At 39.8% G+C, this 72,089-nt stretch overlaps 1 protein-coding gene and 2 non-coding genes across 3 annotated transcripts; 1 reads left to right on the forward strand and 2 right to left on the reverse strand.

The window, feature by feature from the left end:
- Positions 1–20,359: 20,359 nt before the first annotated feature.
- Positions 20,360–26,163, reverse strand: LOC131217330 (jasmonoyl--L-amino acid synthetase JAR4-like). The gene is made up of 4 exons (XM_058212241.1): positions 25,883–26,163; positions 25,706–25,807; positions 21,281–22,104; positions 20,360–20,901 (listed from the first exon to the last, which is right to left on the reverse strand). The coding sequence occupies exons 1-4, from the start codon at positions 26,161–26,163 to the stop codon at positions 20,360–20,362; spliced, it is 1,749 nt and encodes a 582-aa protein (XP_058068224.1).
- Positions 26,164–51,774: 25,611 nt separating this feature from the next.
- Positions 51,775–51,881, reverse strand: LOC131217705 (small nucleolar RNA R71). The gene has a single exon (XR_009157297.1). It is a non-coding gene; the product is annotated as a small nucleolar RNA R71 (small nucleolar RNA).
- Positions 51,882–63,053: 11,172 nt separating this feature from the next.
- Positions 63,054–63,160, forward strand: LOC131217706 (small nucleolar RNA R71). The gene has a single exon (XR_009157298.1). It is a non-coding gene; the product is annotated as a small nucleolar RNA R71 (small nucleolar RNA).
- Positions 63,161–72,089: the final 8,929 nt, after the last annotated feature.

Raw genomic sequence — 72,089 nt, forward strand, 5'->3', positions numbered from 1 at the left:
AAACAAGTAGTGGCCCCACCTAGGTTCCACGCCCTTGAACTACCTACTAAAGGGTTCCTGTGAACCTATGTGTGGTCCACCGTGATTTTTATTGGAAATCCACCCTGTCCATCAATTTTGGGAGCTCATTTTAGGACTTGAGATCAAAAGTGAGTAGGATCCAAGACTCAAGTGGGCCACACCAAAGGAAAAGGTGGGTAGGAAAATCCCTACCATTGAAATCTCCATGAGTCTACAGTGATGTTTACATGCCATTCGTACTGTTCATGATGTCATTCCTACTGGGATGAACTGAAAACACAAATATTAGACTGATTCAAAACTTGTGTCCCGATGAATATTTCAATGGTGTACGTTCAATCCTCATGTTTTTGGCCCACTTGAGTATTAAATCCGGCTCATTTTTCTCCTTTTGTTCTAAAACAGTCTCACAAAACGAATAGATGGGGTGGATTTCTCACAAACACCTTAGTAGACCCCACTTATGTTCCAAGCTCAGGAACTTCCTCTCAAAGGGTTCTGCGCTGGGAACATAGGTGGGCCACAGTGATGTTTATTAGAAATCTACCTGTCCATCCATTTTGGGAGCTCATTTTAGGACTTGATGCTAAAGTGAGTGGGATCCAAGACTCAAGTGGACCACACCAAAGGAAAAGGTGAGTAGGGAAATTCCTATCGTTTAAACCTCACTGAGTCTACGGTGATGTTAATTTACATTCCATCCATACCGTTCATAAGTCATTCCTATTGGGATGAACTGACAATACAATATTAGCCTGATACAAAACTTCCCTGGCCACACGTATACTTCAAATTTGAAAGGAAAGAGCACAGATTTGTTTTTTTATCACTTAACTGTGCCGTTCCATTGCACTAAAGCCGCACAGGCGGTTCCAGGTTATGTACGGATACAATAGGCGGTTTTGGAGAAATGGTTTGATAGTAATAGCTTTTGGGTCTATAGACTAAAGTAGAGGCGGTTTGTGGTTAAAATATTGTCTATAAAGGTCCACCGCTCCCACGGTAGCTCGCGCACACACAAACACTCTCTCGAGGGAAAAAAAATGGCTAAAGCGTTTTGTTTTTTTTCTTTTTTTTCTTTTTTAACACACACGGCCGCACACTCACGCCATAGTGGGATTTCACCACCTATGGATACTCGAACCCATGACAGGGTGTTGAAACCCCTAAAGCTACTCTTGCTTTTTTGTTCAAAATTTTTATCCTAGTGGTCCTCCTGCTTGGGCCCGCGGCCCATGCAGAACCCCATGCTGCCGCAAGTGTTGCCCTAGAGGTGGCTAGAGTCCAGAGATGGAGAGAGACGAGAGGAGGAAGGGAAAAATAATGCTCTTGATTGTTTTTTTTTTTTTTTTTTTTAATTTATTATTATTATTTTTTACACACACCCGCACACATGCCATAGTGGGATTTCACCACCTAGGGATACTCAAACCCATGACCGGTTTTTATTTATTATTTTTTTATTTATAGATATATACACACACGTACACACACCCCCACACACTCACGCTAGTGGAATTTCACCACTCATGGGTACTCGAACGACCCTTGACCGGGTGTTGAAACTCCTGAAGCTACTCTTGCTACTTTGCTCAAATTTCTGATCCTAGTAGTCCTGCTTGGGCGCGTGGCCAATGCAGAACAGGGGACTAATCCCCCATCGCCGCCATGCTGCCGCAAGTGTTGCCCTAAAGGTGGCCAGAGTCCAGAGATGGAGGGAGAGAGGAGAGGAGAGGAGGAAGGGAAAAATAATGCTCTAGATTATGTCTTTCTTTTTTCTTTTAGTTTAGTTATGTTTAAGGTTCAAAAAAGGGCCCGGTTCCATGGTTCCGTTGTAGACAGCCACCAAGGATCCGAGTGCCCATGTGGTGTGGGTTGGTACAGATATATGTATGTAGATGAATGCAATGAAATGCCCCCTTTCCTCTCTGTCTTTCTTCTTTATCAGCTTTGTTACAGGCTGTACTTTTCTTTTAAGACAGGTTTTTTTTTTTTTTAATCGTACTGTAGCCATTCGTTAGGTTCGAACAATTCTATTAAAAATTAAAAAATAATAAATAAATAAATAAATAAATAAAAAGGAAGAAGAAGAAGAAGGAAGAGCTCAGTTTACTTAAAATCTCTTGCATCAGCGTATGGAAGAGAATCGTGAACGTTAAGATAAAGGCCCACTAATTTTCTCCTTTTCCTTAAAAATTAAAATAAAAATGCACCGTTAAGATTTATCTATTCCTTTCACGGTTTAAAGGCAAAATCATCATTTTTAATGCTATTTCTATTTAATGAGAAAGGGTGGCCCCACCAGATGGCTCACAATTATGCTTCAAACCATTTGGTCATTCGCTTTCTCTTGTACTAGTAAGCTAAGGTAACACAAACCATTAATGGCATAAGCGTCAATGTAGCATATGAGTGCGAGATAAGAGCCTTTCGTGTGGTGGGACCCACATCGAAATTCCCTGTCTGAAAATTAAGGGAGGTCCATTAATCATGCGGTCCAAAATTTTAGAGAAAAGATGTGGATAAGAAAAGATAACAAATGGCCTAGAACAAAATACTTGTGTGGCCCACTTGATGACCGAATCTTATTGGGTTTTTTCTTACACGCATAAACCGGAACTTGAGTTTTTACACGTGTCAGATGAGTTTCTTAAATAAACTGTCTAGGTCCTGAGACCCACGTTAGATGGATTTTAAACCTAAGTTCTGAGATGAGGCATATGGACAGTAGGGATAGTCTGACTGTTCTCATGGTTGAAAATTCAAATGATGCATCTTCGCTGCAGACAAGATTCACACGTACAGAAATCAAATGTTGGCCCACCATGGATAGGCCCATAGTGATAAGTTGATCTTGACCATCTAACCAACACAAAAAACTGATGACCACAAATTCGGGGTGTCAATGGGCTAGGCTCGGGCCCGAAACGGTTAAAAATCGAGGCTAAGACCCAACTCCAGGCCCAGCCCATTGACAGTAGTAAAAATAAAGATTCATGCTCAAATGTTCTCATGGCACTATAAGTAATGGTGCTCCTAGCTGGATTGGGACACTTTGTCCAATCCATTGATCTAGACTTTAATCGGTCCAACTCACATTTGATGGGCTCGTGCCAAAATGTCACTGATCTGACAAATATTAACCATTTGATCAAAGGCTATAAATATAGACAGTCAAGATCATTTGCACAAAAACATCCAATAAAAAATCTCATCCATCTATTTGTTATGGACCGTCATGGATTGCTTATGATTTTAAAGCACTTTTGTTAGGAGGAAATCATAAGTGTCCCATCCATGGATTGAAAATAATGGCTATAGAAATTAAGGCTAAATTAACGACGGATGAACTCAGTGGGCTTTCTGGACGGTAGCCCATTATATATCTTATTAACTTAATACATAGTTAATATCAATTAAACGGACTGTCCAAGTGAACCCATGAAATCAGGAGGTTGGCACTAATGTCAAAATATATCTGTTATGGGAGAATCCGAGCCGACCTCAATCGGAGTCAGCTCGGCTCAGCCGCATCTTGGGATGGATCAATCGAGCCTCGTTCAAGGTTTGCTCGGCCAAACAACTAGTCACATCAGACACTTCATCAGGCAAGACTATGAAATCACAAGGGTTCGACCCATGTCGAAGTATGGGTTCGGGCTATTCAGACCATCGATTGCCTGTGGTCGAAATATATCTGCAAGCAGCTGACGACCCAAGCTCGATCAAGGTTAGTCATGCTCGGTTCATCTCCTCAGCCTGAGTCTAATTGGTTAAGTCGAGATAAAACAATTGAGCCGAGCCTTATCCAGTAATGCACGATAGCATGCCACGATCATAGAATAACCGACAACATCAGCGCACGCGTAGCTCTCGTCTAATGGCAGATATCGTGCTGAAATTAACGGGCACATTCACTCCAATCAAATGGCATAAATAGAAGACTCATTTACAATAATAGGTAGGCAAAATCTCTCACCTGAACTCATCTACACTACTTAGACCTAGATTCCTAGCCTAACTTTGGCATCGAAGGGTCCCTTACTCTAGCCAGGGTCTCCTTTACTTACCTTCTATGCAAGCATATAGGGCTTGGTGCGAGTGCTCAGAGCTCGAAGCTTAGTGAGGGTGAGCCAACTCTTTATGTATAGCAGCAGGTTGGCACATCTCAGTGGCCCAATAAATTATTATGAATGTTTTAATGGGAGGGTAGCCCCTCTCAAGTATTGTATGTGGTGTGGCCCACCCAAGTCATGGATTGACTTGATTTTTAAGCCTATGGTCCACCATGGAATGGGTGTGGCCGAGGGCACGGGCGAGGGTGTGGGTGTGGGTGAGTGTGAGGGCATGGGTATGAGCACACACTCACGACCTTACGCGAACTGTCATGAGATGGTGCAATCACGGTACGAGTGGTCTAGTATGAGCCTATGTGCAATGGGTTTGAAATGAGCTAGGGCTTTATAGGCGACTGAGAACAATCAGATTATTAATCTGAAACGGTCATCTGTTTCTAAAAATGGTGCCTTGAAAGCCATAACGGTCCAAAAATGAACGAGCCATAATGATCCAACAATCAGATCTTCTGATCCGACGACCAGAAATGACTGAAATTAATGATTAACGGTCACAAACATTTTTCAAACGTTCTGAATCATTAATGGCCACCTAGCAACGGTCCACTCCCTAGTGTCTATATAAACTGGTCCATTCTAGTCCAAATTTTATCATCTTGAACTCCTATCTCTCCTCATTCATTAGATCCTTAAGATTGCATCTCCATTTTAGAATGTTGTTAACACATTCTCATTTTCATTATACCAAAAGATCTACTGCGTGGAAATTGTTCTTATGTGGACCATTCGTGATTGTTGAACGCAGAATCCAAATAGGCTTGTCTTATCATAGAAGCAATTTACATATAATCTATCAACAATTTGATAAGGGGACAAATTACGCTTTGTGGATAACATATATTTTACGTGATTCCATCTAGTGAAAGAAAATAATTTATTTTATTTTATTTTATTTTTAAGTATTTCCAACACATTTTCCCCGAATCATCTTCTTGGTACTCCAACAAGTGGTAGGGCAGGGGAAAGATGCTAAGGTACCACGGTTGTGGTACAGTTGCCTGTAGGTCATCCGTTCCGTGGTCCCACCACTAACACAATGAGACACTGTCGTCGACAGTTTTTCTTTTTTCATTAATCAGGTGGGATCGGATATTGAATAGGCCGCGGATGCACATTCCATAAGCAAATAGACCATTTTAAGAAAATCGGCCATTTTGAGATAACCTACAGCTGGTAGCACGTGAACCATTTTAGCTGAAAATATGTAACCGCTCATGAGACTTTGAATAGTACTGTCACTGTGCCAAGGGGTGCACATGCAGTGGGACCCATGGGGCCATGTTTCATAAATATAAAAACATGTTCTGATTCTTTCCCAGGCTTTTAAGTGTTTTGAATCTTATACCATTTACGTAAAGAACAGTCAATGGATTTTATGCAGCTAGAGCAATGGTGATTAAGGTCATCCAAACCATGGTCCATGTTTTAACTCATTCCCTTGATGAGGCCCACCAGATGGCTGGGTGAAGATCATCAGAAACACCAGCCACGTGTCTGCCTGCAAGGGAACTGGCAAAAGTTCGTAAATCAGATGGTTAGGATCATCCAACGGATGCTATGTCATGATACATTCTCACGTTGAAGCCCCTAGATGGATGACATGGACAATGAGCTGCTTGAGCCGCTGGAACGCAAACTAGACTTTCCAAAAGTTCATTGATCAGACGGTTAGGATCCTCCAGGCGATGAATTTCTCAACAAACTAATGGATATAAGGATTTGTTAAGCACATGCCAATTGCAATCTGCACCCATCTTGTATCTTCAAAAACGACGAACCGTCGTTTTCTATATTCAAGTGGGATAGGTTAGGACTCAGGCATACACGCCCCAAGGAAATGGCCTCTCCCTCCTAGAATCTTTAATAAATGCTACCAGGCTTTTAACTGTGCACGTGTACACATGTGCCAACCTGACCTGTATGTGGACATACAAGCCATATATGTGTAGCAGCAGGTTCGAGTTCGAGTTACTTGGACACATGGCGTGGATGATCTTAGGCAAAATGTCAGGCCACATGTTCAGAAAAATATATAAAAATTGGAAAATTTTAAACCGTCCATTATTTTCACACAAATGCGGCTTACTCAATTTCTGAACGGCCTAAAATTTTATAAAACTGATCTACATGGTAGGGTTTCGCATGATAGACGGTTCTGATGTTCATCACACTTTTCTATTACATTTATGTATCCCTCGTATGTGTGGTTAAAACAAGGATCCCCATATGATTCACCATGTGGATTTGCATATGCAATATGATGGACCACACATATCTCGTGTTAAAGAAGATTCGTTTCAATGTATTTTTATGATAGGTGGGACAGGGGCCTCGCCCCTGTTTCTCGCCCGAAAAACCCTGAATTGTATATTTTAAGTTTTAATGAAATGCTTATTTTTTTTTTATTATTTTTTTTAAAAAAAAAGATTCGTGTCAATGAAAAAGAAAAGAAAAAAAATTAAAATTAAAAAACCATTTTTATCTTTCTTTTATTTGTTTAATTTTTTTGCTAAATACCATTTTGTATCCTAAGGAAATGCAATAAGTATTCATATTTTCAGGCAATAAATTTATAAATTGATGTGAAATAAATATCGATATTTTCAGGCAATAAATTTATGAATTGATGCAATCTGCCATGGAATTCCTTCTTCTCTTTTCGATTTTCTGCAAATATTCAAAGCATGCCTGCCGGTCTTTCACATGCATCAAAACCAACATGGGATGTTAGGCCAGCTAGCTAATCCTAGACAACTACTTTTTTAGGGGATGAGGTGGAGTCAGGGACATCTGACGAGTCATCTTGACTGTCCATCAGCGTCAAGATGGAAAGTAAATCCTATAGTTCATTTTCAAGATAATCCAGCAGATGGATGGTTCCCATCGCCACATGGCGGGCAAAAAATAATAAAAAAAAGCATCAGTGGTACTTCGGTAATTTCATGAAAAGCCAAGGGCAATGGTCAACCCCCTAAACCACTCCAGCGAACAGATTTCTCAACGGCTGGTTTTATTTATTTCAGTGCCTGCGGTATATCGGCCATTTAACATTTGCCTCCATTTTGAGTAGCATGAGAACGACATGCAACGTCGTGGTGGGAAACGACAAAGGGTCGAAAACTCTCTGGCAGTATTTCTGAATTATTCCTGAGGGGAAAAGGACTAGCGAAGGAAGTAGGCCTCAACTCCTTTAAGATTGGTAATCTCTAACTGATGAGCGAGATTAGGGATGCACTTTTACAGCTTTTCACCCAAAATTCATGCCTTATTGCCATGTGTGGTACCACATCTTAATGCTTAGTAATGTGGGCTTCACCTCCACGTGGGACACTGGTCCACCTTGTTTTGGATGTCCTTTTCTTGGTCAGCAAGGAGAATCTGAAGGCCATGATGGACGTATTGGATGTCTTGTACCCGTTATGGTGGGCCCCTCGGATTCCCTTATATTCATCTTAGCTTGCTTTGCAGTGGATCCCAACAGGCTTATGTTTCTTATTATTATTATTATTATTATTATTATTTATTATTATTATTATTATTATTATGTCTTCTAACTTCACGACGCAGGGAAGGACGTGAGGTTGAGTACCGTCTTTCTTAAGGGGATAACTATTACAAATTCATGAGAAAAAGATAAAGAAGATATAAAATAAATTTTAAAATTCAAAATTGATTGATGAATGATTTGAATGAGTTCACAACCCTTAACATAGGGATACCAAGCAATGAAAGAACTTTTAGAATCAAACTACAACTAAAGCTCTTATAATTTGCAACTTACTATAAATAGTAAACTTACTATTTATAGGTGATCGTGATGTCAACTAGTGCGCAAGGTTTTCGGCCTAACATTGTAAGTGTCCTATTTGGCCGAACCACGACATACTTTCATGTTGGAAGCAACTCCTAAAGCCCAATGGATGAAGAGTTATAATAAAATTAAAACTTACTATAATTAGTAAAAACAAAATTAAAGAAGGAATTCGACCGTCAATCTAGCGGTATTTTACAAATTCGGCATGCACAACTCAGCATAGTGGTGTTGAGTGGCTAAAGTAGCTCATTCTACACCAAAATCATATACGGTATGTCAAATAACTCATTATGGATTGTGAGATATGCCCGATTTAAGGTCTGACATCCGGATCACTTATGTCGTCGACCGGGCCTTTTCTAATCTATCTTGGCCATGAAATTGTCCGCAACCCGCTCTACATCACTTCAGCCATTGAGTAACGTAGTATGCATGTATTGCTTGCAGGTGACTCCACCCTTTAATGAGTGGGGCCAAAATCACACATTTATGCCATCTAAGATGTTCATTAGATGGGTCATATCCTGAAATCAACCTAGAGCGCATGACAGCTTGGTTATTAGCCCACCAATTTATATATATGAGGTGCCCTTGCATGGCATGGGGACTAGGCTACTATGGGCCGACTTGATGTGTGCATTGGATTCACCTACAGCCATCTTGTATCATTGAGTTACATTTTTTTTTTTTTCTAAGCATTGATTTTTCCGGATAATTGTGATCCACCACATGAGAGCAATACACGGACAAAATCTTGCATCACAATCTTTCTAACTGTCATGACCCACCTGATTGTGGGATGGGCCCTGTTTTGAGGCCAGAAAATGCTGACAGTGACCCAAGTCCAAATATTGTTGACCTAAGTAGTCCAGGTGTGTGCCACAAGTCAATAGCGTGCCAAAATCTCCTTCAATAATAATAATAATAATCTTTGATCCATGGTCAGATGGTTGTCGTCGAATACTCTGTCAACCATATGAAGTGGGCCCATGGTTATTCAGTTCTCTCTCTCTCTCTCTATCTTTACCATTGGTTCTCTGGGAGTAAGGCTGGATGGTCTATTACCTGTAAATCTCTGAAAATGATAATGCTAACATTTCCAATGGTCCCTTTTCATTAAACGGTCGAATTGAGAAATAGTCCAACGGTCCACATTATGCAGAGAAAAGTACCGATATTATTGTCCAGGAATACTTAATATGGGCGATGACAGTTTTATTACACGTACGTTCGTGCTCATTTGGCCAATGCTCTCAAACATGTTCCCACTTGGGAACATGAGTGTAGCATGCAAAATGCGTGGTGTCTCTTGCCACACTTGTTATTGGTAAAATCAAGTCGACCTAACCTACGATGGATGCACGTGGTAGAAAGATTGTCAGAACAGACTATCTGGACTACCAAAGGAGATGAGCTCATCAAGGAGATTCAATGACCGAGCTGAAACATTTAAACCGGTTTTGAAATAGACTTGTCATTAAACCTACATATCTTGACTAAAAGCATTGATCCCAACCCTAGATGATGACCTTGACCTGAACTTCGGATGACGACCTCGACTATCGACCTCGGCATCCGATACGACCTCAAGGTCAGATGCTGACCTCGACTTTAAATGTCAACCTCGGGCTCGAAACAGAAACATCTTGAGAGAATCCTGCACTATATATGAACGAGAATCCCTAGCAAAGTCTAGTCGAAGATCACTTCGATCAAGGCATAATCGAAGAAATATTTGAGAACAGATTTCAATTTCAATACGGGCTTCTCCAACGTATCTTACACATCAACTCAAATATGGGAATTGTCTAAGAGCACTTATAAATACATCATCTTCTTCAAAGAAAATCTACACAAAACTATCATAATTCTACTATGCCTACTGTGAGTTCATACACCTTACTTAGGCATCGAAAGATTCAACATATCTAATGGTTTTCTTTAATAATTGAATTTGAAGAAACTAAAGGATTGCTTTGATCCGAAGATGGAGTATTTATAATTGATAGTTGAAAATTGTTTTTGACAAAAGCTATTATAAATTATAAACTTCGCAATTCGCTGTGAAATTCCTCAGTAGGATCACTCTAGGATTCGAGGTCCTAACATGGTTCCGCTTTAGGATTATTAGATTCGAATCTCCTAGATTGACAGATCGGATTTTATAAACACGATCTTCCCAATACATAGAAATAACGTGGAAACTATTTCCTTTATTGAAAAGCATCACCATAGCGGACCCCACGCATAGGATATATATGGGTCACAACTTGGAACCTTTAATATATACCAATGAATAGAGAAATAATATTTTACTTAGGCTAAATCAAATCCTACATAAATAGGGAATGGGTCCCAAAATGGAGTTAAACACTTGTGCAGAAAATTAAAATACATATGTTTGGCCCTACACTAAATATTATATGTGCATAACTAATTGGTTTCATCTTATGAAGTCCATATATAGGAACACTAAGGGCACCTGACTTCACGCTGAAAGGTGGTCCCTCGTGATCACGGGACGTAATCAAATTCGGGCCAAAACTAATTATGCACCGTTTTTTTTTGCAATTTTTTTCCAAGTACCCATGTTTGAGAGCCATACTCAACCAATGAGGTGTCGAGAATGATTCTACAAGGTCCCATTAGGGTTTTGGTGAATTTCGGATAAAAGATATAATTCCTATTATGGTGTGGGGAATTGATTTACTGACTTAACCCTCCACTAAAAGTGACTTTACTTACTGGGGTAGGTTCTTAGTTTTATTAATAAAGAAAATTTTAAAGTATTAATTTGTTTTAGTCAAGGTTTCAAGTGCATCAGGAAAATCAGGGTCGTTGCATGAGAAGAGGTGCCCACCGTTGATTTTCCGTGGTGTATCGAATCTAGTGATCATATCCTTCATCGGATCTGTAATAAAGGTTAATTAGGGAAAAAAAAAAGAAAAAGTGGTTTCACATCTCAGGTGGACCCCTACGAAAATCAAGTAAGTGTCCTGAATCAAAATTTTCCATAGATTGGGCGGACTCCGAAGCCTTGTCCTTGGCCTTGTTAGCCTTTTCCTTCATCGTCTCCATCGCTTCTCTTCCTTTCTCCATCATTTGATTCGTTGTCTCCCACGCTTTGCCTTTGGTTTCACCGGCCTTGTAGCTTTGATCATGGGACGCTGTTTTTCTCCTCTTCTTCAAACAACCGACTGCACCAGAAAATGCGTAGATAGATCCCTTGCGTTTCATATTTCACTAAATCACTCGGTGCAGCAAGTTTAAACCATCAAAAAGATGCTAGAGGACAAGAAATGCAGGTCCATGTAGGTTGTCCAAGTTAGGGTTGGATTGGTGGAGCTGTAATACTTTAAGATGCGTAAGAGATTTTGAAAGATGCTTGAAAATAATGACTTTTACGTCCAAAATCTTTAATACATAATTACTGCTATGAAAACGTATAATTTTTACACGTCTACTGCACACGGCCATAGATTGTTGTAAAGATTGATTACAAGAGATCTGATGATGACCATCCTGTATTCTAGATTTTAGTTTAGGGCGCTTATGGTTAGCAAAAAATACAATGAAATATTCCTTCAACGATCAAATCGTATATTTCAGAATACAAACAATCAAACTCCAGCGGTGCCAGTACCACCGTAGAAACAGTGACTATGTGAGGTGTACATGCAATCCAACCAGACCATCAGATCCATCACCTGGTAAAACGTACGCCTCATGAGGGCTAAGAAACAGCTCCATCCAAAACTCATGTGGACGACCAATAACAGAACAAGTTGAGAGGAGGTTCCCGCCGTCTGGGGCCATCTCTTAGTGACTGGTATGTTCATCTTTGCCATCCGTTCTGTAGGCCAATTGCTAGGAAATTTGTTTGGCATCAGACCATCCATGGAGGGACCTACAAAAGGAGCCAAATAAATATAGATCACTGACAAGCGAGCCTATCCTTTGTGGACTGCTGGCCCAAATGAAAGAAGTGCAGTAAATCAAAGGACGTGGCTCATCTTTCTTGCTTTGGTGGGTCAGTGAAATCATTTGTACCTTCTTTGCCTTTATAGACCATGGATTGAAGACCTGGCCAATTGCAACCACTTGTTCACTCTTCAGTCGAGCCAGGGCTCATCTGAGACAGGAGCTGACTCGTCCGAGTTGGGCCTGGTCAGGCATATTTTTGCCCATTCAATGTGCAAAACCAGAGCGAACTCGACCGACTCGAAGTCAACTCAGTCGAATTGCATCTATGCTGTCCTTGAAGACCATCACCTATCCAAAATCCACCATAGTACATGTATATCATACACGGACGGGATCTAGAACACGAAGTGGGCCCTACTGTAGACGTCCATGGCTAAACATGGCTCTAATTGGATGATCCTAACTGTCCAGTTAGAGTGGCCCAATGGATACGAGAAGATGACATTGTTGTGTTTGGTGCCCCTCTATACACCATCGATAAGACAGCCATGATTGCATCTTTTTAAGATATGGAACTCTATTATAAAGCCCACTTATCGAATAGCTGAGATTGAATCTAGTCCAGAGAATTGGGCCAGTTTTTTTTTTTTTTAATAAAAAAGGAATTTCATTGATATGTGGAGATAAATACAAATTTCGGGCTTCTCCAGGAGAAAAAGGACCAGGGGAAGCCTATCATTTTCCTAAACAAGAAGGAAACGACAGCCCAGACAAAAACCGCCACACGCACAAGCGTCATTAGCGCTCTCTAATCGGCCCCCAGCCCTACCTTATCTAGAAAAGTTAGACCACAGATCCGGGGCAGGAGATCAGTTATCATTTTTATTATAAATAAATTTAACATTTTTTTTTTACAAAATTTAGTTTTCTTTTTTAAAAAATATATTTTTTTACAATTTGTCAATTTTTTTCACAATTTTGTTTAATTTTTTAAATTTTCTTTTTCAAAATATCATTTTTTTTATCGAATTTTTTTTTTTTACAAAATTATCAACATTATTCAAAGTTCTTAATTTTGTTTTTTTTTCAAAATCTAGATTTTTATTAAATTACAGTTTTTTTTTCAAAATTTAAAATTTTCTTAAACATTGTTAATTATTTTTGTAAGCTTCTCAACTATTTATTTTTTTCGAAATTCATAATTTTTTTAAGCTTCTTAATTTTTGACCTCAGCATTAAAGACGATCTTTGACAGGGCTATAAGACGGTTTAGGACCGTCTCCAATAGAGACGGTCTTTGACAGTCTCCAATAGAGACTGTCCTAAACCGTCTCTAATAGAGACGGTCTCTGACAAGGCTATAAGACGGCTAGTCTTTGACAGTCTCAGATTACAAGTAAAAGACGGCCAATGACCGTCTCAGATGACCGCATATAAGACGGTCAAGGACCGTCTTTAATGCGGACGGCCAATGACCGTCTCAGATGACCCATATAAGACGGTCAACAACTGTCTTAAATGATTTGTAGATGTTCAAATTTTTAAGACAATATTAAGGACGGTCAGGGACTGTCTAAAATTTTAGAGACGGTTTACAGCATATCTAAAGCATCTTTAAACCAAGCAATTTTAGAAACGGTCTAGAACCGTCTCTAAATGCGTCCTTTTTTTTCCATTTTTCACGTAGTGCGTCAGTGGTATCAGAACGAGGACTCCTCTCGGCTAATGGCAAGTAATGACAGAATGGACCAAAATCATATAGACAGTGATTTAGAAATTCGTTATCCATTAAAAAACAATGGAAGCTTTCCACTATGAGACTTAGTTGACATGCAAGGTCTGTATACAATCCTCGACCATATCAAAGATGCGCTAATTCTTTTTTGAGCCTAAAGCGATACTTAGTCGCTCGTGATCACTATACGACACAACCCTGATTTCTGTATAACATTTATAGAGAAATCGTAGGGCTACCTCAGATGAGTCGAGCTCCAATGACGAGGACTGGTGGCGTCGGTGCTCGACGATCGGTCCATAGAGATGATCGACTAGATCGTGTCGAAAGAGACTATCGAGGTAAGGTTAAACTTCGCAGTTTTAATGGCTTATTGCGTATAGAAGACTTCCTCGATTGGTTAGCCAAAGTAGAGCAGTGTGTTGATTACATGAACGTGTCGGGACATAAGAAAGTGAAATTGGTTGTATTCAAATTGAAATCTGGTGCAAATACATGGTGGGAGCAATTACAACTCTCATGTGCCAGACAAAATAAGACGCATATTCGATTATGTCCGCAAATGAGATGTCTTCTTTGATCATGATTCCTCCCCAATAATTGCAAGAAGTTATCATTCTAGCAAATACCAAAATTTTTGGTAGGGGCATTGGGCCGTTATAGATTACACCGAAGAATTTAGGTGGTTAACAATGTAAAATGATTTGTTGAAAGCCGAATCACAGAAGGTAGAATGGTTTACAACTGACAATTCAAGATTGAGTTCAAATACACCCGGTCGGGACCGTGGATGAAGTAGTTCATTTGGCAATTAAGGCAGAAACGTACATTGCAAGAGTCTCTTGAGCCTTATCCTTCGACTCGGCTCCCCATGACGGGTCCTACATAGAATTCTAGCCAAAGGAAAAGAACCAGTAAGAGCGTGTCATAAACCTCTTACAATTGTAAACTATGACATGGGGAGCAGTCCATTTATGCCTCAATGTGCAGCGCCCACAACAGCAGGTTCAAGTGAGATTTCAAATCCTTATGGTCGACTAAGGTCGAACAATTGTTACCACCGTGGCCAATCGAGCCACTTATCAAATACCTGCCATCAACGCCCTGTAACCCACTTGGCCATTAATGAATAGAGCACTGAAAGTGAGGCAATGGAAGAAAGTCCTAGATTTGATGAAGATGAACAAGCCACTAAAGAAAAAGTCAGGGACGAAGAATGATCAGCCAATGATCATGGTGAATCATTAGTCATAAGGCAATTATCGCACACTCCAAGGAATGAAGTGCACCGACAGTGGCACAATATATTTCATACGTGGTATACCATCAATTGTAAGGTTTGTGATGTAATCATAAATAGTGGTAATAGCGAGAACATCGTATTGAAGATGATGGTGGAAAAGTTGTGGCTACCTACGACAAATCATCATTTCCCTTACTTAATTTGCTAGATAAAAAAGGTGAACGAGATATCAAGCTACACTTAAACTTTTTCGCCTTTTTTATCGTGGTCCTAGAGTGGTTGGATCAACCATTGAGCTCTCCCATTCTCTTAACTCTGATTAATGTACAAACACAGGTGCGCTCATTTAGTATTCATCATATCCTGATTTAGGTCCAATTCGCAACTGAATTTACTCAATATCGATCTGATCTTCAGATATTTGCGATCTTTGTTATCTTCACAAACTCTCCAACGTCTCTGGGAAGATTCCTATTTTGGAAGGACTATAAAAGACTGCATAATCAAGTGTATCATAATTAGATTCATGATAAGATTATTTCTCTCAATGGGTCTTTATAGACATATCGAGCACACTGCCTTATTAATTGCCTCACTAATCGTGAGCACATGGCATGTGCGATTTGCTCCTCTACATGCATGCATAAGGATGTATGCCACCATATTAATAGCAAAATGCGTATTACCGAAATAAGATTAACTGAATATATCTTCGGCTGTGAGTATAATTTTCGTGAGTACTAAATCCATAGTTTCGACACATGGAAGCTTTTCATTCCACCCATCCGATTTAGGGGATACTCTCCGATTTTGGCATGCAAGGAATCCTGTATAAATGCCTCCAAACTTTGTTTTTAGGCATGACTAAATTTAACTCTACTAATGTTTTAGGTGCTAGCATTCTAGTTCATAATTGTCAGAGCCTTGCAGCCATCATGGACCCCCACTCCCCCTCTTGGCAAATGTATCTTTTTGCATGTGGAGTGCACTCCATTGTTGCCTCTAGTAGCCCACTAGTATTACTTGAGCCACATTCATAGGCCCTCTATAAGTTAATCGGTGTCTCTTTCCAAGCCCTCCCTCTCTTCTTTTTTTTTCCTTTTTTTTTTTCACCTTAAAAAAAAATAAATTATGCGCTTTTTCTTCTGTTCTGTGTGCCCAGGGTGTGGGTTGCTTCTTCTTCTTCTTCTTCTTCTTTTTTCTAAGGGTTCACCCCACTTGTTGTATCTTTTCAGGCTTTATCCTAAGTAATTAATAAGACAGTATTCCTCACTCGTTTTTCTATAAAAAAAGAAATCCGTCAGCCACATCAGCCCAATCTCAAAGTAAGGAAGACAGACCATATGGATCCCATGTGACACCTACGATTTTTTAACTACATTCAAACCATCTAAGAGAAAATCCAATTGTTATAGATAGTTTTTCGTTTTAAATTATTTTGTTTTCAATGGTTATTTTTTTATTAATAGAATATTTAGTTTTCTTTTGACATTTGTAACTCTTTTCCACTTATATATATATATATATATATATATGGGAAAAGGTACTATACGGTTGACCGTATTATACCTTCCGTAAGGTCGAGTGCTGGCGGCACATAATTGGTCAGATGGTAAAAGTTTTAAACAATGTGGAGATTTTATAGGAAACTGAAGAAACACGGCGTGGATTGGATAGTAAAATAGCTAGAAACGTTATTGAAGTGACGTCACCAAGTTCCGTGGGCCCCACCATGATGTATGTTTTATATCCACACCTTCCATCCACCTGACGAGATTATTTTAGGGCAATATGCAAAGAATGAATTAAATCCACAGCTCCAGTGGACCCAACATAGAAAACAGTGGGGAAAGTGAGGCCTACCATTGAAAACTTCTAAAGGCCACGAAAGTTTTAGATCAAGCTAATATTTGTGTTTTCTCTTATTTCATGTCTTTTTTAACTTTTGAACAGGTTGGATTTCAGATAAACATTATGGTGGGCCTTGGGATAGTTTCAATGGTAGGAATCACTCTCCCCACTGTTTTCTGTGGTGGGTCCACTAATGCCCTAAAATGATATTTCAAAATAGATGGACGGTGTGGATACAACACATATATCATAGTGGGGCTCACAGAACTTGGTGACGTAGCTTGAGTAGCCGACTCGCTACTCGACTGTGCGTACATCTACTTCCAGATTAAAAGGGGAAGCGGATTGGCTGGTGTACCTCACCCAGTATTAACGTTAGTAAGGTTTTTTTGGTCTAATCATGAGGTATGTGTTATATATATCCAAACCGTCCATCCATTTGGTGAGCTCCTCCTAAGGCTTTGGACGAAAAATAAGACAGATCTAACTATCAATTGGACCACACTGCAAAAAGCAGTGTGAGATTGAACGTCTACCATTGAAACCCTTTTTGGGTCACAGAAGTTTTGGATCAGTACGATTATTTTTTTTCCCTCTTCATTCAGGTCCTTTTAACCTTATGAATAGATTGGATGGAAAATAAACGTTATGGTAGGCCCTACAAAATTTTCAACGGTGAAACTCATTATCTCTGCTGCTATTTGTGGTGTGGTCTAGATGATCTGTGGATATGATTCATTTTTTAAATAATGCTCTAAAATGATCTCTAAAAATAGATGAACCGTATAAATATAATAAATACATCAGTGAGGGCCATGTAACTTTGATCTCCTTTAAACCGTTCGTACAACTCGGAGCTGGAGGAGCGTAACGTGGATTGCGACCTACCACCTCCCGGACGATAATCCGTTCGGGCAGGGCTCCGTGGGGCCCAACGTGATGTAAGTGTTTTATATCCATGCCGTTCAACAATTTTCTCAGATCATTTTAATATATGAACCAAAAAATTAGGCAGGTCCAAGGCTTAAGTGGACCACAAGGTGGGGATTGAACTTCCACCATTAAAAACTTCTTACAAGCTAGAGAAGTTTGGGATCAAGCTCATATTTGTGTTTTCACTTCATCCACGTATACATGACCTTATGAATAGGTTGGATGGTAAAAATTCAATAACAACTTATTTTTCCCTACACTTCCGTTACAGTGCCCCCTAGGAGTTTGTAACGATAGAAATGCAATAACAACTGTTTTCCTATGGTGTGGTCCATTTGAGATTCAGATATAACTTTATTTTTTTTTTTGTAAATCCCTTAAATTATATTTCAAAATGGATGGATGGCATGGATAGAAAATATACATCATGGTAGGGTCCACATAGTACCAGTTTTGTTTCTCCAGATTTCCTATAAAATATACGCCGTGTTTCTTTGGTTTCCTATAAAATCTCCACGTTGTTTAAAACTTTTACCATCTTACCAATAATGTGCTGCCAGCACTCGACCTTATGGAAGGTATAATACATTCAACCGTATAGTACCTTTTCCCTATATATATATATAATACACGGATTCCATTCTCCTCATTTTTTTGGTGGATAATTTTCAAGCATAAAGGTGTTTTCAAGGATTTTATACATGAATACATGCACCCCCACCCACTCCAAGCCATGCGTAGCCATGCAATGGCACGGGAGGGGCATGCGATGAAATGCCAAGTACGACCATCCAAGGCTCGTTGAAGGGGCATGTGAGGCTCATTCGCACACACTGGGCCGTGTAGCATGGGTGTCCCCGTGTGGCAGCAGAGCTTCTACCAACTCAGAAAGTTTTGAAATCTCCAATCAGCTATACCATATGAGGGCATGCCATGCCAGGCCAGGCCAAGTGGGGGCCACACGCGCCTCATCCATGCACACGGGGCATATGCAGGGTGTGGTAGCAGTGCTGCGCTCCTTAAGGCAGATGGTGCCACCCAAACCTATCTTACGCTCCACTATGAGTAATGATGCATAGTCATGTTCAAAGATCATTGGTTGGGGTGAAGTAAGTAGTAGTACTTCTCGAATCCACAAGGAAAAAAAAGAAGTAAGGAGTAGTATTAGAGTGGCTGGGTTGGTCATCGATAAGCCTCTCCTTATTCATTATATAGGGCAGGGCTGCGAACCAACAATCCATAGATGTCCAACTCGTCTAATGGGTTAGCCCCATCATGAGCACCGTCTTTCAGAACATATATACACACGAATAAGAAGAAATCATGTAAGGAACATAATTCTAATTTGTTAAAAGATGGTACTTGGAATTTTGAACAAGCATTAGAAATTACCAATACTTGTCATGGATCGTGAGTAGCCTGGAGTTTGGTCATTAACCAAATCTGTTATTCTAATGACATTAATAGGATGAATTCACTAAACACTTGCAATTTGAAATAGGCTTCATCTGAAAAAGATTTGAGTATTTCAAATTGTTGGTAGACGGACAGTACGCCGGCTCTTAAAACCATGATTCAAATCAAGACTAACTCGGCCTCAGCCCTTATGTCAATCAATCAATCAAAAAAAAAAAAAAAAACCCATAGGTCAATCAGGCTTGAGTTCAACCCAAAAGCACGGTGAATTTAAGTGGGCTATGATGTTGGGCTTGTATGCATATCAAAACTCACGCCTGAGCCGAGTACTGCTGGCTTTCAATAGTCATGCTCCACCCAGCCTGCAGCCTCAACGTAAGCTGAGCCCAAGGTGGACTGGACAGTATGGATTCAAGCCTATCCATCATCTTTCTTTCTCTTCAAATGGACCGAAAACCTTCCCAATTGAATTGGGCCTTGTTCTGGCTTTGGAAATTGGAACTTCGATTGGGTTTCATCAGGGCTTAGTGACGCAGGGATGAACATGATGAGGTCGATCACCGCCTTCCTCAAGGATAACTACTCTGAATCCATGAGCTTCTTTGGACTCTTCACAGATATATCTCGAATCCACGAAGGAAAATAAGAAAATAGAAATAAATTCTAAAAATTTGAAAATTAATTGAATGATGAATAAAAACGAGTTTACAACCCTTTAAATATAAATACTAAACCTTGGAAGAAGTTTCTGAATCAAACTACAACTAAAATTCCTGCAATTTGTGACTAACTATAAATGGTAAACTTACTATTTATAAATGGTCATGATTCCTACTAGACATCATAGAATTTTGGCAAAATTAGTAAATGTCCTATTTGGCTTAATTATGCTATTCTCCTAATTTTTCTAAGCACTTTTCATGTTAGACAACTCATAAAGGTCAATGGATGAAGAGTTACAATCAAACTAAAACTTACTACAAATAGTAAAAATGAAAATAAAACGGTTTTTTGACTGTCAATCTGATGGAATCTTGCAAATTTGGCGTGGGACACCTGACGTAGTGGATTGGGTGGCTAAAGTAGCTTATTCTACCCAAAATCATATATGGTACACCCGATAACTCATTCAGGTTCGCAAAATATGCCTCTGACAGTCCAGATCACTTCCGCCTCCTATGGGGCGTTTTCAGGTCCATCTTGGCCATGAAATTATCTGCAACCACTTAGGTGGGGCACTTAGGTATACCATTGATTCAAAAGAAACCAAATATAAAAGTCTTTATTCAATCAAATGCAGTGCTGAAATAGCTCTCAACAACGTTATCACACAATATCTGTAACACAGCACTATTCAAAGCGCCTATACAGCGGGGCGTCTTGAACTGGCTTGCTGCAGCCCCAAGTTTAAGGTAATGATCTAGAATCTTGTGGAAGGTTCCTTTCTGGACCACACGAAGCTCAAGGGCCCCGATTCCACAAACCTTTCGAGAAAGAATGTAACCCGCATCGACAAAAGATTGGTCCAAGCAACAGCAGCATTCATTCAGAACCCCTTCACTCACATTACCACTCAGCTCCCAGAAAATTACATAGTGACTAGGGTCTGTCGATGAGTCTACGTTGCTCGTGTAGTCGATCACTTCAACCTTCTCTTCTGCCAAAAGCTTGGTTGCTGCTTCTACTGCTAACTGCAGGTCGTTTTCTGTGGTCTTGTCTATGTTAATGGTGAGGAGCACACTCCTACGGCATGTGAAATGAAGCTCCGGCGCCGAGTTGTGAAATCCTGTCACTTTCACCACATCTCCTAGTCTGTACCTGTAAAGTCCTTCATTGAACGGTGGAGATTTATCAGAAATTCGTTATGGGCTGGGCAGTAAATGGAGGGCCGGCTTATCACGTCAGGTGTTCGGAAGTATAACGTTGGAAAACTTAAGCGGTGTGCTTTAAATATTTAGAAGGCGGGCGTTTTTCAGATAAATAATGTAAAAGATAGGTATTATGTGGAAAAAAATAAAACCCTAATTTTATTTTTTATTTTTTCCTTTCCTTTCCATTTTCAATGGGCATCCAAACATGTCCTAAACATACGAAAGAAATAGAGAAAAGAAAAGAAAAGAAAAAAAGAAAAAACAGCAAATTCAAATAAGAAAGGCATATGAAAAAAAAAAACAACAACAGATTTAAATAAGAAAGGCTTTTCATACCTGAAAAATTGGTGAGTACAATTTCATACTCTTCCCCAACCTTTACTTCTGTTAGACCAATAGGCTCCGATTCGATATAGTTGAGAATAGATGCAGTCTTTTCGAGTTCATGATCCTCAACTTTCTCTCTAATTGGGATGAATTCAAAGTATCCAATATCCGGAACTACCGTAAATGTCACTAGCTCTGGAGGCAACCATGGTTTGATATTCGCACCAATCCATCCTTCTGAAGACCCGTAACCCGCACTCACAAGTGGCAATCTCCCAGCGTAATGCCTCAATTTCATTAGATATGGCTCCATCGATCCGGTCATAATCCCATAGACGTACTTGGCGTTTGGCCAAAGCTCCGGAATCACTCCATACCAGTTACTCAATCCTGAGCATTTCTTGTAAATAGAATCCGCCAGTTCTGGATTGGGTTTAAGGATTTTAGACAGAGCTGTCCGAATCGAGGGAACGGTAATTCTGTTGCTGAGAATTCCATCTCTGATATCACAACAGAGTTCTTCCCAGACTTGCTCGAACGTTCGGAATGCATGAATGAGGCTGAATGCGAAAGCAGACGATACGATCTGAACTTCCTGACTGTAGATGAGTCCACACAAGAGGTGGCAATATAAGGACTGGTGAAAGTCAGGACTGAATATGACTTCATCAGGGCTACAAGATTGGGAGTGGATGTCTTTCATAGTGATCTTGTACTGAGAGGTGAGGTATAGATTTGTGGAGGCTGAAGCAGCTGTGAGACCCCCTTTTGTTTTGAACTGTTTACTTCCATAGATAAATTGTAGGGCTTTTCCAACTCTGATAGGGAATTCTCTGTAGAAAAAATTGACATTTCCATGATACTGAAAAGGCTGTGTTTTACAACAAACCCGAATAGAAATTACACAAAATACTAACTTCTATAGTAGAAATTAATCTTAATTTAAATAACATGTCTTCAATTGGGATAGTTGTGAAGATTTTAATATTAGAACACATCATAAATATTTGATTTCAACACACAAGATTCCTAAGAATGAAACACTCAGAGAAAACAATGAAAAAGAAACAACTATGAGATCCAAGTTGATTGGAAGCACATCATGCAAGAAATTTCCTAAAATTCAAACAAGTGTCATGTCTGATTTACTGAAATTACATGTAAATTAAGGAGCTGTTTGATTTTCATTTTTCACCTTAAATGGTGGTAAATAAATAATTATGACATTTCACAAAATTTGTTCGTGCTAAACTGGCCGGTTAATCATGCGTCGGAACCATACATGCGCGCGTGTTGGGCTAGATGTGGCACGGTGCGGTGTGGTGTGGTGTACGTGCACGCGAGTATATTGGTCATGGCGCAATGCGATACGGTATTAATCTGATTTAGCCTTCAAGTTAGACAAGTAATGACGGTTCAGATCTTTGTATATCGAGGGCGTCTGTGTGACAAGACAACATTTGAGTGTACCCTGGAAATTGATTGTCTAGTATTCTTATTAAACTACGGACATCATTCAATGGAGGACAAATCAATTTTAAGGCGAGTGACTTTCATCTTGCCTCAAGTCAAATGAGTTTTTTTTTTACATTCCTCATTATTCAAATTTCTAATTTTGTTTTAATTTCTTTCTTACAATTTATTTTAATTCCAAATTTTCATAATTATGGATTTATAAATCTAAAAATTCCACAATCTTGAAATTGATTTATTGATCTGTACATCTGTAATAATATAAAATAAGTAATGCATGCAGATACATATATAGTAAATTCATAAGTAATGAATGAGTTATTATTTATTTGTATGTATATGACATGCTCATTTTTGGAACTAGTCTTAAGTTGATCAATTCTACTAAGAAATTCTTGTCATCATAATTTGATATGAAAGATCTAGGCGAGCTTAATGTGATTCTTGGAATAAAAATAATTAGAAAAGATTATGGTGTTATTTTATCTCAATCTTGTAACATTAAGAAAGTGTTAAAAGGTTTTAATCACTTCTATAATGTACTAGTTAGCACTCCTTATGATTATTCTATACATCTAAAGAAAAACACAAGTGAAAGTGTATTACAACTTGAATATTATAGAATAATTAGTAGCCTCATGTACCTAATGAATTACACAATAACTGATATAGTTTATGTAATAAATAAATTGAGTAGATATACTCATAACCATAATCATGATCATTAGAATGTTTTATCTAAAATACTAAAGTATCTGAAAGGTACAATCACATATGGTATACATTACATTGGCTTTCTAGCTATATTGGAAGGATATAACAATGCTAACTAGATTACATATTCATATGAAGCAAAATCCATAAGTGGATATATTTTCATTTTAGGTGGAGTTGTCTCTTGAAAATCCACCAAATAAACTTATATTGCTTAGTCTACTATGGAATCTAAGTTCATTACTTTGAAAAAAGTTGGAACAGAAGAAGAATATATTAAAAATCTATTGGTTGATGTACCTTTGTAGTCAAAACTTGTTTTGGACATATCTTTACATTGTGATTGTCAAGTTACTATAACAATGACAAATAATATGATATATAATGAAAAAGGTAGGCATATTTGACTCTGACATAATATAGTAAAACATTTAATATAGTATAGAGTAACATCCATTGATTTTGTGAGATTAGAGAAAAACTTGGTAAATTCTCTAACTAAAAGACTTAGTAAACAACTAGTCTTAAATATATTGAAGAGAATGAGATTGAGTCCAATATCATGAGCTACTAGTGTTGGTAATCCAAACTATATAAATCGAGATCTCATGTGATAGGTTTCAAATTGGTAAACAACAAAATACTGGGAGATGTATGACACTGCAACAAGAAAGACCTTTCTATGTTGTAAACAGTGCAAGCAGTAATTAGTAAGGTTGAGTCTCGAACTTTTAATGAATCCCTATAACACATACTTGTTAGTGGTATATTCATTTGCTGCGTACATTGATAAAATTCACCTATACTTATGTAAAGGTGAGGCCGCTTCCTATGAGAACTTGTACAAATTATCTAAAGCATTAGTGAAATTCAAATAAAGGTGCATGATAAAAAAGCATCAAATAATAGAACCATCTATATTAGAATAATTGTGTGAGTGACATGTACATGTAGCCGTTTTCCATTAATAGGAATCTACTTCAAGACTATTTGTCACCTGACTCCTGTGAACCTATCTTGTCTATTCTAAGTATCAATTCAAGTCTACTAGACATCGACATAACACATAATTATTTTTGTCTAACCCGAAAGTTGTTATTTTGAAATATGTGGGGAATTGTTATATTTTTTAGTATTTCGAAATAAATAAAAATAATTGTTAATGTTTTAAAAAAATTTCTCCAAATTTTCAAAAAGCAACAAAGGTAATTTATCCTATAGTGGTGTGGGTTTAGTCCCACATCAAATTGGCAAGAAAAAAATATAGATTTATAAGAAGAAGATTTTGTATAGGGTTTAGGTCCCTTTCAATGGGCATGTGAATTTGGTTGTTCGGGAGGCTATGCCATGAACCATACACGCGCGCACACTGTGTCGAGCTATGAATGTGGTGTGGCACAGCGTAGCGAGGTGTGGTGTGGTGTGTTGTACGCACGCGTGAGTGTACTTACCTTTGTTTTATATTTCCGAACAGAGCTGGAATATGAGAAGGTTTCTTCTTTAAAAAAAAAACTTAACAACCATGATTGTTGGCAGGGGTGCTTATATACCCATTCGAGGCAAAGGCCTTTGAAGTCTATATAAAAGACATCTCTGGTTCTGAATTTATTAATTAAAATATTTCGGCTCTATCTCACTTAAAATTAATTTCTATAATGATTTCTATTTTATTTATTTTGTTCAATTTTCAGTTTATACATACAGTAACAGTTCAGGTCTTAGTATATCGATTACGCCGGTGTGATGAGACAACATTCGAGAGTATCCTGGAGATCAATTATCCAGTATTCATATTATATTAAAGACATTGTTTAAAGGAGGACAAATCAATATCAACCTGATTGACTTTCGTCGCACCTTGAATCAAATAAGTTTTTCTAAATTCATTTTTATTTAAATTTCTAATTTTATTTTAATTTATTTCTTATAATTAATTTTAATTCTGAATTTTTATAAATTACAAATTTACATATCTAAAAATCCCGTAATTTTTCCACTAAAAAATTGAAATGATACTTTACTACATTCCTTTAATATCAAATCATCATTAAAACACACTAATACCATTATTTCATTTAAGATTTTCCTAATAATTATAAGAAAAAGTGTCATAATTACAAATTCTCATAAATACATATGCATTTGACCCTGTGCTTGATTTGGCTATTATAAAATCACAACGATGCCAAAATTCCTTTAATTTACAAGGAATTTCAGAAAATAAAATAGGCTCTAAATCTCATTTACCTGTTTCTGAAAGCGAAGGATATACGAAACATCCGCATTGTCGATATCAGGTATTCCTCATTGAATGGAAGGAATTTTGGCTTCCCTTGTGAAGTACCGGAACTGCAAGAAACCAACATTTTATAAATCATTCGTTCAAACATAATAACAAGATGCGAAAGCAGAATCATAACAAACCTTATTGACATTGATTTTATGGGTTTCTCAGTAAGTACGGGTGACAAATCTCCATCTGCAATTCTTTGAATATATGGATCAAAATCCTTATGAGTAGCCAATGGCACGCAGGCCTTAAAGCTCTCCAGGTCAGTTCTTCCATTAAGGCCCAATTTCTGTAAGTACTCTGTTTCACTGTTTTTTTCCAGAATCTTTCGAAGTGTCTCAATCTGAACTTTCCCTGTGTCCTTTGTTGTTGCTTCAAATTCATCTATCACACTTTGGTGAGTGAATCCATTCATCTTTCCCAATGCCGGAGCTACCACAATCAAAGCCAAATGCCACCAATCTTCGCTAGAGATAATGAAAAATTACATTCAAACAAGCACTTCATTGCCAAGTCTTCATACATTGAAATTGCATATGAAACATGAAAAAGAGTTCTTTAAGCAGTATTAAACAAAAACTAAGCTTTTGGACGGCATACTATGGGCCTCACCATAATTTATGTGTTTCATCTAAGCTGTGCATCCTTTTTTCCAGCTCATTTGACGATATGAGCCCAAAAATGAGGCAGATCCATATCTCAACCAGACCACACGACAGAATGCAGTAGTGATTGAACAGGGGCGGGTTCGGTGATGGGTGGGTCCCTGACTAGGGGCCCATCATGATGTATATGCCTACATTCATGATGTCCATATGTCTTGACCTCTCATTTTAGTGCATGATCCTAAAAATGAAGCAGATCCAAATCTCAGGTGGACCACACTACAAGAAAGAGTAGTGATCAACCACTAAATACTTCTCGTGGGCCATAAAAGTTTTGGATCAAGCTGATATTTGTGTAGTCCTTTTGGATCTTTGTGACCTTATTAACAGGTTGGGCAGAAATAAAACATTCATGTGGTCCCAAGAAGTGTTGAATAGTGGGTATTCAATTACCAATGTTGCCTATGGTGTGGTCCACCTAAAATTTAGATATGCTTTGTTTTTTTTTTTTTTGGATCATGCCTTAAAATAAGTTATCAAAATGGATGGATAGCGTGGATGTAAGGTACATACATCACAGTAGGCCCCACAGACAGGGATCCACCGAAGCAGTTGATTGAACACCCGATCATAAGGACTTATTGGGCCACAAAAGTTTTGGACGAAGCTAATGTTTGTGTTTTCCCTTCGTCAGTGTCTGTGTGACATTATCAACTGGTTGGATGGCAACTAAACACTTCAATGACCAATGGGAAGTTTCTAACCGCATATGATTAATCAAGGCTCTTTTCCTGTGATGTGGTCCACCAGTGGTTTGGCTCTTCTTTTTTTTTTATCTTTTCTTTTTCTTTTTTGGCTCATGCCCTAAATTGAGCTACAAAATCGATGCACTGGGTAGATGGGTCGAAAACATCATGGTGGGGCCCACAGGACACCGTCCGAAGAGACTTCACAACTGGCAGCGTCATGCTCGTTGGGTTGGGTACTACCCTGAAGGTTCGAGTGGACCAATGCCCTCCACCTATGAAACCTTCCTAGTGCCCACCGTGATATTTGTTTGCCATCCAATCTATTCATAAGGTCACATAGGCCTGGATAAAGGGAAAACATAAATATTAGCTTGATCCAAAACTTTTGTGGCCTTAAATGGATTTTCAGTGATATGCGTTCAATTTTCACTGTTTTCTATTGTGTGGTTCACTTGACCATCTAATCAACCTCATTTTAATAGCTCATCACCCAAAATGACTTTTCAAAAATGTATGGAAGGCGTGGATAAAACATATACGTCATGGTGGGCCCCACAGAACCTCTAACAGGACCGTCCGTCTCTTGCTAGTCCTCTGAGGTAGTACCCGCCATCATGCAAACAGCTAGCGTTGGATAGAAAAAGGATCTGTTAACTGCTTTACTAGGAAGTGGGATGTGACTGATGGAGCCGATTGGATGGTGTCAATTATGAAGATAATGCATGGAATGTAAGGTGGGTCTACTGTGATGTTCGTGATAAATTCACTTCCGTTATCCGTTCCGCGAGCTCATTTTAAGACTCATAATAAAAAAATAAAAATGAGGCCAATTCAAAATTCAAATGAGCAGCCACACGCCACCTACATGTTTATATACCATCAAAATGGTTTACAAGGATAAAGCAACAATGCTAAGAAAATAGTATATTAGAATGTTTCAACAGTGCACCCAGATCCATAGCTTAAGTGGCAGACTCAGTGAAAGATATATACCTCATTTCAACACTGAGGTTTTGGTATCGATTTGTAGTGGGGGTGGCTAACAGTGTAGTGTAAACTGACAGTGGGGTGTACTAACAATCTAACAAAAAAAAAAAATTTGTTTCAACAGTGGTAACTGAATTTCCACTGTTTCCTCTAGTGCAGCTCACTCGAGTTTGGATTTGCTTAATTTTTGGGGACAACTCATAAAATAAGCTCACACAACAAATGGCCAGGTGAATTTCTCACCAACATTACACTGAGCCCCACCTTACATCCCAGTGCAGGAACTTCCCTGTGGGGAAACCCGTCTCATTTTAAGAGAATCCAAATCTCGCGTTGACCATAATATAAGAAACAAGGGTGGTTGAACGCTCCACCATTAAAGATTCCAAAGGCCCCGCTGTAGTATTTATCTGTCATCCAACCTGTTGATAAGTTCAAGTAAATCTCCAAGAAATGGGATATATATATATATATGTCAGATTGATACAAAACTTTTGTGGCCCATAAGAAGGTTTTAATGGTCAATCAAAACTATTTTCTACCACATGGTCCACCTGAGATTTGAATCTACTTCATTTTTGGGCTCATACACTAAAATGATTTGGCAAAAAGAATGAACGGCGTGGATATAGAACACGTATACCAAGATGGCCCCACGGTAAGGGTCGTGCCGTCTGGGGTGAGGCCGAGGCTGCACCGAAACCGCTCCCGTACCTGATTCGAAACGAGCGGATGAAAGAGAAGCGGTTGTTGAGTCGGTGGCAGAAGGAGCAGAAGCAAATGATGAAGCAGGAGAGATAGGGAAGAGAGGCGAGTGGTTGTTGGACTGGAAGAGAGAGTCTGTTTGAAACGGGAAGATGGATTTCCGATTGCTTCGGGGATTTAAATAAGAAGAAGAGACGAGGACTACTGATTGGCATGCTCCACACGGGTACTGGAAATCGAACGATCGCCTTCAATTCCTGAGAGAAAACACTGATGGCTACTGGTCGGTGCTCCGTGGGCTCCACCATAATGTATGTGTTTCATCCACGCTGTCCATCCATTTTTTCAGATCATTTTATTCTATGAGCCCAAAAACCAAATCACAAGAAACAATATTGATTGAACTCCCACCATTGAAAATTTCTTGGGGCCATGAAAGCTTTGGATAATATGATATTTGTTTTTTAACTTCATCTATGTTTGTATGACCAAATCAACAGGTTGGATGTCAAATAAACATTAAATAAGTCCTGAGAATTATTTAATGGTGGACATTTAATTGTTACCGTTTTCCTATGGTCCACCTAAGATTTAGATCTACCATATTTTTGGAATCAAGCCTTAAAATGATCTGAAAAGATAGACGGCAGGCATGAAAAAAATACAAATATCATAGTGGGGCCCACAAAGCACCAACCATGAAGCGTCACTAGACGAACCGCATGGGATTTCCTTGGGCTCGAATTCAGCAATAACCCTGATCCACCGAGGTGGGTGTGACCCCTTGACTGTGGGGCCCATTGTGATGTATGAAAACTCATTTTAAGGTATGATCCAAAAATTGAAGCAGTTTGAATCTCGAGTGGACTATGGTACGGGATACATAGTAGTGATTGACCATTTAAAACTTCTTGTGTGCCACAAAAGTTTTGTATCAAGATGATATTTGTGTGGTCTCTCCATTTAGGTGTTTATGACTTCATCAACTGGTTGGATGGCAAATAAAAATTCCAAAAGGAATCCCATAAGCTTTTAATAGTGGGGATTTAATCACATGATTGTTTCCTGTGATGTGGTCCACCTAAGATTTGAGTTAGGTTTATTTTTTTGGATCATGTCCTAAAATGTGCTTTCAAAACCCATTTGGGTGGATTAGGGTCTCACTTAATGGCTGTCGATGGGCAAGGCCTTGGGTTGATCTCGACCCGATTTTGAATTGTTTGGGTCCACCAGCCTTATTCAAAAGGCTGATTGTCAGCCCGAGTAAGGCCCATTGACAACCCTGTCCAGGACCAAGTTCTCCCTACGGAGTGGATTAGGTGTTACCTAGCTAACACGTAAGTCGGTGTTAACCTTACCGTGTGGGATCTATGTTGATGAATATGTTGTTTTTACACCCTACCGATCCATTTTTTACAGCTCATCTCAGGTGGTTATCCTAAAATTAAGCATATTCAAATCTCATGTGAACCACCGGATTAGAAAAAGTGGTAAATGGCCATTTAAAACTTTTTACAGCGTCAAAAGTTCTGAATCAAGCTGATATATGTATTTTCCCTGCATTCGGGTTTGTCTGACCTTACAAACAGGTTGGATGGATGATAAATATTATAGATATGCTTACAATGGGCCTTGATAGGTTTTTAATGGTAGATCATCATTGTTTCTCACCTAAGATCGACCTAAAATAAGCTTGAAAAATGGATGGACAGAATGGATATATAAAAAATCATCAAGGTGGGCCCCACGGTAAGTGTAACACCCACTACGGTGTTACTTGGGTAACACCTACTTCAATGCTGTGGGCCCCACCATGATGTATGTGCTTTATTGATGTTGTTCTTTAAGCTCATTTTAAAACAACCCAAAAATGAGGCAAATCTAAATCTCAGGTGTACCACACCAGGCAGAAACGTGGTAATATGGTATCGGATGGGCTGTCCATTGGGACGCTTGGAGGTAGATTCAAGATCATATTAAGACATGAGCCTAAAAATGAGGCAGATTCAAAACTTAAGTACGCTAAACAACAGGAAAAAGTGGGTAGGAAAATGCCAACTGTTGAAACCTCTTTAGGATCACTGTGATGTTTATAAGCCATCTAAACCGTTCATAAGGCCACTCCTATGAGGATGAACTGAAAACACAAAAATGAGGCAGAAAAATGAGGCTCACACGAGCATTGGATCTGCCTCATTTTTTAGGCTTATGTCCCACCACAAGCTAGTAAAAGGGATGGCTAAGGTGGATTTCTCACAAACATCATGGTGGACCTCACCTAGATGCGGAGAGTATGTTCGACGTGCTACGCGCTGAAGGATTGCCTCAGACAAGAACTCCCCACAACAGGAAGCTAGGTTGGCCCAACATATTATTTGCGAGAAATTGACTCCTTCCATACCTTTTTGCCCAATCAGGTTACGACAGATTCAAAATTCATGTGTGCCACATGATAAAAAATAATAAAATTGAAAGTCTACCATTGAAACATTTGGGGGGCCATTAAAGTTTTGAATCATACTAATATTTTTATGTTTCTTGTTAATAGCTAGCATTAAGAATGACCTAATGAACAATATTCTTCGAGTACTCAAGAATGATTTATACCTAGGCATTTCTTTCTTTACTTTTTCTTGGCATGTGGCTTGATTCTTCCATTTGCCTCATTTTTAGGCCTCTGTTGTAACATAGCCTGGCAACTTTTATGGCTTGATTTTTTAACATGCCTCATTTTTAGGCACGTGTTGTAATATGATACGGAAAAAGGATGGACATATATAATAGATTTCTTACCAACATTAAAGTGGGCCCCACCCAGCTTACTTTAACATAAATTTCCTGGCATAAGCTGGCACACGCATTGGGCCGCACCCAGCTTACTATAACATAAATTTCCTGGCATAAGCTGCCATAGGCATTATGCTTTCGGCAGCACCATGTCAGCTGTAGAGTATGGGAGAAAAATGCCAAGTTAGCACGTGTTTTTGATGTAAAAATTTCCATCTAAAATTAATTTAGATAGAATCGAAAATTATTTAATAATTAATTAATATTAATTAATGCTAAAAATTATTAGGGAAGAAACAAAAGTGGTTGCCCGCTAGGGTGGGCCCCACCATAGAATTTATGTAAAATCGACCCCCGCCACCATCAGGAGACCATGATAGAGTCATGACCAAAAAATCAACTCAATCCATGATTAAGGCAGACTACAGCTGAATTCAAACAGGCCTACTTTTTAGGCCGCAGGCCTAAGTGTTAGCGTGCATCAAGTGGTTGGAGTTGATTGCATAAAATTATTATGGTGGGTCCTATAAAAATCAAAGGTGGATGTCCCTCTCCCTACTCTTTTTCTTGGTGTGGCCCACCTAAATTATGGGTTATCCTGATCATTTGCTTATCTTCCTAACATAGTATAACACATCTAATGGTCGGAGTGAATTTGACATAAACATTATTGTTTGCCCGCACAGGATCAAAAGCCAGCAGGTTCCTGTAAACTTAAAAATTCTTTCAACGCGGATTGCAAGCGTAGTTAATACATCACCTACACAGGTGCTATGCATATGTGGCAAACTTTTATAGCCCCACCATGTTATATGTGTTTTATTCATACCGTGCATTTATCTTTTCACATCATTTCAGAGCCTAAGCTCGAAAATGAAGCAAATGTAAAGCCCAAGTGAAAATGGAAAACCATGAAAATTGAGATTGATCACCTAATATTGAAAACTTCTTCTGCCACAAATATTTTGGGTCAAAGCTAGTATTTGTGTTTTCCTCGGTCCATGTTTACATGACCTTATCAATAGGCTAGTTGGTAAACAAACATTCTAGTGGGCTGTACGAAGCTTTGAACCATGAACATCGTTATAACCATGTGATTCCTTTGATGTGCTCATGCCCTCAAGGAACAAGGTTTGGCCGGTGATGTTGCCACGTGTGTAGTGGTTAGTGTTATGTGGGCCTCACCGTGATCTATGTGTTTTATCCACACCACCCATCCATATTTAAACATCATTTTAATAATACATTCCATAGATGAGACAAATCAAAATCCCAGGTGGACCACACCATGGAAAAATAGTAATGATTACCATTAAAAACCTCCTAACAGCCACTGTAATATTTATGTGACATCCAACTTGTAGATTAGTTCATATAGACCTACATGAAGGCAAGAAACAAATATCAGCTTGATCCAAAACTTTTGTAGCCCTAAAAAGTTTTTAATGGTGAGAGTTCAATCAACACTGTGTGGCCTACTTGAGATTTTGATCTACCTCAGTTTTGGTTTAATACCATAAAATTATTTAGAAAAATATATGGACAACATGGATGAGACACATACATCATGTTGGGGTCCACAGAGCACAGAGCATGGACCACTAGCCATTAGCTACTGGTAGGGGAGTAGCCAATCCGTTTCGGCCCTCAAATTACCTCATCATGGTGGGGCCCACATAGTTTTGTCACATATGTGTTGTCCTGACGTTGGTGTTGTATTCTATCAGTAAGAAATCGACGTCAATCGAGTCCCCTTTCAACAAGAATGTCTTGCCATAGGTCAGGTCCAACCAATTGATAACTTCCAATCTTTTAAGTATGTACAACAACCAATTTAATTAATAGAAAGCTTAGCAAACTCATTCAGTGGGCCAAAATTATTTTTGGCCATTTACCAATGTCTCAAGAATATTTTATATGGTGTGACCCACTTAATTTGTACGTATAACTGAGCATTGTACTTGGCGATCCTCGTATAGTGGTACCAGCCTGTTGAAACATCCAGATGTCGCATGCACTTAATGCGTTGAAGTAATCATATGGTTGGAGTATATCATGTGGTTTTAAGAGAAGATGTAAACATTTCTTGGTATGAGGTGAAACTAAGGCCCACCCTCGACATTTCATGCGGTAATGTGTACACTAGATCCCCTCCAACCATTAGATGTGTAATCTTATGTTAGGCTAGTGGAAAAATATTTCAAACTAACTTATTATTCAAGTGGGCCACACTAAGGGAAATAATTGGGACAAAAACATCCACATTTTATTTTTACAAGACCCGCCATGATAATTACATGCAATCCACTCCAACCATTAGATGAAATATTAAAACTTATGCCTAGGCCTAAGGATCATCCAGGATTCATGTGGACCACACTAATAAAAACGGTTTGAGGGGTGAGCGTTGCCCTGTACACTATTTCGAATCACATGCTTTGCATGCATCATGAGTTGAAACTTTGGCCTTAGCTCTAACATGGGATTAAATTATCCTATGGTCGACCTCGATTTGGTAAGTGGGAATATTTTTCCTTGTCTCCCTTGTATTAATTAATATTAATTAATTTCAAATTGGAAAAATGGCTGGACGTAAGGTATAGTCCAACCTGTCTTTTCCACCGACAGGAGCTGTAGGACCAAGTAATTCAGTGGTCCGTCCGGCCTCTTTCTCCCTCTACAGTATCATTGTCCGCTAGGGACCGATCTTGTCATTGTAGACTCTGATGTTAGTTCTTCACCATTCAACCAACGGCGGTGACTCTCCCAGCATAAATATGACATAGTTGTATAGCAATCCAGATCCTCCAAAGAGCTGATCCAACTGTGTAAATGGAGGATAACGCAAATCTCACCGGGAATATAATATTAGCCGTCTGATTCTTCACTAACAATTTGGACTAATCATATTTTTTACTTGTAGCCATCTATTTGATAGCTATTAATTAGATGGTATGACTGCTTTATCTATGCGATTTTAGAGTAATGCTCCATCTGAATTGGGACATACGACTTGGACGGTCTGCATATCTGTATATTGGTGACATATGTACGGATTGCATGGTCTGTTGACAACACCAGGATCTGTGGATCCCACCATGATGTCTGTGTTATATCCACACTGTCTATCATTTTTTTTAGATATCATTTTAGGCATAAGCCCAAAAATGAGGTAGATTCAGAGCTCAACTGAACCACACCACAGAAAGCAGTGGAGATTAAACCTCTACCAGTGAAAAGTTCTTGGGGCCACAGAAGTTTTGGGTCAAGCTGATATTTGTGTTTTCCGTTCATCCATGTCCACGTAACCTTCTGAACAGGCTGGATGGAAAATAAACATCATAATGGGCCCTAGGGATGTTTCAACGGTGGACATCATTGTCACAACTACTTTGTAGTGTGGTCAATTTGAGCACTGGATCTGCCTTATTTTTCAGCTAATGCACTGAAATGAACTCTCAAAATGGATGGACGGTGTGGATATAACACCTACGTCATGATTGGCCCCACAGAAATTGGTGATGTCAAGCACACCAGCCAATCCGCTTCCCATTCCTGAATGGTACAGAACAAACATTGAAGTCCACCAGTCAAAATAGATATTTTGGGACCCCGAAACTGACTATCTGTGACCACGGATCCAGGGATGTGTGTGAGACTGCCTGTGGGACTCACTTGTATATCCACGCCGTCGGTTAGCTTTTCCGAATTATTTTAGGGCATGTCTCCAAAAACGAAGCATATACAAATCGCAGGTGGACCACATAGTAGGGATTAAATTTTCACCATTAAAAGCATCTTAAAAGCCAGTTCCTTCTTATCTTATCCTAGAAAAAAAATAAAAATTTGAAAAAAAAATAAAAATCAAGTTACTCTTTGTGTTTTCTATTTATGTAGGTTAATGTGACCTTATCAACAGCGTGGATGATAACTAAACATTATGGTGGACCCCAAGAAGTTTTTAACGGTGGGTACACAATGACCACTGATTCCTATGGTGTGATCCACTGATGGACGGGCGTGGATATACAACATACACATCGAGGTGGGCCCAACGGTCAGAGTCTGCCCACATCATTGGATCCAGGGTCAAATGCTCCAGCATTGGATCGGTGCTCCCATTGATCTAAACCGTTCATTAAGTGCATGTGCCACATGCTAACACCAGGCCTAACCAGATTTCGTCCTGCCCCTGGACGAAATCAGTCCAGGCAGGTGCACTGTGGGGCCCACCATGATGTATGGGTTTTATCCACACCGTTCGTCCATTTTTCCATATCAGTTTAGAGCATAATTCCAAAATTAAGGTAGATCTAAATCTCAAGTAGACCACATAGTGGGGATTGAATGCATACCATTAAAAACTTCTTGAGGGCCACAGAAATCTGGATCAACTTGGCATTTTTGTTTTCCGTTCATCCACCTCTATGTGACTATATGAACAGTTTAGATGGAAAATAAACACTAGGGTGGACCCTAGGAAGGTTTCAACGGTGGGCATCATTACCACTGCTGCTTACTGTGATGTGGTCTGCTTGAGCTTTAGATCTGCCTCATTTTTCTTATTATCCATGGAATGTTCTGGAAGAATGGATGAACGGTGCAGATACAACCCATGCATCACTGTGGGCCCCACAGATCTGTGCCTCTACCGAGTCCGTCCAGCCGGCGCAGGACGCAGCCACTTCCTCAAGACCATCCATCTGGTGGGCCTTATCACTAAACACGGTCAAAACACAACATCATTAGATGATCCTAACCATCTCATCAATGAACTTTTAGACGATCTAGTTTGCCTTGCAGTGGCACCAGTGGCCGATGATCCATGCCATCCAGCTGGTGGGCTTCTTGGTGAGATTGTATTATGACGTAGCATCCATTGGATTATCCTAACCAACTTAGTGAACTTTTGCCTGTTCTACCTTCCCCTGCAGGAGTATAAGGGGCTGATGTATCTGACGATCTTGATCCAAACCATCTGTTTGTCATAAGGCTATGAATTGAATGGTTAGGATCTTCTAGTTACCGTGAATTTGTGGACCACGATTGGCTGTCAAAACTGTATGAATAGACGGCTGACCAGAAGCCAGCTTGTTGCCGATTTCCTATGCTTTCCAATCCCATTGGGTGATGTAGAGTGGGCCGCGGACACTTTCATGTCCATGATGGATCAGAGAAGGCTAGATCTGAGGCAGAAATCATCGAGACCATCGTAACCATAAACTGGCATATATCACAAACTGGAATGAGTTACTCGACATACCATATATGATTTTAGGGTAGGACGAGCTACTTTAGCCAACTAACCCGGTTATGCGGGGTTGCCCACACCGAATTTGCAAGATTCCATCTTATCGACAGTCAAATTCCATGTTTAGTTCCATTTTTATGATAAATAGTAAGTTTTAGTTTAATTATAACTCTTCATCCATTGGGCTTTAGGAGTTGTGTCCAACATGAAAAGTGCTTAGAATAATTAGGAGAATAATGTGGTTAAGCCACATGCGAAACTTACTATAAAAAGTAAATTTACTATTTATAGTAAGTTGTGAATTTCTAAGAGTTTTAGTTTTAGTTTGCTTTTGATTTCTTTCCTATTGGTTGGTATCTCTATTTAAAGGGTTGTGAACTTGTTTTTATTCATTCATTAATTAATTTCAAATTTATTAGAATTTATTTCTATTTTCTTCTTTCTTTCCTCGTGCATTCGAGAAGTATCTATGAGGAGTCTAGAGAAGTTTCGTGGATTTGGAATAGTTATCCTCTTGAGGAAGACGGTGCTTGACCTCACGTCCTTCCCTGTGTCATTAGGTCACGCAGTTATGCTACTGTTAGCACAACGATTAATTTGAAACATTTCCAGTAGCATTATTTGACTTTTTATATTTAGTAAAATGAAACAATGACTATACGAACATGGATGAAAAGTCTAATATACTCCTCTAACCACTCCTGTCCCTCGCTCGAAACAAGATGGGACTACGAAGGGGCCACCGTTTTTTATGGGTTTATCAACACCGTCCATCCATTTTTACCTAACATTTTACACTAAAAACCCAAAAATGAAGCAGTTCAAGGGTCAAGTGGGACACGCATTAGGAATTAAACTAACACTATTAAAAACTTTTTGAGAGCCGTAGAAGTTTTGGATCAAGCTAATATTTGTGTTTTACATTCATAAGGTCGTCTATGTGACCTTTTAAATAGGTTGGATGGAAAATAAACATCAAAGTGGGCCCTATAGAGGTTTCAATGATGGGAGTCACTATTTATGATGTTTTTTTATGGTATGGCCTACTTAAGCCTTAGATCTACCTCAATTTTGGGTTAATATTATAAAATTATATGGAAAGATAGATAGACGATTGTTGATGGTTAATAGTATAAAATGATATGGAAAAATAAATAGACAGTGTCGATAAACCTATAAATATTAGTGGGCCCCTCGGAGCCCCGGCATATTCTGAGCTTGAGATAAGTGATAGTACCTAATCTGCATCCCTGAAAGTAGAGCTAGGCAGAATCCGACCCGATCAGATCCGAACCGAAGGCCGAGATCGGGTCAGATTGAGTAGTCTTATTCAGATCCGATCGTACATCAAGTCGAGTTCGAATCAGTGGCCAATTCGAACTAATCCGATCCTATCCGCACAATGTTCATTAAATATTATTTCCTGTAATGTTGTCCACTTGAGATTGGGGTATACCTCTTTTTTGTTTAATAACATAAAATGATCTAGAAAAATAGATGGACGGCATGGGTGAGATAAATACATCATGGTGGGGTCCACAGAGCACCAACCACCAACCATTGGATGGTGGCAAGGGGAGTAGCCAATCCGTCCTCTTAGCTCGTGGCTCAAGGTGCATCCAACACGGAGCTCTGACACGAGATAAGAGAGAAGATAGGGAAATGGTTCTATGCGGTCGAGCTCATGGAACTTCCCATGAGGTTGAGCTGTGTGGGCCCCACCGTGATGCGGGTCGAAAATCAATACCATGCATTTGATGGGTCCCCTTTAAATTATGGGATATCCCAAAAATCATCTACATACGGAACTCAAGTGAGCCATACCATCTAATTAAAATCACGTGAAGACATTCCTAAAACATATAAAAGCACTTGGTGGGGCCCACCTAAAATTTGGATGCATCTGAAACGTGGTCTGACGCCTCATCCAAGTGGGATACACATAATGGATGGTTTGGATTTTTGAACCACACCTCGGTTGGCCCGAAAAATGATTATGAATGTTTTAATGGGAGGGTAACCCGTCTTTTATACGAGAACCGGATTGGCAGGTGTACCACGCACAAGGCATATTGACGGTAGCAAGTTCTGTGGGTCCCACCATTAGGTATGTGTTATATCCAAACCGTCCATCCATTTGGCAGACTCGTCTTAAGGTGGAGGGTTGAAAAATAAGACAAATCTAAAGATCAAGTGGACCACACTGCAAAAAGTAGTGGGGGGTTGAATGTCTACCATTGAAACTCTTTTAAGGATCACGGAAGTTTCAGATCAATATAAATTTTTTTCCTCTTCATCCATGTAGTCGTGACCTTATTAACAGATTGGATGGAAAATAAACGTTATGGTGGGCCCTACGAATTTCTTAACGGTGAAAATCATATTTATTTTTTTTAATTTTCGAAAAAAAAAATATTAAAACAGAAGATTCGATCCGAACCGTACCTAACCCGATCCAACTCGATTTCCCTGACCGAGTCGAACTCGGTTCGAGTCAGGCCAGCAGTGTAACGGATCGGATCGAGTCAGAGGACCCGAACTCGGTCCCAGATCGGATCAAGTTTGGGTCAGTGCATAGAAAGTTTTAGACCGAGTCGAGTTGGACCCAATCCGGTTTGACTCTACTCGATGTCGACCTCTACCCAAAAGTAAGGAGGTGAGTTAGGACTATGATGATCGGATGATACGAGGGTCTTACTTAATGTGTTTTTTGAAATCCAATTGGGTCACAAGTGCCTCACCCTCCAAATTATCTTCCTCCATATAGCTCACTTAAATCATAGTGTTGTACTATATTCCTAACTGTTATTGAGAAACCCAATTAGAAAGGACATGTGTTACACTAAGGGAAAGATATTATTGCTAAAGATATTTAGGGATGCTTGGAATGCTTTTTACATAATCACAGCTGACGGAATAACAAGACAGATAGTAGTTGAGAGGAATTTAAAAGCAAACAAAGCAGTGAATCAAGCAGCCGAGTGTCATCTAGGAGGTTAATCAAGCGGTCGATATATATTCATCCAAGCGGCCAATAGTCATCCAAAAGGCAAATCAAGCGACTGGTGTTCATCTAAGAGCTTGATCGAGCGGCCAAGTTGAATGTGATAGAGTCGGCCACTATTAGAACGTGAGAAGCATGCAGAAAGCCAAATAGTGGTGAACGATTACAGTAACTATTAGAACGTGTAAAGCATCCAGAAAGCCAAGTAATGTTTAAATAGTTATAACAATTGTCAAAATGTGGGAAGAATCTCAATAGCTAGGGTAAAGCTATAAATAGAAGAGGAATGCAGTAGAAAGAGAGGTCTCATACCAACTCAATCAAAAACAAACATTATCTTTCAATTATCCTTTCAAATATTAGCAGTCTTTTTTATTTTGTAGTGTAATCATTTACTTCCGGTTAAGAAAATTACATTTACTAGTGTAATTCTTTACTTTCTGCTTTTCAATTACATTCCGTAGTGTAATCTGTAATGAGTAGTCGTAGCCATATTTTGAGTCCAAGCTCATATGTTGGATTTGGTTCTTCATTGGGAGAGCTGTTCCGCAACTGTCCTTAGTGATCGACTGCAAGAATCCCTTTTCTCATTTATATTTTATCTTTATCGAAAAGTCCTTTCGTAAGGAAGGCAAAGGTGTAACCCACCATCAGAGGATGAACCCTACCCTCTAAATATTGCCTGATCCTATTTACACATTGAGTGAGTGACCGAATAGGCGACTGATCTCATTAGATCTTGGTCATACATTACGTGTCTACCTATCTCAATGCTTGGAGTCACAGTTGTTCGATTGGAATTGAGCCGCAATTCCAATTCTAACACGCCCACATTCCAACTGTCAAAAATCAAATCGAGTATTTGGTATGCCCAGTGGGACAAAAACTACTTGGTTGCCATAAATATGCATTATGCACTGCTCGTGCAAAACAAATAGAGCCAACTAGTTTTTGGCCCGCCCGGTGGGACGCCATAACATGAGCCAGTATGAAAGTAGTGAGAAAGCGAGAGGGCCGAAAAATCTTTCTTGGCTACATGATATATATGCAAATGGCGAATCAGCATGTAAAAAGACAGTTACCAGCTTAGGCCGAGCAGTTACAAAGTCAAGCTAAGATTTTCAACAAATGGATGGTCAGCCAGACCGGAAGCCTTTTTTTTTTTTGGTTAGCTTGTTAATACACGCACTGTCAAATCACACTTCACAGTTAGCCACCCCCACTAGGGAATCGATGCCAAGACCTCAGTGTTGAAACGAGGTATCTTTCACTCAGTCTACCACTTGAGCTATGGATCTGGGTGTAAGGCCGGAAGTCTGAAGCCTGAATATGATTTTTTCGAAAGAACACCTAGTGTGCGGCAGTAAAATGTGTCTCAACCAATTGTAGATATTAGTTCTAACAGAAATTTGACGTCAGTAATGGCAACACCACAGATACCTCTTTTGTCACAAAAGAATATTCATCCGGCTCCAATATAAGAGATACAGAACCCTCTGTTGTCCGCCGAGTTCAAGCAACTGAAGTGGGAGGTCAAAAATTTTATCCATGAAGAGGGAAACTAGGATATACCTGGGGGCATCCATTTCTTGAGAATCCACCGTATCATGGAACACAAAACGAGATAAGCCCTAAACTACCTCTAATGGTCGAATTGTGGCATTTGGTTTGTGAATAAATTATATATTCAAATGGTTCAGGAAGTAACAGGCCAAGTTCATAACTGTATTATCAACCATAAGCCATATTCGGAATGGATTGACTAATAGTGTCCATCGTCACGACACAACTGTTTTTACCATTTTTCGATCAAGACGACCAAGTTTGATCAAGACGGTCGAATTTGTTGTCTCTCTATCAAGATGACCGATTTCACTCAGGATGGTCTAATTTACCATTTTTCGTTCAAGATGACCGAGTTCGACCACGATAGTGAACTTACCGTTTTTCAATCAAGATGGTCGAGTTCGATCACGATAATCGAATTTATCATTTTTCAATCATGATGGCCAAGTTTGACCAAGTCAACCGAAATCGATGTTTTTATACGGTCAAGCAATCATATTTATTGCATCAAACAATAAATTAACATCGCATTCACCTTTTACCAAAGGCAAAACAATATGGTGGGCAATGTGGTACCGTAATCCTAACAATTATTGAAAAACCCAATTAAAAAGGATACGTATTGTAACAAATGAAAGATATTGTCAATTAAAGATTTTTAAGGATGCTTGAAGTATTTTTTACAGAATTACAGCTAACAGGATGACAAGATAGTAAGCAGTTGAAAGGAATTCAAAAATAAACAAAGCAATCGACCAAGTAGCCGAGTGTCATCCAGGAGGTCGACCAAGTGGTTAATATTCATCCAAGCGGTCGATGGTCATTTAAGAGCTCAATCGAGGGGCTGAGTTAAATGTTGTAGAGTCAACAAGGATGCTTGGAGTGGTTACTAGGACATGTGGCAATGAAGTCTCTGGAAGGTTGCTTAGTGTTAAACGATTATAACAACTGTTGGAACATAGGAAGCATTCAGAAATCCAAGTAGTGGTGAACATACAATTACAATAGCTGTTAGAAGTTGGGAAGCATCCACAAAGCCAAGTAATACTTAAATGAGTACAGCAATCGTCAAAACGTGGGAAGAATCTAGATGGCCAGGGTAAGGATATAAATAGAAGAGGAATGCAGCAAAAAGAAAGGTCTTACACCAACCCAATCAAAACTAAATATTATCTTTCAATTACCAGTCTTTTTACATTTCATAGTGTAATCATTTACTACTGATTAAGTAAATTACACTTCATAGTGTAATTCTTTACTTTTTGCTTACCATTTACATTCCATAGTATAATCCATAGCGGTACTTGAGTAATGAATAGTCGTAGCTGTAATTTGAGTCCAAGCTCATATGTTGGATTTGGTTCTTCATTGGGAGAGGTATTCCACAATTGTCCTTTGTGACCTACTATAAGAATCATTTTTCTCATTTCTATTTTGTCTTCATCGAAAAGTCCTTTCGTAAGGAAGGCAAAGATGTAGCCCATCATCAGAGGACAAATATTACCCTTTGAATATCACCTGATCCTGTTTACACATTGATCGAGTGGCTGAATAGGTGGCCACTCTCATTAGATCTCAGTCAGACACTACATGTCTACCTATATCGGCGCTTAGGGTCACAGTTGTTTGGTTGGAATTGAGCCATAATTCCAATTCTGGCACGTCCGCATTCCAACTGCTAAAAACCAAATCCAACAAGTTTTTGGCATATCCGGTGGGACAAAAAACTACTTGACTACTATAAACATACACTGTGTACCGCTTGTGCCAAAAACCAGAGCTAACAAGTTTTTGGCATGCGCTAGTATGAAAGTAATGAGTTTTTTTTTTTTTTTTTTTTAAATAATAGTGACTTAGCTACGTGATATACAAATGGCAAATCAGCATATTAAAGTAATTATAGCGAAGCAATTGATAGTCCAGTGAAACATATGTTACACATGTTAAATGCAATCCAAGTTTTCATGGTGCATTTCAAACCTTCTCTTCGAAGGGATTTGAAACCCCAACTCACTTTATGGTGCTTAACGACCTTTTACAGGTGATGGAAAGACGTTGCAATGGAGGAAATTTGATAAAAGGATTGCGAGGAGATCGAGTGGAGGGGAGAACTTTATATAAGGAATATATATGGACGAAGATAGATATTTTATAAATATTTTAATTAGTTCATTTTGCCTCCTGGGCTGCGCTGGTGAGGATCCAGGCAGTGTCCGTTCAGCATAAGTGTCTTGCCCTGGCCCGTATGGCATTGATTCCACAATATGGATGGTGCGGGTCATGCCTGGGAGAAATTACTGTAGGGAGCGGATTAGGTGAGACCCGGATCCACTGACGTTGGTGAGACCCTGACTATGGGGCCCATTGTGATGTATTTGATTACATCCACGCTCTCCATCTATATTGAAAGCTAATTTTAGGGTATGATAAAAAAAAAAATGAAGCAGGTCCAAATCTCAGATGGACCATCGCATAGGAGACAGTGGTGATTGACTATGAAAAACTTTTTCGTGGGAGACAAAAGATTTGTATCAAGATGATATTTTTGTGGTCTCTTCATCTAGGTGTTTATGACCTTATTAACAGATTGGATGGATAATAAACATTCCAGTGAAATCCATGAAGTTTTTAATGTTGAGGATTCAATCACTAACTGTTCCCTGTGGTGTGGTCCATCTAAGATTTAAGTCAGCTTCACTTTTGGGAACATGTACTAAAATGACTTGTCAAAATGGTTGGACGGTGTGGATTTAAAACACATACATCATTGTGAGCCCCACAGTCAGGCATGATCCAGGTTCTCACCTAATCCGCTTCCAATACCGTAGTCACCATTTTCAGTGTACTATGTCTATACTCGAGAAAAAAAAAAAAAAACAGGGGTGATAATTGATTTACCAAGTTCAATGCAGTCGTTGAATAGTTTCCTTCCCACAATCCACATCGGCAAAAATAGTCTATTAGTCACACTGAGAGTGTGGTCTGGAGTAAAGGTAATGACTGGGTTAGATAACATCATGGATGGCTCCCATTAATAGATCAGCATGGCCCACCTGATAATTGGACCAGCTTATGGACATGCACTGCTTAATGCATTGATCAAATGTCCATCATATGTGGGCACGTGATTTTGACAAATCTTCAGTTTTAAAGTACATTATACTGATGATTCATGCATTATGCAGATGAAATCAACGTACGACTCCTAAAGAGCAAGTGCAGCTCACTGTACCTATCACCCGTGATAAGACGTTGTCCGCTTTATCGTTTCGAACATGGGTTTTAGGGCTCACTGATTGTGTTATTCTTTCCAGTATAAACAAATTCTTCAGTTACCATCAAAACCAAATGCTTATACCAGCAAGTTGTATCTTAATCATAGCTTTTCCAATTGGAAAGCTGATGGCAGCTACACTTCCATCGAAACCAATAAGGATATTGGGTACAAGGTGGACGGTCTCGATGAATCTATAATTATACATGGTGTGGATGTATGTATGACTTAACATCAATTAATTTGTTTTGGGTTTTTGGACGGTTGGGGTTATTTGGCCCAGCCCATTGATAAATAATATAGATGGGTCTGGTTGGGTAGGATTAGGGTTAGGGTTCCACTCAAACCCGACCATCCAGCCATTTACTTAAATGGTCACATTTCTAGCCCAAGCTGACCCACAACCCATTTAGTTTGGCCCAAACCCACCTCAGAAGCAGATTGGGTCCAGTGACTTGTGGGGCACATGAAACGTTATTGCACCCTTGCTGAAAAACTCATTCCTAGCTCCAGCCCACTAGCATCTAGGCTACACCCATTGTGTTGGTCTTTTCACAGAAAAAGAGCCACACGCAGTACCTCTCTGTAATTTCATTGGGCCGTGTCATCACTGATGACATCAATACTGTTGCAATGTTGTCACCAGTGATGACATGGGCAATGAAAATGTAGGGAATGGGAAGAAGTAGAGGATTCCAGTTCCTTGTTTAAGGTCTCATTTGAAACTTCGAATTGCCTCTATTAAATTAGGTTATTACAGACCTACCCCTGAAATTGGGTGGGCCTCTAAAAGTGTAAAAAGGGCCCACTTTAATTGAGCGATCTCCACTGTCCGTCTATTTTTCCATCTCCTTTTAGGTCATGGGCTAAAAAATGAGGGAGATCTGGGTGGTAGGTGAGCACTAGGAAGTCCCAACAATGGGTAATCTCTGAACCATTAAATGGAATTTGGCTGATGTGGTCTACTTGATCACTTGATCTGCCTCATTTTCTTATGCATGTGACAATATAATTTGTATATTTGAATGGACGGCACAGTTCACCACGATAACAACTGTGGGCTTATATACGTTAAGCCCAATCACATTACAAATCCGCAAACCTAGCCAGTAGCCCTGACAACACAATGACAACTTTGAAGTGGGATTCGGCAATGAGTAACTCTGCATGTGGTTTATCCATGCTGTCCATTGGTTTTTCCAAGGTAATTTTAGGAGTTGATCCCAAAATTGAAGCATATCCAAAGCTGAAGTGGACCACACCACAAGAAACAGTGGAAGCAATTATTTTCACCCTTGAAACTATGCTGATGTTTATTTGTCATCCAACCTATTCATAAGATCATGCAGACATGGATGAAGGGAAAACACAAATATTACTTTGATCTAAAACTTCCCTGGCCCAAAATTTTTTTAATAATAAATGTTTAATTCACATCATTTCCTGTGCTACAGTCCACTTGAGCTTTAAATATGCTTCATTTTTAGGCTCAAGCCCTAAAATTATCCGGGAAAAGGATGGATGGAGTGGATAAATTACATAAATCACTGTGGGCCCATCGAATGATAGGGTTATGAACAAATAGATGGAGTTCCACTAAATAAAGTGATGGGATTGTCCGATAAAATGGAGTTTGACTAGATAAAGTTGTGGGTTACTGTTCACTCCCCAAGTATAGGGTTGTGATGTAGTAATAAACTCGGTAAGACCGAGGTCGAATCCACAGGGACTGATACCTGTACGTTATCTGAAACCAAGTAGAACTAGGACTAGACTAAGATGTGATCTAAACCAAATAAACTTTAAGAAATAATTGTGGAAGAATTTTCTAAGACTTTAAGGAATTCAGAGAAAGAAAACTAGGGATTCAGAGGATCCACTTGTAGGGATCAGGGAGATCTTTTGCCTGCATCAAGAATCATGGAAATCAAACTGGACTTACTTGATCTGGTTTTCAAGAGATGAAAGGTATATGAATTAGAGTGGATTCCATCACCAAACCATGCCCAGGAGACAAAGCAAACAACAGAATTAATCTAATTACCAATCAATCAACATGCCATGAAAGTTAGGCAGAGTACCGTCATCCGACCATGCCCATGAGACAATGGTGAACAATAGGGCTTCCTGACTTCATAAACATGAAAAGGAGAAAAGGAACATGCTCAAAGCTACCACAGACCCATTGTAATTTCAGTCACAATAGACCATTAAAACTACAAACATTCCCTTAATAATTAAACCATAATCAAGTTCAGTTCACGATTAAATAGTTAACCCAGCAATTAGAGTCTCCCATCTCGCTATAAGCTTCACCTCTTAGCCCTAGCTAAGAGGTTTAGCCCGTCATGATGCGGGCTAAATTCTAATTAAAAGAAAAAAAAGAAGAAGAAGGAAAAACAAAGCAAGGAAATAAAGTAAAGGAAGAAAAAACTTCTCTCTCTTCTCCTTGTCTTCCCGTATCCCATCAAAGAATTCCTCCCATGCACAGCAGCCACATTCTCCGTTTTCTCCCTGACCGTGCAGCCGTGCACCTTCCTTCCTTTCTCTCCTCACGTTGCCAACAGCCCCCACGTACAGCAACTTGATCCGATTCCCTGGCCTCCAAGCCCTTTTCTCCTCAAAACTCCCTCCCTTTATATCCTAGTCCGTCCAATACCGAAGACTCCATGCTGAAGTTTAATTTGTTGCGGAGGGGGAGAAGGACAGCCGTTACGCAGCCGCGTCCGCATGCACAGTGAAAACGCACACCATCTTGCGTTTGGATCATATTTACGGCGCGATGTCAAGCTATCCGTCGTTTCTGAGATCTTGGCTAGAGTATTTGCTTCCCTGTGGACACATTGGACGGTCTGGATCACACAAAATGTCGATGATCGCTGCCTACTACCCCCCGCAAATCTCGGCTTCTACCGGACGCGGAAACAGGGCCTGCACACGCTGGGCTCGCTGTCGAAGTTGGTGGGGTCCACGATCGATTTCGGTTTCGAAATCCAGTCCGTCCGTTCGATTCCCCTCGAAAAACCAGTCGGACGTGGTCCGTTTTGGATCGGAGCCGATGTGCCCCACAGAGTTCTTCACACTACCGTCCGTCCTGCGTTTAACGGCTGGAAAACCGCTCTCCGGTGTCTTTTGACATTCATCCACCTAGGCTTGAGTGATAGGGGGCATGTGCATCTTATAAACGGTCCGGATCTGACCGTTGATGCGTGGTGGGGCCCACAAGGATTCGTCCGCACGTCCGTGTGCGGACGCTGGAAGAAGAAGTCGCGGCATTGGAAAGAGTCTCGGTCAGAGACGTATTTGAATTTTGGTTGCCGTGCACGGCGAGTGCACCTATGTTGTACATGTGCAATGCACATGTGGGTCCCACGCTGATGTATATGAGAGATCGGCTCCGTCCAACCTGGTTGCCAAATGATTTAGGGTATGAACACAAAAATGAAGTATATCCAATACGTTGGGCCACTTCCACCGTGATCCAGGAGCTGAAATTTCACGTGTACGGTTCATTTATGGTCTTCAGACATGTATGAAGTTTGGAGTCGATCGGATGGTGGGAACCCTATGATCTTGCATTCGGGACACTTTTCGTGCCACTTGAGCTTCAATTCTTTGATTTTCTTGGGTCCCGATGTATAATTTCGTCGCTCTTGGTCTTCTGGAGTCCGTCCACCCTGCTTTAGTGTCATCGGATCGGTAAATCCATGCTTTTAGTGTCCTTTTTTAGTCCAAGCTCATGAAGACGCCCCGCATCACAAATTCAATTAAATTAGGCTATTAAACGGTGTCATGCTTGTAAACTCATGCAATAAATGGGTCTGATATGCAATATTTGACCCTCAACACAACCCCCAACCAGCATTTTGCTAGTCCCGAGCAAAGTATGCGAAAAAATAAGTTGAGAATTACAGGAGAATTTCTATGAACTCGAGTGATTTTGAAAAACAATCTAGATATTCAGAAATCAACAATTCATGAATGTTAGGCCTTACTCTCTCCTAGACTCAAACACACGGTAAGCTTCATTCAAAGTATTAGTCCCTTAATTAGAAATAATCCTAAACATTGAGTTCCACAGATGTAAAGTGTAATCCCAACTTTCAACATTAATATTCAATTCTTTATTTCAGGATATCGTTGGTAATCAACAAGAGAATTCATAATAACCAAAGCTTGCCTCAAAGATCATCTTTTCATTCCTTCAGTTTTTTTTTTTTTTTACTGAGAACCACGAAGGGGAATGAAGTCCAATAACCAAGAAGGGGAATGAAGTCTACACTTATAGGGAGCAAACCTATAGTGAAGATTCTTTGCCTAACCTTTGTCAACGGTATCTCTTCCTTTTAATTGATCTTGACGGGCAATTGTTCCAATTGGTTCCTTCTATGCTTACTGATCATCAAATTAACCCTTCAGTTTCAAACTGAAATCTTAACGTGTAAGCGAGATGTGACATGTGAAATCATGACTCAATCAATGTTTACAACTTCTAATCATGGATTAATAATTAAACTTAACTGTGAAATCTAACGAGCAACTGAATCCAAGAGCAGTAAATCACCAACATTCCATATCTTGTAATTCTAAATCAAAGATGGTCGTCAAATCACTTTGAATTCACCAGAAAGTCCAGAAAAAAATTAAAAATTTTCACAATTTTTGCTCAAGAAAATACTGATTACTATATTAATCGATTCAAGTGTGTTGAGGGTCAAATATTGCATATCAGACCCATTTATTGCATGAGTTTACAAGCATGACACCGTTTAATAGCCTAATTTAATTGAATTTGTGATGCAGGGCGTCTTCATGAGCTTGGAGGCCAGGGAATCGGATCAAGTTGCTGTACGTGGGGGCTGTTGGCAACGTGAGGAGAGAAAGGAAGGAAGGTGCATGGCTGCACGGTCAGGGAGAAAACGGAGAATGTGGCTGCTGTGCATGGGAGGAATTCTTTGATGGGATACGGGAAGACAAGGAGAAGAGAGAGAAGTTTTTTCTTCCTTTACTTTATTTCCTTGCTTTGTTTTTCCTTCTTCTTCTTTTTTTTCTTTTAATTAGAATTTAGCCCGCATCATGACGGGCTAAACCTCTTAGCTAGGGCTAAGAGGTGAAGCTTATAGCGAGATGGGAGACTCTAATTGCTGGGTTAACTATTTAATCGTGAACTGAACTTGATTATGGTTTAATTATTAAGGGAATGTTTGTAGTTTTAATGGTCTATTGTGACTGAAATTACAATGGGTCTGTGGTAGCTTTGAGCATGTTCCTTTTCTCCTTTTCATGTTTATGAAGTCAGGAAGCCCTATTGTTCACCATTGTCTCATGGGCATGGTCGGATGACGGTACTCTGCCTAACTTTCATGGCATGTTGATTGATTGGTAATTAGATTAATTCTGTTGTTTGCTTTGTCTCCTGGGCATGGTTTGGTGATGGAATCCACTCTAATTCATATACCTTTCATCTCTTGAAAACCAGATCAAGTAAGTCCAGTTTGATTTCCATGATTCCTGATGCAGGCAAAAGATCTCCCTGATCCCTACAAGTGGATCCTCTGAATCCCTAGTTTTCTTTCTCTGAATTCCTTAAAGTCTTAGAAAATTCTTCCACAATTATTTCTTAAAGTTTATTTGGTTTAGATCACATCTTAGTCTAGTCCTAGTTCTACTTGGTTTCAGATAACGTACAGGTATCAGTCCCTGTGGATTCGACCTCGGTCTTACCGAGTTTATTACTACATCACAACCCTATACTTGGGGAGTGAACAAGTTTTTGGCGCCGTTGCCGGGGACTGACGGTTACGTTTTCTGAAATTAATTAGTTTTAGAATTAGGTTAGGATTAGGATTTTACTTACTTTAGGATAGAAGTTTTTATTTTATTTTATTCTATTTTTAGAACTTAACCTGTTTTCCTGTTTTGTAGGATCCTGACATAAGTTCTAAATTGGTAATTCCTTCCTAATCTCTCTCGCTTTCTACCTTTTAGAATTAGGGTTTAAATTTTGAAATTTTTAATTCCAGTCTTCTTTTTTCTATTTTTAGGAAGCAGTTTATTTTTAGAAACTAGGGTAGTTATTTCCCTTTCTAGAAAAATCCTCTAATTTTTGAAACTTTTCTCTTTTGTTTTTCACTTTCTATTTTTAACTCTTTTTAAAATCTAATTTGTTTCCTCATTTATTTTTAGGATTTTTGTTTAGAAACTAACCTTCTTATTTTGTAGGCCTTTAAGATAGAAATCTCTAATTTGGTAAGCTCTTTCCCTACTTCCTATCTTTCAGTTTTCTTTTAATAATCTACTTTCTAGGTAGATCCTTCCTAATTTAGTTTAGAAATCTCCACTTTCTTTTAAGAATTCATTCTTTTAGAAATTAATTTACTGCTATTTTTCTTTTTAGAATCTAACTTATTTTTATTTTATTTTGCAGGTTTTTAACTTAGGACTTCAATTTGGTAATTTCTTTCCAACTCTCTCTTTCCTTCTAGATTTTCTTTTCCTTTCTTAGGATTAGGTTTTTAATTGAGGGCTGCGAGTGTTTTCATGCCCAAGTGGGCCCGTGACGACACTCGACGTCTCTTGACTGAAGGAGGATTGGTTGAGGGGTTGACTATCCATCGCAGGATTAGACACCGCTCGAAATCCCCTGAGTTAACTGAGGTTATGGCTGAAGACCAACCTCCTCTACTTCCACCCAGGGTAGAGGATACCCAAGATGAAAATGAGGTGCAACAGGCACCCCCGCCTCGTACTTTACGAGATTTTCTACAACCGGCGGGAGTGAGTACGCCCTCATGCATGATTTTTCCTGAAAATACAGGACAAATGGACATCAAGCCAGGAGTTATCCAACTCCTTCCCAAATTCCATGGACTTGAATCAGAGAGTCCATATCTGCATTTGAAAGAGTTCGATGAAATTATAGCTACATTATGTTTTCCTAATGTATCTGAGGATACAATTAGGCTGAAACTCTTTCCTTTTTCCTTAAAAGAGAAAGCTAAGACGTGGTTACATTCACTACGTCCTAGATCCATTGGCACATGGAACGACATGCAGAGGGAATTCATAAAAAAATTCTTCCCACATCATAAAACGATTACCCTCAGAAAAGCGATCATGAACTTTGCCCAAAAGGAAGATGAAACATTCTTTCAATGTTGGGAAAGGTTCAAAGATTTGGTCAGTTCATGCCCACAACACGGATTTGAAACGTGGCGCATTACAAATTTTTTCTATGATGGACTGACATCTTCCATGCGCCAAATGGTCGAGACAATGTGTAATGGAGAGTTCATTAATAAAGATATCGACGAGGTATGGGACTACCTCGATAGTTTGCTGAAAAACACAATCTTGGGACTATTACCCAAAGTCGAACACCACGTCTAGGCCGACTCAATTAAAGGAGAAAGGTGGATTATATCTCTTGAAAGAAGAGGATGATCTCAAGTGTAAAGTGACTACGCTCATAAGGAAAGTTGAGGCCATGGAAGGAAAGAAGGATAAGGTCAATGAAATTGTTTGCGGCATCTGTGATTGCAACATTCACACAATTGAAAATTATCCTACAATACCTGCCTTTCGAGGAGTGTTGAATGAACAAGCCAATGCCGTAAATAACTATCAAAGACCTTTTACTGGACCTAACTCCAACACATACAATCCTGGCTGGAAAAATCATCCAAACTTTAGTTGGAGGAATGGACAAACGGCGACTCCTCCAGGTTTCTTCAATCAAAATCCAAATCAAGTGAAACCTCAAGAGGAACCGGTTCAAAATCCCATACAAGAGCTGGCTCAGGCAATGCGGGGAATCACAGATTTTATGCAAAAGATAGATTCTCGTATGACGGTTATAGAAAAGGGGATGCTTCCTGCACAACCTCTCCCTAATCCTAAACCGCAATACGAGAATAATGATCCCAGCTCTTCAAATCAGATGGGACATGCTAAATCCATCACCACTCTTAGGAGTGGGAAGATCATTGATAAAACTCTTCCGGTTAGGCCCGAGAAGCCTCAAGAACCAAAAGAGGACAACAATGATGGATCCAGTGATGCCCCACAAAAAGTGGAACCGGAACTTCTAGAGAAGCCAGTTGCTCCATTCCCCCAACGGTTGGTTTCACCAAAACCTCTCTCTAACTCTCAGGATATACTAGAGGTGTTGAAACAAGTGAAAGTCAACATTCCTCTACCTGATGTCGTTAAACAGATACCTTCATATGCCAAATTCCTAAAAGACTTATGCACGACCAAGCGACGGAAAATTATTCAAAAGAAAATCTTCTTGACCGAGAAAGTGAGTGCCATCCTGAAGCAAGACGTGCCGCAGAAATTCAAGGATCCCGGTAGCCCAACCATATCATGTGTAATCGGGAACCATCGAATTGATCACGCACTTCTTGACTTAGGAGCGAGCGTCAATTTGATTCCCTACTCGGTATACAAACAGTTAGGTTTGGGTGAATTAAAACCCACCCTAACCACACTACAACTTGCTGATCGCTCTGTTCGTGTACCAAGAGGGATAATTGAGGATGTGTTGGTCCAAGTTGATAGATTTTACTACCCTGTAGACTTTATCATCCTGGACACCGAACCCATCAATAACATGAGCACTCAGATTCCCGTCATTCTTGGTCGCCCATTCCTCGCCACGTCAAATGCAATTATCAATTACAGGAATGGTATCATGACTATGTCTTTTGGAAATTTGACATTGGAGTCAAACATTTTTTTCAATAACGGCAACAACTCAGAGGGTGATGACGATTTCCACGACATTAACATGATTGACTCTTTCGTGGAAGATACGACACCTCTGACCTTATCCTTCGACCATCTAGAGACATGCCTGGCCCACTCCCATGATTTTGATGATGACATGATTAGGGAGACGTGCGCCTTGCTTGATACTGCACCGGTACTTGAAGTTAACCGATGGAGGCCACAATTTGAAGAATTACCACAAACTGATGTAGTGCCTCTACCGTCTAACCTCAAGCCGCCGAAGCTTGACCTAAAACCTTTGCCCTCTGATTTGAAATATGCATATTTGGGTCAAGATGAGACATACCCGGTGGTGATCTCTGCCCACCTGGAGAAAGAACAGGAGAGTATGCTTATATCTACTCTCATTGAGCATAAAGGAGCCCTGGGATGGACGATAGCGGACCTCAAAGGAATCGATCCCTCGATTTGTACTCATCACATATACCTTGAGGATAATGCAAAAACCGCTCGGCAACCACAACGTAGACTAAATCCCAACATGAAGGAAGTGGTTAAGGCCGAGGTTCTTAAACTATTGGATGTGGGTATTATATACCCTATATCTGATAGTCAATGGGTGAGTCCAACTCAAGTGGTCCCTAAGAAGTCCGGAATCACCATCGTGGCCAATGCTAATAATGAACTCGTGCCAACTAGAGTCACTACTGGTTGGAGAATGTGCATTGACTACAGGAAGTTGAATACCGTCACGAGGAAAGACCACTTTCCTTTACCATTCATTGATCAGATCCTGGAAAGGTTAGCTGGTCATTCCTATTACAGTTTTCTTGACGGGTATTCGGGCTACAACCAAATAGAGATAGCCCCTGAAGACCAGGAAAAGACCACATTTACATGTCCCTACGGCACCTTTGCTTACCGAAGGATGCCATTCGGACTATGTAATGCCCCTGCCACCTTTCAGCGATGTATGCTTAGTATCTTTTCTGATATGGTAGGACAATATCTAGAGGTCTTCATGGACGACTTCTCTGTTTACGGTCCATCTTTCAGCAAGTGCCTGGAAAGCCTTAAATGTGTGCTGAAAAGATGTGAAGAAAAGAAATTGGTACTTAATTGGGAGAAGTGCCATTTTATGGTTCAGAAGGGAATTGTCCTTGGGCATATCATCTCGTCCAAAGGAATCGAGGTAGATAAGGCAAAAATCGATCTTATCTCTAACCTACCTCCACCTAAGAACATCAGAGACGTGCGATCCTTCTTAGGACACGCAGGATTTTACAGGCGATTCATAAAGGACAATATTACAAGGAGCCTTATCGTCCTTGTAATCAGTCCCATAATCAAGAAAATACTGATTACTATATCAATGACATGCCTAAAACTCCCGCCTGTGGATGCCTAAAACTTCTTATCTTGCGCAGTCCATGGGGACCCTCAAAAACTTGTTCACTCCCCAAGTATAGGGTTGTGATGTAGTAATAAACTCGGTAAGACCGAGGTCGAATCCACAGGGACTGATACCTGTACGTTATCTGAAACCAAGTAGAACTAGGACTAGACTAAGATGTGATCTAAACCAAATAAACTTTAAGAAATAATTGTGGAAGAATTTTCTAAGACTTTAAGGAATTCAGAGAAAGAAAACTAGGGATTCAGAGGATCCACTTGTAGGGATCAGGGAGATCTTTTGCCTGCATCAGGAATCATGGAAATCAAACTGGACTTACTTGATCTGGTTTTCAAGAGATGAAAGGTATATGAATTAGAGTGGATTCCATCACCAAACCATGCCCAGGAGACAAAGCAAACAACAGAATTAATCTAATTACCAATCAATCAACATGCCATGAAAGTTAGGCAGAGTACCGTCATCCGACCATGCCCATGAGACAATGGTGAACAATAGGGCTTCCTGACTTCATAAACATGAAAAGGAGAAAAGGAACATGCTCAAAGCTACCACAGACCCATTGTAATTTCAGTCACAATAGACCATTAAAACTACAAACATTCCCTTAATAATTAAACCATAATCAAGTTCAGTTCACGATTAAATAGTTAACCCAGCAATTAGAGTCTCCCATCTCGCTATAAGCTTCACCTCTTAGCCCTAGCTAAGAGGTTTAGCCCGTCATGATGCGGGCTAAATTCTAATTAAAAGAAAAAAAAGAAGAAGAAGGAAAAACAAAGCAAGGAAATAAAGTAAAGGAAGAAAAAACTTCTCTCTCTTCTCCTTGTCTTCCCGTATCCCATCAAAGAATTCCTCCCATGCACAGCAGCCACATTCTCCGTTTTCTCCCTGACCGTGCAGCCGTGCACCTTCCTTCCTTTCTCTCCTCACGTTGCCAACAGCCCCCACGTACAGCAACTTGATCCGATTCCCTGGCCTCCAAGCCCTTTTCTCCTCAAAACTCCCTCCCTTTATATCCTAGTCCGTCCAATACCGAAGACTCCATGCTGAAGTTTAATTTGTTGCGGAGGGGGAGAAGGACAGCCGTTACGCAGCCGCGTCCGCATGCACAGTGAAAACGCACAACATCTTGCGTTTGGATCGTATTTACGGCGCGATGTCAAACTATCCGTCGTTTCTGAGATCTTGGCTAGAGTATTTGCTTCCCTGTGGACATATTGGACGGTCTGGATCACACAAAATGTCAATGATCGCTGCCCACTACCCCCTGCAAATCCCGGCCTCTACCGGACGCGGAAACAGGGCCTGCGCACGCGGGGCTCGCTGTCGAAGTTGGTGGGGTCCACGATCGATTTCGGTTTCGAAATCCAGTCCGTCCGTTCGATTCCCCTCGAAAAACCGGTCGGACGTGGTCCGTTTTGGATCGGAGCCGATGTGCCCCACAGAGTTCTTCACACTACCGTCCGTCCTGCGTTTAACGGCTGGAAAACCGATCTCCGGTGTCTTTTGACATTCATCCACCTAGGCTTGAGTGATAGGGGGCATGTGCATCTTATAAACGGTCCGGATCTGACCGTTGATGCGTGGTGGGGCCCACAAGGATTCGTCCGCACGTCCGTGTGCGGACGCTGGAAGAAGAAGTCGCGGCATTGGAAAGAGTCTCGGTCAGAGACGTATTTGAATTTTGCTTCTCGTGCCGTGCATAGCTAGTGCACCTATGCTGTACATGTGCAATGCACATGTGGGTCCCACGCTGATGTATATGAGAGATCAGCTCCGACCAACCTGGTTGCCACATAATTTAAACGGTTGACACCAAAAATGAAGTATATCCAGCTGTCTGGCGGGCCCCAGATTGATAATTTGTGGGCTGATCTGTCCGTTGGGCCCTTTCCACAGTGATCCAGGAGCTGAAATTTCACGTGTACGGTTCATTTATGGTCTTCAGGACACGTATGGAGTTTTGAACTGATTAGATGGTGGGAACCCTATGATCTTGCATTCTGGACACTTTTCAGGCCACTTGAGCTTCAATTCTTTGATTTTCTTGGGTCCCTGATGTATAATTTCGTCGCTCTTGGTCTTCTGGAGTCCGTCCACTGCTTTAGTGTCGTCAGATCGGTAAATCCATGCTTTTTAGTGTCCTTTCCCAGTCCAAGCTCATGAAGACGCCCTGCATCACAAATTCAATTAAATTAGGCTATTAAACGGTGTCATGCTTGTAAACTCATGCAATAAATGGGTCTGATATGCAATATTTGACCCTCAACACAACCCCCAACCAGCATTTTGCTAGTCCCGAGCAAAGTATGCGAAAAAATAAGTTGAGAATTACAGGAGAATTTCTATGAACTCGAGTGATTTTGAAAAACAATCTAGATATTCAGAAATCAACAATTCATGAATGTTAGGCCTTACTCTCTCCTAGACTCAAACACACGGTAAGCTTCATTCAAAGTATTAGTCCCTTAATTAGAAATAATCCTAAACATTGAGTTCCACAGATGTAAAGTGTAATCCCAACTTTCAACATTAATATTCAATTCTTTATTTCAGGATATCGTTGGTAATCAACAAGAGAATTCATAATAACCAAAGCTTGCCTCAAAGATCATCTTTTCATTCCTTCAGTTTTTTTTTTTGTTTATTTTAAAGACTAATAACCAAGAAGGGGAATGAAGTCTACACTTATAGGGAGCAAACCTATAGTGAAGATTCTTTGCCTAACCTTTGTCAACGGTATCTCTTCCTTTTAATTGATCTTGACGGGCAATTGTTCCAATTGGTTCCTTCTATGCTTACTGATCATCAAATTAACCCTTCAGTTTCAAACTGAAATCTTAACGTGTAAGCGAGATGTGACATGTGAAATCATGACTCAATCAATGTTTACAACTTCTAATCATGGATTAATAATTAAACTTAACTGTGAAATCTAACGAGCAACTGAATCCAAGAGCAGTAAATCACCAACATTCCATATCTTGTAATTCTAAATCAAAGATGGTCGTCAAATCACTTTGAATTCACCAGAAAGTCCAGAAAAAAATTAAAAATTTTCACAATTTTTGCTCAAGAAAATACTGATTATGTACCCTAATCTCCCACCCCCAACTTAAAAGCTACATTGTCCTCAATGTAAAGGATATGAGTATGGAACGCGCATAGGACAACAAAAGTAAAGAAAAAGTGAAGGGAAGATAGTACCTGGGTGATGAATCATGAGAGACTTTCAAAGAGATCGCGGCATGGAATCCAGTCAGCACAAAACTAACAAAAATAAAATTCTACCTATACCACTTTCGCAGGTGCTCTCGATTGCATTTAGCGCATGCAACAAGCCTTTAAACCCCTAGGTTACCCCTAGTGGACGAGTTGTAGTCTCGTGAGGGTTTGCAGTAATGTTACCCACAAACATTGAACTAACTAATGATAAAAATGAAATGAAATGAAGAGCTGGGTTGCCTCCCAGGAGCGCTAAGTTTACGTCTTCAGCCAGACCAAAGCAACTATCATAATCCTATGAAAGCGATAAACCTACCTATACCTCCATCAGACTAGGAGATCAGTCCTGGTAAACAGGATCAGTCAGAGGCATGGACATGTCCTCTGAATCAAATTTCTCGACAAATGGCTTTAAACGATGTCCATTTACTTTAAACTCCTTGCCATTGTCGGGATCTCTTATCTCGACGGCCCCATGAGGATAAGCAGTAACAACAATGTAAGGGCCGGTCCAACGAGATCGAAGCTTACCCGGAAAGAGATGTAATCGAGAATTATACAAAAGGACTTTCTGGCCTGGCGTGAATGATTTTCGTAGAATATGTTGATCATGAAACGCCTTCATCCTGTCCTTGTAAATTCTCGAATTCTCGTATGCGTCGTTTCGGATTTCTTCAAGTTCATTCAACTGAAGTTTGCGCAGCGAGCCAGCGTTGTCTAGATTGAAATTAAGATTTTTGATCGCCCAGTATGCTTTATGTTCCAGCTCCACAGGCAAGTGACAAGCTTTCCCATAAACAAGTCTAAAGGGAGACATTCCAATAGGAGTTTTAAAGGCAGTACGGTATGCCCATAAGGCATCGATCAATCGGATTGACCAATCCTTACGATCAGGGTTAACCGTTTTCTCCAAAATGTGTTTAATCTCCCTATTAGAAATCTCAGCTTGTCCACTTGTCTGTGGATGGTATGGGGTGCTCACCTTATGAGAGATACCGTATTTCTTCATTAAGCTCTCGAATGGTCTATTGCAAAAGTGTGAGCCTCCATCACTAATGATGGCTCGAGGCGTTCCGAATCAAGAAAGGATGTTTTCTTTTAGGAATTTAATGACCGTGCGATGGTCATTCTTTCGACACGGAATCGCTTCGACCCATTTAGTGACATAATCCACCGAGCAAAATATACAGATTTCCAAACGATTGGGGAATGGTCCCATGAAATCGATGCCCCAGAATCAAATGCTTCAATGATAAGAATGGGATTCAAAGGCATCATATTTCGACGGACAATGCTCCCAATTTCGACAACGCTCACAAGCTTTGCAAAACTCATGAGTGTCCCCGAACATAGTGGGCCAGTAAAGACACTGCCGAATCTTGGCCGTGGTCTTTTTAGCGGAAAAGTGACCACCACAGGCCTCCGAGTGACAGAAGGAGATGACGCCCTGATGCTCATCGTCCGGTACACATCTCCTTAGAATTTGGTCCGGCAATATTTAAATAAGTAAGGATCATCCCAGAAAAGTTGCGCACCTCGGTGAAAAATTTCTTCTTATCTTCGCAGTACTATGTCGGTATGGAACCCGTGGCAAGATAATTAGCAATATTAGCGAACCAAGGTGAATGGGAGACTCTGAATAGTTGTTCATTAGAGAACATATCATTGATATAGGTCACCTCAAGGGAATCAGAGGTATTAAGGTGAGAAAGGTGATCGGCCACTGCGTTCTCCACTCCCTTTTTATCTTTAATTTTCAAATCAAATTCTTAGAGTAGAAGGATCCATCTTATCAAGCAAGGCTTAAAATTATTCTTAGAAATAAGATATTTGAGTGCCACATGATCTGTGTAGATAATGATCTTGAATCCGATCAGGCAGGACCTAAATTTGTCCAAGGTGAACACTACAGCTAAGAGTTCCTTTTTCGTAGTCGAGTAGTTCATTTGGGCAAGATTTAAAATCCTACTTGCATAATGAATGATGTAAGGCCTCTTATCTTTTCTTTGACCTAGAACTGCTCCAAGATCATAATCGGAAGCGTTGCACATAAGCTCAAAAGGAAGGCTCCAATCGGGTGGCTACTTAATAGGTGCAGTGGTTAACGTGCCCTTAAGCTTGTTGAAAGCTTCCTGGCATTACTCAGTCCACTCGTATGGTGCATCCTTTTGAAGAAGGTTACATAAAGGACGAGAGAGGAGACTAAAGTCCTTTATGAATCGTCTGTAAAACCCTGCATGTCTCTGATGTTCTTGGGTGGAGGTAGGTTAGAGATAAGATTGATTTTTGCCTTATCTACCTCGATTCCCTTGGACGAGATGATATACCCAAGGACAATTCCCTTCTGAACCATGAAATGACACTTCTCCCAATTAAGTACCAGATTCTTTTCTTCACATCTTTTCAGCACACATTTAAAACATTCACCGAAGCATGGACCAAAGAATGAGAAGTCGTCCATGAAGACCTCTAGATATTGTCCTACCATATCATAAAAGATACTAAGCATACATCGCGAAAGGTGGCGGGGCATTACATAGTCCGAATGGCATCCTTCGGTAAGCAAAGGTGCCGTAGGGACATGTAAATGTGGTCTTTTCCTGGTCTTCGGGGCTATCTCTATTTGGTTGTAGCCCAAATACCCGCCAAGGAAATAGAATAGGAATGACCAGCTAACCTTTCCAGGATCTCGATCAATGAATGGTAAAGGAAAGTGGTCTTTCCTCGTGACGTATTCAACTTCCCGTAGTCAATGCACATTCTCCAACCGGTAGTGACTCTAGTTGCACGAGTTCATTATTAGCATTGGCCACGATGGTGATTAGGACTTCTTAGGGACCACTTGAGTTGGACTCACCCATTGACTATCGATATAGGGTATATAATACCCACATCCAATAGTTTAAGAACCTCGGCCTTAACCACTTCCTTCATGTTGGGATTTAGTCTACGTTGTGGTTGCGAGCGGTTTTTGCATTATCCTCAAGGTATATGTGATGAGTACAAATCGAGGGATCGATTCCTTTGAGGTTCGCTATCGTCCATCCCAGGGCTCCTTTATGCTCAATGAGAGTAGATATAAGCATACTCTCCTGTTCTTTCTCCAAGTGGGCAGAGATCACCACCGGGTATGTCTCATCTTGACCCAAATATGCATATTTCAAATCAGAGGGCAAAGGTTTTAGGTCAAGCTTCGGCGGCTTGAGGTTAGACGGCAGAGGCACGACATCGGTTTGTGGTAATTCTTCAAATTGTGACCTCCACCGGTTAACTTCAAGTACCGGTGCAATATCAAGCAAGGCGCACGTCTCCCTAAGCATGTCATCATCAAAATCATGGGAGTGGGCCAGGCATGTCTCTAGATGGTCGGAGGATAAGGTCGAGGTGTCGTATCTTCCACGAAAGAGTCAATCATGTTAATGTCGTGGAAATCGTCATCACCCTCTGAGTTGTTGCCGTTATTGAAAAAATGTTTGACTCCAATGTCAAATTTCCAAAAGACATAGTCATGATACCATTCCTGCAATTGATAATTGCATTTGACGTGGCAAGGAATGGGCGACCAAGAATGACAGGAATCTGAGTGCTCATGTTATTGATGGGTTCAATGTCCAGGATGATAAAGTCTACAGGGTAGTAAAATCTATCAACTTGGACCAACACATCCTCAATTATCCCTCTTGGTACACGAACAGAGCGATCGACAAGTTGTAGTGTGGTTAGGGTGGGTTTTAATTCCCCCTAAACCTAACTGTTTGTATACCGAGTAGGGAATCAGATTGACGCCCGCTCCTAAGTCAAGAAGTGCGTGATCAATTCGATGGTTCCCGATTACACATGATATGGTTGGGCTACCGGGATCCTTGAATTTCTGTGGCACGTCTTGCTTCAGGATGGCACTCACTTTCTCAGTCAAGAAGATTTTCTTTTGAATAATTTTCCGTCGCTTGGTCGTGCATAAGTCTTTTAGGAATTTGGCATATGAAGGTATCTGTTTAACGACATCAAGCAGAGGAATGTTGACTTTCACCTGTTTCAACACCTCTAAGATATCCTGAGAGTTAGAGAGAGGTTTTGGTGAAACCAACCGTTGGGGGAATGGAGCAACTGGCTTCTCTAGAAGTTCCGGTTCCACTTTTTGTGGGGCATCACTGGATCCATCATTGTTGTCCTCTTTTGGTTCTTGAGGCTTCTCGGGCCTAACCGGAAGAGTTTTATCAATGATCTTCCCACTCCTAAGAGTGGTGATGGATTTAGCATGTCCCATCTGATTTGAAGAGTTGGGATCATTATTCTCGTACTGCGGTTTAGGATTGGGGAGAGGTTGTGCAGGAAGCATCCCCTTTTCTATAACCGTCATACGAGAATCTATTTTTTGCATAAAATCTGTGATTCCCCGCATTGCCTGAGCCAGCTCTTGTATGGGATTTTGAACCGGTTCCTCTTGAGGTTTCACTTGATTTGGATTTTGATTGAAGAAACCTGGAGGAGTCGCCGTTTGTCCATTCCTCCAACTAAAGTTTGGATGATTTTTCCAGCCAGGATTGTATGTGTTGGAGTTAGGTCCAGAAAGGTCTTTGATAGTTATTTACGGCATTGGCTTGTTCATTCAACACTCCTCGAAAGGCGTGTATTGTAGGACAATTTTTCAGTTGTGTGAATGTTGCAATCACAGATGCCGCAAACAATTTCATTGACCTTATCCTTCTTTCCTTCCATGGCCTCGACTTTCCTTATTAGCGTAGTCACTTTACACTTGAGATCATCCTCTTCTTTCAAGAGATATAATCCACCTTTCTCCTTTAATTGAGTCGGCCTAGACGTGGTGTTCGACTTTGGGTAATAGTCCCAAGATTGTGTTTTTTCAGCCAAACTATCGAGGTAGTCCCATACCTCGTCGATATCTTTATTAATGAACTCTCCATTACACATTGTCTCGACCATTTGGCGCATGGAAGATGTCAGTCCATCATAGAAAAAATTTGTAATGCGCCACATTTCAAATCCGTGTTGTGGGCATGAACTGACCAAATCTTTGAACCTTTCCCAACATTGAAAGAATGTTTCATCTTCCTTTTGGGCAAAGTTCATGATCGCTTTTCTGAGGGTAATCGTTTTATGATGTGGGAAGAATTTTTTTATGAATTCCCTCTGCATGTCGTTCCATGTGCCAATGGATCTAGGACGTAGTGAATGTAACCACGTCTTAGCTTTCTCTTTTAAGGAAAAAGGAAAGAGTTTCAGCCTAATTGTATCCTCAGATACATTAGGAAAACATAATGTAGCTATAATTTCATCGAACTCTTTCAAATGCAGATATGGACTCTCTGATTCAAGTCCATGGAATTTGGGAAGGAGTTGGATAACTCCTGGCTTGATGTCCATTTGTCCTGTATTTTCAGGAAAAATCATGCATGAGGGCGTACTCACTCCCGCCGGTTGTAGAAAATCTCGTAAAGTACGAGGCGGGGGTGCCTGTTGCACCTCATTTTCATCTTGGGTATCCTCTACCCTGGGTGGAAGTAGAGGAGGTTGGTCTTCAGCCATAACCTCAGTTAACTCAGGGGATTTCGAGCGGTGTCTAATCCTGCGATGGATAGTCAACCCCTCAACCAGTCCTCCTTCAGTTAAGAGACGTCGAGTGTTGTCACGGGCCCACTTGGGCATGAAAACACTCGCAGCCCTCAATTAAAAACCTAATCCTAAGAAAGGAAAAGAAAATCTAGAAGGAAAGAGAGAGTTGGAAAGAAATTACCAAATTGAAGTCCTAAGTTAAAAACCTGCAAAATAAAATAAAAATAAGTTAGATTCTAAAAAGAAAAATAGCAGTAAATTAATTTCTAAAAGAATGAATTCTTAAAAGAAAGTGGAGATTTCTAAACTAAATTAGGAAGGATCTACCTAGAAAGTAGATTATTAAAAGAAAACTGAAAGATAGGAAGTAGGGAAAGAGCTTACCAAATTAGAGATTTCTATCTTAAAGGCCTACAAAATAAGAAGGTTAGTTTCTAAACAAAAATCCTAAAAATAAATGAGGAAACAAATTAGATTTTAAAAAGAGTTAAAAATAGAAAGTGAAAAACAAAAGAGAAAAGTTTCGAAAATTAGAGGATTTTTCTAGAAAGGGAAATAACTACCCTAGTTTCTAAAAATAAACTGCTTCCTAAAAATAGAAAAAAGAAGACTGGAATTAAAAATTTCAAAATTTAAACCCTAATTCTAAAAGGTAGAAAGCGAGAGAGATTAGGAAGGAATTACCAATTTAGAACTTATGTCAGGATCCTACAAAACAGGAAAACAGGTTAAGTTCTAAAAATAGAATAAAATAAAATAAAAACTTCTATCCTAAAGTAAGTAAAATCCTAATCCTAACCTAATTCTAAAACTAATTAATTTCAGAAAAACGTAACCGTCAGTCCCCGGCAACGGCGCCAAAAACTTGTTCACTCCCCAAGTATAGGGTTGTGATGTAGTAATAAACTCGGTAAGACCGAGGTCGAATCCACAGGGACTGATACCTGTACGTTATCTGAAACCAAGTAGAACTAGGACTAGACTAAGATGTGATCTAAACCAAATAAACTTTAAGAAATAATTGTGGAAGAATTTTCTAAGACTTTAAGGAATTCAGAGAAAGAAAACTAGGGATTCAGAGGATCCACTTGTAGGGATCAGGGAGATCTTTTGCCTGCATCAGGAATCATGGAAATCAAACTGGACTTACTTGATCTGGTTTTCAAGAGATGAAAGGTATATAAATTAGAGTGGATTCCATCACCAAACCATGCCCAGGAGACAAAGCAAACAACAGAATTAATCTAATTACCAATCAATCAACATGCCATGAAAGTTAGGCAGAGTACCGTCATCCGACCATGCCCATGAGACAATGGTGAACAATAGGGCTTCCTGACTTCATAAACATGAAAAGGAAAAAAGGAACATGCTCAAAGCTACCACAGACCCATTGTAATTTCAGTCACAATAGACCATTAAAACTACAAACATTCCCTTAATAATTAAACCATAATCAAGTTCAGTTCACGATTAAATAGTTAACCCAGCAATTAGAGTCTCCCATCTCACTATAAGCTTCACCTCTTAGCCCTAGCTAAGAGGTTTAGCCCGTCATGATGCGGCTAAATTCTAATTAAAAGAAAAAAAAAAAGAAGAAGGAAAAACAAAACAAGGAAATAAAGTAAAGGAAGAAAAAAAAACTTCTCTCTCTTCTCCTTGTCTTCCCGTATCCCATCAAAGAATTCCTCCCATGCACAGCAGCCACATTCTCCGTTTTCTCCCTGACCGTGCAGTCGTGCACCTTCCTTCCTTTCTCTCCTCACGTTGCCAACAGCCCCCACGTACAGCAACTTGATCCGATTCCCTGGCCTCCAAGCTTTTTTTTTCCCCTTTCTCCTCAAAACTCCCTCCCTTTATATCCTGGTCCGTCCAATACCGAAGACTCCATGCTGAAGTTTAATTTGTTGCGGAGGGGGAGAAGGACAGCCGTTTATGCAGCCGCGTCCGCATGCACAGTGAAAACGCACACCATCTTGCGTTTGGATCATATTTACGGCGCGATGTCAAGCTATCCGTCGTTTCTGAGATCTTGGCTAGAGTATTTGCTTCCCTGTGGACACATTGGACGGTCTGGATCACACAAAATGTCGATGATCGCTGCCTACTACCCCCCGCAAATCTCGGCTTCTACCGGACGCGGAAACAGGGCCTGCACACGCTGGGCTCGCTGTCGAAGTTGGTGGGGTCCACGATCGATTTCGGTTTCGAAATCCAGTCCGTCCGTTCGATTCCCCTCGAAAAACCAGTCGGACGTGGTCCGTTTTGGATCGGAGCCGATGTGCCCCACAGAGTTCTTCACACTACCGTCCGTCCTGCGTTTAACGGCTGGAAAACCGCTCTCCGGTGTCTTTTGACATTCATCCACCTAGGCTTGAGTGATAGGGGGCATGTGCATCTTATAAACGGTCCGGATCTGACCGTTGATGCGTGGTGGGGCCCACAAGGATTCGTCCGCACGTCCGTGTGCGGACGCTGGAAGAAGAAGTCGCGGCATTGGAAAGAGTCTCGGTCAGAGACGTATTTGAATTTTGCTTCTCGTGCCGTGCACAGCTAGTGCACCTATGCTGTACATGTGCAATGCACATGTGGGTCCCACGCTGATGTATATGAGAGATCAGCTCCGACCAACCTGGTTGCCACATAATTTAAACGGTTGACACCAAAAATGAAGTATATCCAGCTGTCTGGCGGGCCCTTTCCACAGTGATCCAGGAGCTGAAATTTCACGTGTACGGTTCATTTATGGTCTTCAGGACACGTATGGAGTTTTGAACTGATTAGATGGTGGGAACCCTATGATCTTGCATTCTGGACACTTTTCAGGCCACTTGAGCTTCAATTCTTTGATTTTCTTGGGTCCCTGATGTATAATTTCGTCGCTCTTGGTCTTCTGGAGTCCGTCCACTACTTTAGTGTCGTCAGATCGGTAAATCCATGCTTTTTAGTGTCCTTTCCCAGTCCAAGCTCATGAAGACGCCCTGCATCACAAATTCAATTAAATTAGGCTATTAAACGGTGTCATGCTTGTAAACTCATGCAATAAATGGGTCTGATATACAATATTTGACCCTCAACAGTTACCAAACTGATTGTCATGGTTCCGCTAAATAAAGTGATAGGATTCTACTAGACAAAGTAACAGGGTTGCCAAATAAAGTGAGGGGATTCTCTAGAAAAAGTGACAAGGTTGTCGAATAAAGTCACAAGGTTCTATTATACAAAGAGGTGAAGTTCTACTAGACAAAGTAATAAGGTTGTCGAATAAAGTAATGGAGTTCCACTATACAAAGTGCATGATGAGGCTCCACCATACAAAATGGAGGGTTGTTGGAAAAAGTGACATGTTGCATGTATCCGTCAAATTAGTCGAAAAATGTAGCAAAGTTGCTGGAGATTAGTTGGTAAGACAATCTTGCTTTAACATCAATGAGAGTAAAGAAGCAATAGAGGAAGTGAGAGAAGAGTTGAAGAAGATGACCAAGAAGAATTTGGAGAGGGAAAAGTGAGGGATGAAGTGGGAAGGGAAAGAAGTCAAACTGCGAAACTAGATGCGGATTTAAGTGCCTCGCTTGAGGAGTTGGCGACAAAAGTACTTAGTCATCATAGGAAGAGTAATTTCGCTCTAAAGAGGTTTGAGAATAGAATTGGGAACTTCATACTTGATATGAATAATATGCAAGAGGAAATAAGGCATCTGAAAGAAGAGAACATATCATTACACGAAGAGATGAACTTCATGAGGGAGGAGTTTAAGGGTCAAGGTTGTCAACTTTCATAGTTGTCAACCTTCACCCCTCACATTTTGACCGTCACACTCGACCCTTACTGGATGAAATTCACAACCCTTATTGGATGATAACTACAACTATTTAATAGATAATAACCACGACCCTTAATGGATGATAACCATGACCCTTATTAGATGGCATTCTATATTGTTACCACTTCGACCTTTACATCACAACCTATTTCCTTTAAAAAAAACAACATTGGCAATGCCAAGATTTAAGATTTTATTTACATTCTTCAAAAATAACTAACACTGTAATTTACTATAATAGTAAGGACACCGATCGAAGAACTTCTAGATAGATGCCGAAGGATGCTGGAGAACGCTTTAATCGTGGTAGTGGGAGTATTGAACGAAGCTTCAACGAAGAGGATTTTTGGGTTGAATGTCAGAGAATGCTAGATAAATGCCAAATGAGGGAAATGGGGAAGAGAAATCAATGAATTTAAAGAATATGAGTTTTCGAATGAATGCTGAAGAATGCTAGATACACGTCGGATGAGAGAAATGCAGGAGAGAAAGGATGAAGGGAAAGTGATAGTAGGTTTCACGATATTCAGTTTTTCAAGAAAGAATGACCTTTGCAGAAAGTGTAAAAAGGCAATGTTTGACCATTTCTAAGGGCGTTCATACATCGTCTATGGAGTCCATCATTGCATATATGTAGAATCCACTCCATTCATTAACCTTGAAATTTCATGGAATGCTAGGGTTGGAAACATGATTAACATCCACTAGTCACATTGACCATATCACAATAAAATATTTCATATCAAATGGACAACATTATTAGGTTGTCGGGTTTTGTGGGCCATACAGAGATCGTGTCAGCAAAAAGTTAGCATATTCCCCATATAAATCGAGGGGTATAAAGAAAATAAATGGATTAAATATAGATTCCAATAGGCCCAATAAAAAAATCACATCTGCATCACTTCTTTAGAATTGGAAACTACGTAATGTATTCTTCACTGAAAATCCACACAATTGTTGATCCAAGGACAGGGACAATTTCATTTGACGAACTTTTTAAAACCTATCAAATGGCTACCCTTGGAATATTTTAAACTACATTTCCTTTATGGGAATTTGACCATACCACAAGGCTAGTATGGTCAAAATCCCTATGTAATACTCAAGTATTGTGTGATGCATAAGGTGACTCTGGGCATGAAATACATTAATCATTTAAAAAATGGAAGAAAAATCCTAACATGTTTGTTGAAACAGGACAAACGAAAATTTTTCATTTTTAACTATATAATAAATGTGTGATGATCGAATGGTCAGGCTATCAAATAAATATAAGGGAATTTTACAAAGAATTACCTAATTAATATAAAATTTACATTTCAGTACCTTTTATAAAAATGTTTTAAATCAGCTACCTCATTAAATAATATTAATTTCATTCCACTACCTTGGGTTACGCCCTTTCTAAGTGAGGTTGGGCTAGCATGTGAGTAAATGGGTTGGCTGCTTTGAAGGGCCACGTTGTGATGTTTATGTAAAATCCATCCCAACCAACAAGTGTGTCATCTCGTGTAAAATCAATGGCCCAAAAATCACACCTATCCATAATTTAGGTGGACCACATGATTAGAAATAGTTTTCATAAATATTTACCCTCCAAATTGTTTCCCATGGTATGTCCTACCTCAATTATGGATGAGCTCGATTTTTAGGGCCTTAGGCCTAAAAAAAATTTTGTGACTTCTAATCGTTACAGTGGATTACATATAATCATTGCATTGGCTCGGTGAAAATCAAAGGTGGACATCTCTCTCTCCTAATTGTCTTCTTGGGTGTGTCATACCTAAATCAGGAGTTAGCCTAAATTTTTGGCTCAGATCCTAAACTACAAATCTAAGGGTCGAAGTAGATCTTACATAAGCATCATGGTGAACCCCACCAAAATCAAGTCCTGGCATCCCTCTCAAAAGTGGATAACACCCTTTATTTTAACGGGGCCCACCATGATATTTATGTAAGATCTACTTCGACCATTAGATATTTCGTACAATATTCTGCCCAAAGATAAAAATTCAAGTTGATTGTTGATTCTAGTGGCCCATATCAAAGGAAACAATTGGGAGAGAGGCGTCCACCCTTGATTTTTATAGGGCCCACCATGAAAATTATATGAAATCCACTCCAATCATTGGATTCAACACAAACATTCAGACCTGTACTCCTAAAATCATATACATTAGTGATTAACATGGGACACACTAATGAAATGGTTTAAAGGGTGAACGTTGCCATGTACATTATTTTCAATTTTATGGTCCACCTGAATCATAAATAGAGTTGATTTTTGAGATCTCAACCCAACATAAGTGATGGGGTAGATTTTACATAAACATCATGGTGGGGCCTAACAAAGCCACCCACCCATTTGCTCTCACGAGGGGCAATGATGGAAGGCAATGAAATGATAATTATATTAATTAGTAAGGTAACTTTTTTAAAAAGGTACATTATGTAAATTACATGTTAATTAGGTAGTTTTTGGTAAAGGTTATTATTTAGTGTCCATTTGAATTCTGCCCTCAAATACATGACCGGCACATCTATACAAGTTTTTTTTTTTTTGCATTTGGACAAATGTCCATATAATCCATGGGGACAAAATGCAGGGACATCGATTGGGCCACGTGATGCACTACGCCAAAAACACCAATTTGCGATGGACCAAATCCGTTGTAAAACCAAATAAACGATGGATTTCGTCTGTCGCTGTTTACTGAGTCATTTTTTTTCCTGACGGATAAAATCCGTTGTTTAATCTGCCACGAATAATGTCCGTCGTTTCATAGCGACGAATAAGATCCGTGATAAAAAATAAAAAATCCATCGGTAAAATTCAAAAAATAAGTCGTCATTAAAACATTAGCGACGGATAAGGTCCGTCGCTAATATGAGCAAGAGAATCCTAACTCATTTTCATGTCAGAAATTAGCGACCGATTTGGTCCGTCGCTAAAATATCTGTAAATAAAACAAAATATCAATAAATTATTATTATTATTATTATTAATCTTGCACCTGATAGTCATTCAAAAAATAATTCACACTTTTGTTTGATAAGATTCCTATTCACAAAATTGGTAGCAACTCAATTCAATAAAAGAGGAAATGACCCAAGTGGCCCAGTCCAACAAAAATTGACTTTAACCCTCATAACTAAACACTTCCCCCTCTTAAACTAGGACCCATACAATAGAAATTACTCGAAACTTCAACTATTGGCTATGCCTTTCCTTGAATTGGCTACTTGATATCTGCTCTTGTTCAACCTTCTTTTGAGCCCTTCCTACATATATTACAAACAACCAGATTCAATCCAAGAAAAGAATAGTTTAGTCAACCCTTCATATATTACCAATAACCAGCTCAAATCCATGAAATGTGAGTAGTTTAATCAACTGAAACCAATTAATAAAATAAAATATTAGAATTCATCCTAGCCATTAGAGGTTCAGGTAAGAGCATGTCTTAACTTATAACATTCACTAGGAAAGCACAATACAGTTTGAAAAGATCTTTAGATGTTGGAATTAATACATAACAACTCAATGCAATCTGCATTTAATGCACTAGTGTCTAACGACATGACCAAAGGAAAGTGTAGGAACTGGGAAATTCCTATTTCCCAACAATCCGAACTCTTTCATGAGCAGGGATAATGCATCAAGTTCAGCTAAGTTGGACCATAGGTTATTGTCCAGCTAGTGAACAACTTCTAACCTGTCGTGCATGCAACATCCAACTTGTCCAAAAGGTGGGCCTACCATGAGGAGCACCTTGTGCAAAAATTAGCACAATCCATGCATCAGATGAACCCTATATGTATAGATGCGCTGGCCCACAATTCAGGCTGGTCCCACATGCATGTTGACTGTTTGGGACCACATGAAGAAACTTGATTTATATACGAAAACATCGTGTTTGGTCATAAAGAGCCAGATGAAGGGAAAAAAAATCAGCTTGATCCAAAACTATTATGGCCCCCAAAACATTTTTAATGGTCAAAATTCATTCAACACTATTTCCTGTAATTATGTGGTCCACTTGAGATTGAGATATAACTCATTTTTTTATCATCTCATAAAATGATATATAAAAATAGATGGACGGCATGGATGATACACATACATCATGGTGGGCCCCACAGAGCACTGACCACCAGCCATTGGCCGGTGTCAGGGGGAGTGGCCAATCTGTTCCCCACCGTAGCAAATACATGTGATTTAATCTCCCTGTTTCCTACCGTATGGTCCACTTTAGCCTTCGATCTAGATGATTTTTGGTTTCATGCCCTATAATAATATTTTAAAATATATAGACGGCTTAGATCAGACACATTTTTAAGCCCTATAGAGCCCCTTATACACTAATCATCTCGTGGGGCCCACTATGATTTATTCAATTTATCCACTCCATCCATCCATTTTAAGATATAATTTTATTACGTAAGGTCAAAATTGAAGCCTATAAAAATCTGAAGTGGACCACATCATAGGAAACAATATAAATTGAACGTCTACCATTGAAAATTTTTGGGAGGCCACTGAAGTTTTGGATCAAGTTGATATTTTAGTTTTCCCTTCATCCATGTATTTGTGATCTATTGAATAGGTTGGATGACAAATCAAAATCACTGTAGGCC

This window comes from Magnolia sinica, chromosome 10, assembly GCF_029962835.1.
Source record: "Magnolia sinica isolate HGM2019 chromosome 10, MsV1, whole genome shotgun sequence".
Lineage (NCBI taxonomy): Eukaryota > Viridiplantae > Streptophyta > Magnoliopsida > Magnoliales > Magnoliaceae > Magnolia > Magnolia sinica.

Coding starts and splice junctions, on each gene's coding strand:
- LOC131217330 (XM_058212241.1), bottom strand. CDS start 26,163: ATGAATGGATTCACTCACCAAAGTGTGATAGATGAATTTGAAGCAACA. Junction 25,808..25,882: donor ATAAAATCAATGTCAATAAG/GTTTGTTATGAT, acceptor GGTTTCTTGCAG/TTCCGGTACTTCACAAGGGA. Junction 20,902..21,280: donor TGTACTCACCAATTTTTCAG/GTATGAAAAGCC, acceptor CGTTCAATGAAG/GACTTTACAGGTACAGACTA.